We start from the raw sequence: 72,089 nt of genomic DNA, 5'->3' as shown, positions 1-72,089 counted from the left end.
AAACGTGATCTTTACTTTTCAATGAATTTTTATTCATTAAAGGGAGGTGGTGAGAAACCAACTTACTCTAATTCATTTTGGAAACACCTAATGTGTGAAGGTATATGCTAAATTATCCATGGAAATGAACACCAAGTCCAGCACCTACGTCATTCAGGGTGGACCTAATGAGAGACGGTCATGAGCTTAGAAGGCCTGATACAGTCTGTCTACAAGGAAACTCTTCATGGAAAGGACTCAGTTCTTGTAAGAAGATAGCATCTTCTTGTCATGTCCATAAGAGCAAAACCAGTCAAAGCAAATTCTGTGGCCCAAAGAAGTGAGTGGGCTGAAACAGTTCTAGTAATTACTTGCAAAGCAATTTAAACTACTAACATCTCAAGAAGGTCAATTCCATGATTTCTGTGTCATCATTACATTGATCACCTAAACCCATTCTTCCTGGGTGGCTGTGTTTATTAACTGGGGATCTTCTCTGTCAGCATTTCATTTCTACTTGAGAAAATCTGCTTCTTCTGAGACCTCTTTGTCAACTTCTCTCTCTTTAAATTAAATTAAGTTTGTGGTAAAATTTTACCCAAATTGTATTTTTTCAAAGGCAAACATCTGCCTTTGCTGTTACTGGGCATGGAAATACTTTGTAACAGTTTGGGATTTTTTTTTTTCATTTATACATTTATTTGGCATATGATTTTCAGAGAATGTCAGGGTTAACTTAATACCATAATGGTCAACACATTTTTCTCATTTTACATATACTTCTTACCTTCTTCTACCTTATATTTCAAATGTTGCCTGTGCTACTTTAAACTATTTTGGTATTTTTCTCTCATGATTTGGGAAGAGTAGAGATTTAATATCATATTTAGACCAAACAAAACATTTTTATATTTCTTTTTCTTTTTGGTGACAACATTTAAGTTTTACTTTGTTAGCAAACTTCAATTATGTAATAGTGTTATCAGCTGTAGTCACCGCGTTATATATTAGATACCCAAAATTATTTGTCTTATAACTGGAAGTTTGAACCCTGTTACCAACCTCTCCCTATTTCTCTGCTTTTCTATTCTGTGTTTCTGTTTTCCTTTTTTTTTAAAGATTCTACATGTAAGTGATATCCTGTGATATTTGTCTTTTTCTGTCCGGCTTATTTCACTTAGCATAGTACCCTCTGGGTTTATTTATGTTATTGAAAATGATAGGATTTTATTCTTTTTTTATTTTTAACTTTTTTTTCATCAGGATAAGTGTACTTTTTAATCTCTGTCCCCTTATTTGCCCATCCCGCCACCTCCCCTCTGGTAACCATCAGTTTGTTGTCTATAGTTAAGAGTTTGTTTGTTGGGGGCACTGGGGCGGCTCAGTCAGTTAAGCGTCTGGCTCCGGCTCAGGTCATGATCACAGGGTCCTGGGATTGAGTCCTGGGATTGAGCCTTGCATCAGGCTGCCTGCTCAGCAGGGAGTCTGCTTCTCCCTCTCCCTCTGCCCCTCCCCCCTCCTCACTACCTCCTTCCCTCTACCCCCTCTTTCTAATAAATGATTACAATCTTAAAAAAAAAAAATTTGTTTCTTGGTCTGTCTTTTTTATCCTCTGCTCATTTGTTTTGTTTCTTAAAATCACATATGAGTGAAATCCTATGGTATTTGTCTATCTCTGAATTATTTCGCTTAACATTATACTCTCTATTTTCATCCATGTTGCTGCAAATGGCAAGATTTCATTCTTTTTTATGGATGAATACTATTCCATTGTGTATATATACCACATCTTCTTTATCCATTTATCTCTCAATGGGTACTTGGGCTGCTTCCATAGTTTGGCTATTGTAAACAATGCTCCAATAAACAGGGTGCATGTACCCCTTTGAGTTGTGTTTTTGTATTTTTTGGGTCAATATCCAGTAGTGTAACTCCTGGATTGTAGGGTAGTTTCACTTGTAATTTTTTGAGGGAACTCCATACTGTTTTCCACAATAGCTATACCAGTTTGCTTTCCCACCAACAGTGCACGAGGGCTCCTTTTTCTCCACATCCTCACCAACACCTGTTATTTCTTGTGTTTTTTATTTTAGCCATTCAGACAGGTGTGAAGTGATATCTCACTGTGATTTTGATTTGCATTTCCCTGATGATGAGGGATGTTGAGCAACTTCTTATGTGACTGTTGGCCATCTGGATGTCTTTGGAGAAATGTCTGTTCATGTCTTCTGCCCATTTTTAATTGGATTATTTGTTTTTTTGCTATTAAGTTGTATGAAGTCCTTTTATATTTTGGATATAAATCCCTCATCAGATATGCAGTTTACTAATATTTTCTCCTATTCCATACATTGCCTTTTCATTTGGTTGATAGTTTGCTGTGCAGAAGCTTTTTAATTTGACGTAGTCCACTTCTTTATTTCTGCTTTTGTTGCCTTTACTTTTGGTATAAAATACAAAATATCACTGCCAAGACCAACGTCAAATTGCTTAACCCTATGTTTTCTTCTAGGAGTTCTATAGTTTCAGGTCTTATGGTCAGTCCTTAATGCATTTTGCGTTGATTTTTGTGTTTGGTGTAAGATAGTAGTCCAGTATCGTTCTGTTGCATGTGGCTGTCCAGTTTTACCAACACCATTTATTGAAGATACCATCTTTTTTCACTGCATATTCTTAGCTCCTTTATCAAAAATTAATTGACCATACATGCATGGGCTTATTTCTAGGCTCTCTATTCTGTTCCATTGATCTATGTGTCTGTTTTTATGCCAATACCAATACCAGACTGTTTTTATTACTAGAGCTCTGCAATATAGTTTGAAATCAGGAGGTGTGATGCCTCCAGCTTTGTTCTTTTTTTTCCTCAAGATTGCCTTGATTATTTGGGGTCTTTTCTCATCCCACACAAACTTCAGGAATATTTTTTTTTTTCTATTTCTGTGAAAAATACTATTGAAATTTCAATAAGGATTGTAATGAATCTGTAGATTACTTTGTGTAGTATGGACATTTTAACGATATTAATTCTTCCAGTCTATGAACAGGGAATAATTTTCCATTGATTTGTGTCCTCTTCAATTTCTTCCATCAATGTCTTATAGTTTTCATCATACGGATCTTTCACCTTCTTGGTTAATTTACTCCAAAATATTTTATTCTTTTTGATGCTATTTTTAATAGCATTGTTTTCTCAATCTATCTTTCTGGTAATTAGATGTTGATATATAGAAATGCAATTGATTTTTGATGTTGATTTAGTATCCTCAATTTTACTGAAATTGTGCATTAGTTCTAATAGTTTTTTCTTTTCTGAACTCTTTAGGGTTTTCTATATATAATATCATGCCATCTGCAAATAGAGACAATTTTACTTCTTTCTGATTTGGATGCCTTTTACTTCTTTATATTGCCTAATTGCTCAGGATAGGACTTCCAGTACCATTTTGAATAAAAGTGATGAGTGGGCATTCTTGTCTTGTTCCTGACCTTAGACTCAGGATCCTCCTCTCACCTCCTCACAATCTTACAACTTGCATTCTTCTATATAAAAGAAAAATCATTCATTGAAAAAAACATTTTCTAAAGAAATCTTCTTGGTTACCCTACTAGCCTACCTCAAGCCATTAGTAGTAATATTTAGTTTGCTGACTTAGGAATTTTTGTATGCAATCGGAATGACATATAGCTCCAGCTTTACAATTTAAGTAGCTGAGGGAAGAGGAAACTTGAAGATCTGAGTTTACTGATTGTTGAAAGATTTGTCCAGCATGGGAGCTGGGGTTGTGGTGTGGGTAAACTATCCTAGCAGTGTGATGCCATTTCTCTCCCGTCCGTTACCATTCAGGAAAAAAAGCAGGCACTGTAAAGGTAGGGAATGTGAGGTCAGGTGGTATCATGGAAAGAGAACTGGCCTGGGTCTGTGAAGAATTCGTTTCTAACAGTAATAGTAGGAAATAGCAGTTATTTGAGTACTTCAAAAATTTTAAGATACTCTGGTATCTTAGCTCATTTAATCTTCATAATGACCCTTTCAAATGATCCTATTATCCCTACTCTACTGGAAACTTAGAGCTACACATATAGTAGTGATGGGACTGTAATTCAGACTCAGAACGCTGCATAGCCTCTAACTCTCGACTTTTATTGCTGCTGCTTCTTCTCTTTGCAGATGCCAGATAAGAAATGAAGTAAATCAACTATGCAGCAGTGGGATGATTATAGTGGTCAGGGTGGGCTAAGTTATAATGCAATTAACAGAATTCCCCAAATGGCAACATTTAAAATAATAAAGGCTTATTTCTTTTTTATTCTACAGATCCCACATGAGTGAGCTGAGACTTTCACTTCAGGTCTTCATAGTCCTCCTCAGGGACTCAGGTTGGTGGGTTACATGTCAGTGGTGGGTTCCAACTCAGTGGAAACTCAATGGAAAGAACAGGTATCATGGCCTATAGTCCTTAGCCATGGACCCAGGTGACAGGCTACCTGTCACTGCCAACCCAATGGGGAGAACCAGTTGCATCCCCCCACCCCGGCCAACTACAGGGAAAGCAAGAAGCACAATCCTACAAGTGCTTGGAAGGAGAGGAGAAGCAGATAGAATGGAGCTGTCAAATGGTGGCCACAGCTGCCACCAGGCTTGGTTTCCTTTGATCAGTATGATGTCACTTTCCTCTTCACTGTGATCAGTCTCCTGTCACATCAACTATTTAGTACTCTTAGCTTGGGCTATGTGCAACTTTGTTTCCCTGCACAGACGGTCTCAGGCTCCGCCCTGCTCTGCTACCTGTGTGCTGGAAATGAATTCCCTGACCTCTCGGCCTGGTTTTATCAACCGTAAAATAAGTAGTCACATTAGGAAATCTTCAAGAGATCTGCCAAATGAAAATTTTTACGGCTTCATGAAAAGCAAAAGAAATCCTTCTTTGATTATCTTACACTGTCTGGGCAGGTAACATAGGCTATGTATGGCTGTGGAGGCAAAATCCAGCAATAGAGAGATAAGCAAGCTGGTGCTGAGCCAGGAGAGATTTAAGGATGAACTACTGTTGTAGACCTTAGGCTTCAATCTTAGAATTCAGAGATAGCTAAGAAATAGTGAGGAAATGATCAAATCTAGGATCCTCTGATTTTGTTTTTTAATTTATTGGTTGCCATTAAATGGTAAGCCATTTCATTTATATATATGTATATGTAAAAAATATATAATACATATATGTATAATAATTATATATGTATATGTATAATTTATATGTATTATATGTGTATATGTATGATATATAATATATATACATTTCATTTATATATGTATATAGTATAATATAAAAATATATAATATATATGTGTAATATATATAATATATATGTGTAACATATATGTATTAATATATGTTGTACACATATACATATTATATACATATATAGACACATTTTTTTAAGGAAGACATTTAATGGTTATCTCCAAACTTTAAGCAAAGAGCCTCTTTTTTGAGATGTCAACAAACTACACGAAGGCATATATGTGTTTTGGTTTGCATAGTATGATCAAGATTGTTACAAATGTCTTTCACCCAGTGCCAAGGTAACCAAACTACAAGCATGAGGTTTCTGAAGGCTGAATAACCCCTCATCCGTTGAATTAGGAAAACTACAGATAAGCGACAGCAGTTGTTTTAGTAAGACATGTTTTCAAGAATTCAGACCATTTTCATTGTTCTAACCTGCTTTTTTAGCTATACCCATCCTTCTCGAATTATGGCTCGCTAAAATAAATGTACTGGTTCATACATCTGGGTACCCGGATTTGCAAAGAGTGGAAAGGCAAGAGCAAATGCGTGGGTCCGACGCACCACAAGCAGCGGGCAGAGGTCTTTAGACAGAGGCCCATCCCTGGTGGTGGGGGCGGAGCAGGAAGCAGTGCCCGGGCCCTGGAAAACCGCCACCATGCAAGCAGGGCAAAGGCTTCTCTTATACGTGTTTACGTGCTCAGATCTCCACGCTGGTCAGCCTCCTCTGCCTCTTTACGCAGTAATTTTACTAATCAGTCACCACTTGCAAGGAACACGCCTGAGAGTACAGCCTGCATGGAGACGGGAGAGGTGAGACGTGGAGAGGGATTTCTGGTGGGAGAGCTTGAGAGTCTGGGTCCAGATCTGTGCTAAGGCCAGAAGTCGCTCTGTACTTTTAAAAAATGGCTCCCCTTTCTGCTTCTCTCCGATCCTTGTTTACTTACAGGTTTAAGAATTTTTAAGTTTCTAGAGGGACTGATTATAGCCAGAGGTCGGGAGGAAAACACTCATATAAGCTCTATAATAGTTTTATATGTTAACATGGCTAGGCTATAGCACCCCTTTATTTAATTGAACACGAATCTAATTGTTACTGTTAGGTATTTTGCAGACCTGGTTATTCGCATCTGCAATCAGTTGACTTTTAAGTAAATGAGCTTACCCCAGATATTACACGTGTGCCTTATGTAATCAGTTGAAAATCCTTAAGAGCAACCAAGTCAGGTTTCCTGGAAGAAGAAATAAGATTGCAACATCAGCTCCAGTCATAGCATTTTCAGCCTGCTGGTTTGCCCTACAGGTTTGAACTTGCTTGCCCATAAAACATGTAAGCCAGGCAAGATGGCGGAGGAGTAGGGGACCTAGATTTCATCTGGTCTCAGGAATTCAGCTGAATGGGGATCAAACCATTCTGAACACCTATGAACTCAACAGGAGATCGAAGAGGAGAGTAGGAACAACTCTCTGAACAGAGAAGCGACCACTTACTGGAAGGTAGGACGTGCGGAGAAGTGAATCCGAGGCGATGTTCGGGAGGATAGATGGCAGGGGAAGGGGCCTCCGTCGGCCGCTTCTGGCAAGTGATAGAGCCGCGGAGCACAAAATCGGAAATTTTAGAAGTCGGCTCCGCTGAGGGACTTCGCTCCAGTGGCTAAGCGGGGGGTGGAATCCTCCCGGGACGGTGTGGTCTTAGGACCTTTGGGGTCACAGAAAGACCGGGGGTGCCTGAGTGCACCAGAGCTCCCAGGTATCAGAGTGGGTAAGCCAGCTGCAGAGACGGAGCCCAGGCGCGGGCTCTCAGCTCGGGGTTGCCATAAACTGTGATCCGCGGCCCAGTTGGGCCACTGCTCCTCCAGCAGGGACCCAACAAGCGGCAGAGACGGGGAGACTCCCCTTTCTCCCCTGGGAGCAGTGGCGCAGGAATGCACCGCAGGGATCTGCTGGGTTTGGAGACTCCACACGGGGTCGGGTGCCAGACATAGAAACGGTCACAGGCTGGGTGAGCACAGAGTGCGGCGGGAGACCAGGGAGTGGGGAGTGACTGCTTTTCTCTGGGGGCGCACTGAGGAGCGGGGCCCTGAGTTCTCAGCTCCTCCGGGTGGAGACTGGGAGGCCACCATTTTCGCCCTGGTCCTCCAAAGCTGTACCGAGAGCTTGTAGGAACAAAAGCTCCTGAGAGCAAACCCGAGCAGCTTGCTTAGCCCAGACCGACAAGGGCGGGGCAATTCCGCCTCCGGCAAAGACATTTGGAAACCACGGCAACAGGCCCCTCCCCCAGAAGATCAGCGCGAAGAGCCAGCAAGCCAAAGACCAAGTTTACCGATCAAGGAGAAGGGGAGAACTCCAGCGCTAGGGGAATACTGCACATAGAATTCATGGCTTTTTTTTTTTACCATGATTCATTAGTTCATCAAAGTTAATTTTTTTAGCTTTTCTTTTAATTTTTCTTTTTCCCTTTTTTAACCAACATCTTATCAATCCCTTTTTTAAAAAAACATTTTTTATTTTTCATTTTTAGGGTCATATTTTATTCCTTCATAGTAGTTACCCTTATTTTTGGCGTATATATATATATATATATAAGTTGTTCTCTCTTTAAAATTTTGAGATACAGTTTCTTCTAACAGATCAAAATATACCTTAAATCACTAGTGTATGGCTTTGTTCTAGTCTCCTGCCTGATCACATTCTCTCCCTTTTTTCTTTATTTTTATTTTATTCTTTCTTTTTTCAAACAACTTATCAATTCATTTTATAAAATCTTTTATAATTTTCATCTTTACAGTCATCTTCCATCCCTTCATTGTATCAACCCTTATTTTGTACATATATGTCTTTCTTCCTTTAAAATTTTAGGAGGCACTTTTTTCTAACAGACCAAAATACGCCCAGAATCTAGTGTGTGGCACTGATCTATGCACTAGCCTGATCATATTTGATCATACTCTGGTTTTTTTGTATTGTTCTGTTTTTGTTTTTATCTTTTTTTTTCCTCTTTCTTTTTTCTTTCTTTCCCTTTCTTTTCCCCTGGTTTCAGGTCTTTTCTGATTTGTATACTGTATATTTGCTGGGGATGTTGTTAACCTGTTAGCATTTAGTTCTCTCGTTCATCTATTCTCCTCTGGACAAAATGACAAGACGAAAAAAATCACCTCAGCAAAAAGAACAAGAGGTAGTACTGACAGCCAGGGACCTACTCAATACGGACATTAGTACGATGTCGGACCTAGAGTTCAGAATCATGACTTTAAAGATACTAGCTGGGCTTGAAAAAAGCGTGGAAGTTATTAGAGAAACCCTTTCTGGAGAAATAAAAGAACTAAAATCTAACCAAGTCGAAATCAAAAAGGCTATTGATGAGGTGCAATAAAAAATGGGGGCACTACCTGCTAGGATAAATGAGGCAGAAGAGAGAATCAGTGATATAGAAGACCAAATGATGGAAAATAAAGAGGCTGAGAAAAGGAGAGATAAACAACTACAGGATCATGAGGGCAGAATTTGAGAGATAAGTGATACGATAAGACGAAACAACATTAGAATAATTGGGATCCCAGAAGAAGAAGAAAGAGAGAGAGGGGCAGAAGGTATATTGGAGCAAATTATAGCAGAGAACTTCCCTAATGTGAGGAAGGAAACAGGCATCAAAATCCAGGAGGCACAGAGAACCCCTCTCAAAATCAATAAAAATAGGTCAACACCCCGACATCTAAGAGTAAAACTTAACGAGTCTCAGAGACAAAGAGAAAATCCTGAGAGCAGCTCGGGAGAAAAGATATGTAACCTACAATGGTAGGAATATTAGATTGGCAACAGACCTATCCACAGAGACCTGGCAGGCCAGAAAGGACTGGCAAGATATCTTCAGAGCACTAAACGAGAAAAATATGCAGCCAAGAATACTATATCCAGCTAGGCTGTCGTTGAAAATAGAAGGAGAGAGAAAAAGCTTCCAGGACAAACAAAAACTAAAGGAATTTGCAAACACGAGACCAGCCCTCCAAGAAATATTGAAAGGGGTCCTCTAAGCAAAGAGAGAGCCTAAAAGCAGCATAGATCAGAAGGGAACACAGACAATATACAGTCACAGTCACCTTACAGGCCATACAATGACACTAAATTCATACCTTTCAATAGTTACCCTGAATGTAAATGGGCTAAATGCCCCAATCAAAAGACACAGGCTATCAGATTGGATTAAAAAATAAGACCCATCAATATGCTGTCTGCAAGAGACTCATTTTAGATGCAAAGACACCCCCAGATTGAAAGTGAGGGGGTGGAAAACCATTTACCATGCTAATGGACACCAAAAGAAAGCTGGGGTGGCAATCCTTATATCAGACAAATTCGATTTTAAACCAAAGACTGTAATAAGAGATGAGGAAGGACACTCTATCCTACTTAAAGGGTCTATCCACCAAGAAGATCTAACAACTGTAAATATCTATGCCCCTAACATGGGAGCAGCCAATTATATAAGGCAATTAATAACAAAAGCGAAGAAACACATTGACAACAATACAACAATAGTGGGGGACTTTAACACCCCCCGACTGAAATGGACAGATCATCTAAGCAAAAGATCAACAAGGAAATAAAGACTTTAAATGACACACTGGACCAAATGGACTTCACAGACATATTCAGAACATTCCATCCCAAAGCAACGGAATACACATTCTTCTCTAGTGCCCATGGAACATTCTCCAGAATTGATCACATCCTAGGTCACAAATCAGGTCTCAACCAGTACCAAAAGACTGGGATTATTCCCTGCATATTTTCAGACCACAATGCTTTGAAACTAGAACTCAATCACAAGAGGAAAGTCAGAAAGAACTCAAATACATGGAGGCTAAAGAGCATCCTACTAAAGAATGAATGGGTCAACCACGAAATTAAAGAAGAATTAAAAAAATTCATGGAAACCAATGAAAATGAAAACACAACTGTTCAACATCTTTGGGATACAGCAAAGGCAGTCCTGAGAGAAAAGTATATAGCAATACAAGCCTTTCTCAAGAAACAAGAAAGGTCTCAAATACACAACCTAACCCTACACCTAAAGGAGCTGGAGAGAGAACAGCAAATAAAGCCTAAACCCAGCAGGAGAAGAGAAATAATAAAGACCAGAGCAGAAATCAATGAAATAGAAACCAAAAGAACAGGAGAACAGATCCATGAAACTAGGAGCTGGTTCTTTGATAGAATTAACAAGATTGATAAACCCCTGGCCAGACTTATCGAAAAGAAAAAAGAAATGACCCAAATCAACAAAATCATGAATGAAAGAGGAGAGATCACGACCAACACCAAAGACATACAAACAATTATAAGAACATATTATGAGCAACTCTATGCCAGCAAATTAGATAACCTGGAAGAAATGGGTGCATTCCTAGAGATGTATCAACTACCAAAATTGAACCAGGAAGAAATAGAAAACCTGAACAGACCTATAGCCACTAAGGAAATTGAAGCAGTCATCAAAAATCTCCCAACAAACAAAAGCCCAGGGCCAGATGGCTTCCCAGGTGAATTTTATCAGACATTTAAAGAAGAATTAATACCTATTCTCCTGAAACTGTTCCAAAAAATAGAAATGGAAGGAAAACTTCCAAACTCGTTTTATGAGGCCAGCATTACCTTGATCCCAAAACCAGACAAAGACCTCATCAAAAAGAATTACAGACCAATATCCTTGATGAACATGGATGCAAAAATTCTCACCAAAATACTAGCCAATAGGATCCAAGAGTACATAAAAGGATTATTCACCACGACCAAGTGGGATTTATCCCTGGGCTGCAAGGATGGTTCAACATCCACAGATCAATCAACGTGATACAATACATTAACAAAAGAAAGAACAAGAATCATATGATCCTCTCAATAGATGCAGAAAAAGCATCTGACAAAGTACAGCATCCTTCCTTGATTAAAACTCTTCAGAGTATAGGGATAGAGGGTACATACCTCAATATCATAAAAGCCATCTATGAAAAACCTACAGCGAATATCATTCTGAATGGGGAAAAGCTGAGAGCTTTTCCCCTAAGGTCAGGAATGCGGCAGGGATGTCCACTCTCACCACTGCTATTCAACATAGTATTGGAAGTCCTAGCCACAGCAATCAGACAACAAAAAGAAATCAAAGGCATCCAAATCGGCAAAGAGGAAGTCAAACTCTCACCTTTGCAGATGATATGATACTGTATGTGGAAAACCCAAAAGACTCCACCCCAAAACTGCTAGAACTCCTACAGGAATTCAGTAAAGTAGCAGGATATAAAATCAATGCATAGAAATCAGTGGCATTCCTATACACCAACAACAAGACAGAAGAGAGACAAATCAAGGAGTCGATCCCATTTATAATTGCACCCAAAACCATAAGATATCTAGGAATAAATTTAACCAAAGAGGCAAAGGATCTGTACTCAGAAAACTATAAAATACTCATGAAAGAAATTGAAGGAGACACAAAGAAATGGAAAAACGTTCCATGCTCATGGATTGGGAGAACCAATATAGTGAAGATGTCAATGCTACCTAGGGCAATCTACACATTCAATGCAATCCCCATCAAAATACCATCCACTTTTTTCAAAGAAATGGAACAAATAATCCTAAAATTTGTATGGAACCAGAAGAGACTCCGAATAGCCAGAGGAATATTGAAAAAGCAAAGCTGGCGGCATCACAATTCCGGACTTCCAGCGCTATTACAAAGCTGTCATCATCAAGACAGTATGGTAACTGGCACAAAAACAGACACATAGATCAATGGAACAGAATCAAGAGCCCAGAAATGGACCCTCAACTCTATGGTCAACTCATCTTTGACAAAGCAGGAAAGAATGTCCAATGGAAAAAAGACAGTCTCTTCAACAAATGGTGTTGGGAAAATTGGACAGCCACATGCAGAAGAATGAAACCGGACCATTTCCTTACACCACACACAAAAATAGACTCCAAATGGTTGAAAGACCTAAACGTGAGACAGGAGTCCCTCAAAATCCTAAAGGAGAATACAGGTAGCAACCTCTTCGACCTCAGCCGCAGCAACTTCTTCCTAGAAACATCGCCAAAGGCAAGGGAAGCAAGGGCAAAAATGAACTATTGGGATTTCATCAAGATAAAAAGCTTTTGCATAGCAAAAGAAACAGTCCACAAAACCAAAAGACAACCGACAGAATGGGAGAAAATATTTGCAAATGACATATCAGAGAGAGGGCTAGTATCCAAAATCTATAAAGAACTTATCAAACTCAACACCCAAAGAACAAAAAATCCAATCAAGAAATGGGCAGAAGACACGAACAGACATTTTTCCAAAGAAGACATCCAAATGGCCAACAGACACATGAAAAAGTGCTCAACATCACTCGGCATCAGGGAAATCCAAATCAAAACCTCAATGAGATACCACCTCACACCAGTCAGAATGGCTAAAATTAACAAGTCAGGAAACGACAGATGTTGGCGGGGATGCGCAGAATGGGGAACCCTCCTACACTGCTGGTGGGAATGCAAGCTGGTGCAACCCCTCTGGAAAACAGTAGGGAGGTTCCTCAAACAGTTGAAAATAGAGCTGCCATACGATCCAGCAATTGCACTACTGGGTATTTACCACAAAGATACAAATGTAGCGATCCGAAGGGGTACGTGCACCCCGATGTTTATAGCAGCAATGTCCACAATAGCCAAACTGTGGAAAGAGCCCAGATGTCCATCGACAGATGAATGGCTAAAGAAGAGGTGGTATATATACACAATGGAATATTATGCAGCCATCAAAAGGAATGAGATCTTGCCATTTGCAACGACGTGGATGGAACTGGAGGGTGTTATGCTGAGTGAAATAAGTCAATCAGAGAAAGACGTATCATATGACCTCACTGATATGAGGAATTCTTAATGTCAGGAAACAAACTGAGTGTTGCTGGAGTGGTAGGGGGTGGGAGGGTTGGGGTGGCTGGGTGATAGACATTGGGGAGGGTTTGTGCTATGGTGAGCGCTGTGAATTGTGCAAGACTGTTGAATCACAGATCTGTACTTCTGAAACGAATAATGCAACATATGTTAAGAAAAAAGAAAAAGAAGAAGATAGCAGGAGGGAAGAATGAAGGGGAGTAAGTCAGAGGGGGAGACGAACCATGAGAGACGATGGACTCTGAAAAACAAACTGAGGGTTCTAGAGGGGAGGAGGGTAGGGGGATGGGTTAGCCTGGTGATGGGTATTAAAGAGGACACATTCTGCGTGGCGCACTGGGTGTTATGCACAAACAATGAATCATGGAACACTACATCAAAAGCTAATGATGTAATATATGGTGATTAACATAACAATAAAAAAATTTAAAAAACACGTAAGCCAATTTCTATTTATCCATCTGTCTACTTATCATTTATCTACCTATGTCCATCTATCTCCTACTGGTTCAGTTTTTCTGGCGAACACTGACTGATACAAACTCTTTCAAGTTATTTGCATGGTGGTGTAATTCACCAATAACGAGACTTAAAAGGGAAGGTGAGCACCATTTGTGAAATAGTAATATTTTTTAAAAAGAGAAACTTAAATGGTGTAGGTTAAAGGTGGGTGCTGCCTATTCCCACCTGTTCAAACTGCGTCTCACCTGGTGTTGAAATTTGCACCATTAGAATTAGTGGCATCTGTTGATGGAATAATCCTAGATCTGGTCCAGAGTATAAATGCCAAAAACTATTGGCTATCTCTTAAGTGCAGAAAAACAAAACTAAACTAAACAAAACTAAAAACCTTTCCTGGTAGAAAGCAGAACATTTTGAATCTCAGAATGAAAAGGGGGGCACCTGGGTGGCTCAGTCGTTAAGTGTCTGCCTTTGGCTCAGGTCATGATCCCAGAGTCCTGGGATCGAGCTCCGCATCGGGCTCCCTGCTCCTGCTTCTCCCTCTCCCACTCCCCCTGCTTGTGTTCCCTCTTTCACTGTCTCTCTCGCTGTCAAAAAAAAAAAATTTTTTTTTTTAGAATGAAAAGGGATCCCAACTTCCTGAATTCAATGGTAATGAAACAGAGGCCCAGGGAACGCGAAGTGTCCTTTACCAAGCCACGATCGTAAGAATAACATATCCTTAAACATTTGTTTTATCACTTGAAAATGTTTTAGTGTTTTTCGGCATTGCTAAGTATTTTGCTAAAGCACATTGTTTTGGCTAAATAGAGTATTCCATCATGGATGTGCCGCATTAAGCTAAATACCTATTTGGTGCATTTAATTTATATTCATATATTCACTCTATAAATACTGCGAAAAAGACCCTGATACACAAGTCTTTGTACACATGCTTATCATTCTTGAGGATGAGTTTCAAGAAAAGAGATTTCTTGATCAAAGGTATGCGTGTCCTGAAGTCTTTAATCCCACTTGCCAAATTGTTCTCCAGAGAGGCCTTACCAGTTTCCAACACTCAGCAGTGGATGAAGGTGCCTGTGTCCCGGCACTCTTACCCACACTGGATATTTTCATTAACAAACAATACAATGGACATTGAGTCTTGTCTTAATTCACATTATTTATTAGCAAGGTCAAACTTTTTTTTTCTAATTTTATTGGCAATTGCATTTTCTTTATGCACTTTATGCCTTTCTTTATGCACCTCTACTTATTTTGGAGTTTATATTTTATTAATTTGTAGAAATTTTTTAGAAACAATGAGATCGAGTCCACAAAACAATGCGCCCGTGAACAGTGGGTGGTATTATTATCATTACTGACGTTGTCCTCGTTTCACTATGGTTGTTGGTTTTATTGTGTTTGCTGCTGGGTGCTGGCTCATACTTAGAAATTGGGAAGGAGGGTGCCTGGGTGGCTCAGATGGTTGAACGTCTGCCTTCGGCTCAGGTCATGATCTCGGGGTCCTGGGATCAAGTCCCGCATCGGACTCCCTGCTCCGCGGGAAGCCTTCTTCTCCCTTTGCCTCTCTCTCTCTCTCTGTCTCTCATGAATAAATAAATAAAATCTTTTTAAAAAAAAAGAAAGAAATTGGGAAGGAGGCACTGCCTGGGATCAAATAGGTAAAATCTCTATTTCATTGGGAAAAATTCGCCGAAACATATCCCAGTTATGCTGTTGGTTTTAAAGTCTTTCATCTGCATCCATTAACCAGGCCCTTTTCTCCCCGGAATAAAGTAAGATGTGGTTTATGCTTCGGGCTCATGCATAATAGCATGCAAACCACTCCACCTCTTTTGTTTTCCCTCTAACTAGGCACTGAGATTCTTTCTTTTTTTGGGAAATTGTGGCAATTGACCTCAGAGAATACATAAATTGCAAAGTGCCTGCCCTTTTTATATAGTATTTTATATTCCTCCTCTTTTTTCCCCTTTAGAAAGTGTAAAATAACATATTTGAAAATGGAATCCGTGTAGCAGTTTTTTATCTTTTTAAATATTTAGCAGTACCCAGTGTTTGCTTTTTATGTTTTGTTCTTGAATATTGTGTTTTATAGAGGACTATCAGGGAGTTTTCTTTTTCATTTGTATAGTAGGCCTCAAATTCTTGTGGGCTTGTGTTCATGCATTTCCGTGCTGCTGTGTTTGGACTCTTTCCCTAGGGAGAGGTGGCACCTATGATGGGTAACCACATCACACAGCATTAGTGACGAAGGCTGGGTGATGATTTAGGGATATTTGGAATAATTCATTGTGAGGGACGGCTGAAAAAAAATATACGTATCAGAGTCTTTTAATGGTTGCTTATAGAAGGTTTTACCCCCAGAAGTGAGGTAATGTATATAAGTTGGTATCATGGTTCTTGACACATAACAGATGCTCCAAAGATGTTTGTTGTCTTCTGTATCAATCAGAATTCTCTAGAAAAAGAGAACCAATAGGATACACACACACGCACAGATGTAGAGAGACTTATTTTAAGGAACTGGGAATTGGCTCGCGTGATCGTGGGGCCGGTAAGTTTGAAATCTGAAGGGCAGGTCAGCAGAAGAAACCCAGGTAGGAGTTGATGTTGTAGTCTTGAGTCCAAAATCCGTAGGGTGAGCCTCAGTTGGAAAGTCAGGCAGGATTTCTATGTTAGAGTCTTGAGACAGAGTTTCTTCTTCACCAGGAGACCCTAGTTTTTGTGTGTAGGGCATTCAGCTGATCAGATGAGGCTTATCCATATTCTTCAGGGTAATCACTTTCACCTACAGTCAACTGATTATAGATGTTAATCACATCTACAAAATATCTTCACAGTAACATCTAGACTAGTGTTTGGCTGAGCAGTTGAGCCCCTAGCCCAGAAGTTGACACCCGGAATTAAGCATCACGCCTCCTTTTACCCTCCTTCTTTCCTATGCGTAAAAGGGAAGAGGGCTCTGTCAGGAGACCTTCCTCTCTCTCAATTTCCTGAAGTCACTGAATCCATTTACTAAACATAGATAGCAAGAAGCTTTGGGAACATGATAGGGTAAGAGAAAGAAGAGAAAGAGAAAGAAGAAGGAGGGAGTTTGTGTTGGTTGGGAAAGTAAGGGCCGCAGAGGAGAGGTAAAGTCATCCCAAGGAGGAGGCCATTGTTTTCCTGGTATGGCCTAGTTTTGTGTTTCTATGACTTTCCAGTAATAATGGAAATAGTGGGTCAGGGGGAGAGCAGAAAAAGGACGGGCTGCCTCAAAGCATAATGTGAGGGGACTTCCCTGCTACAAAGTGGCAGGCGTTATGGATTCTCTAGAAGCATCCTCTATGAGTTCTCAAGAATGTCCAGATCCTTCTTCAGTATAGCAGTATAGACACGGACCAGGGTGCTCTGTGAGTCCAGGTGGAGGAGGGGCATGGGAGACACAATTACTACATAGAAGAGAATGGAGTTCATTCTCCAGGTACAGAAGGAGAATGGGCTTGAATGAAACAAAAGAGTTCATCATGTGTTGCTGGGGAAGTTACTTAACCTTTCAGCTGCGCTAAGTATTTAGACATGTAGGAGGATAATAATATCAACCCACAAACCCATTTAATAGGGCAAATGAGTTAAAACTGTGATATGATTTTAAATTTATGTCAATCAGTAAATTCAAAGCACAGCTCTATAATTAGAAACTCACAATTGCCTGTAGAATATCCTTGTGGGCCTAATTAATGCATATTGAAAATTTTTAGCAGTTATTTTAATCCCAAATAGAACCTGGTTCAGATGAGTTGATTTCTCTATTATGAGTGTAAAGGGCTACCTACATATAAGGTAAACTTTTTCTTTTTTTCTTTTTCTTTTTTTTTTTGGTAAACTTTCTTTAGTGATGGACTTTTCTGCTATTTCAGAAACTTGGTGCCAATCTTTCTTAGGTGACCATCAACAGATTAAATCAGAAAACTTGGAAGTGACCGAGGGAGGTTTCCTAGGGGCAATTTGTTAATGGAGAACACAAATAACTGTTCTAGGGGACTGACTTGGCCACTGGCTTTATTAGATCATGCCACTTTATTGTATACTTACTTTATTGTATACTTTTGTAAGGCCCGTTCTGGTATCATGAATGAATGAATGAATGAATGAATGAATGAATGAATAAATAAATAAATAAATATTTGGGCAGATGAACTGTTTTGAGCCAGATAAACAGAAAGAAATCCAATAGCTGATTTTCAAGAAGGATTCTCTTAGAATTTGCATTTGGGTGGGAAATACATTTGCTAATACACTTGATTCATTGCTTTGTGAAATACTTTCTTTTTCATGCTTGTTTATTTGAGCAATAGAGAACAAATGCACAGTAATCCCCTTCTTTTCAATGGAGGCTTTTCTGTTTTTAGGCCAAGAATCCCAAGACACACCTAAGCTTTTCTGTATTGGTGTTTACAAACAATGGTATAAAACACTTAAATGTTTCTTGGAGAGTTTACATAAGAGGCAATGATACAGTTTGGTAATAATGAGGGCCGTGAATTTTGGAAGCGGGAAAGTCAGCTCTGTAAGTCATCTGTGGAAGGCTAAGCACTACATCTTTGCTTTGTTAGGCTGGTATTTGTTTAATGTGATTTTTCAGAAAAAGTTATCAGAAAAGCTTCCCTGGTAAGCAGCCATATGACCTCCAGGAGGCAGGTGAGAGAAATGAAACAGCCCTACTAGATACAGTGTAGGTTATATCTTTGGCAGTGATCCAATTTTCTCTAGTCTTTATTCACTAGGGAGTAAAATTATTGCCTCATAAAACAAGAGAAATGTCCAGTTATTTCTTAAGTAGGGCCCTATTAACTTTACCACTGTCACCAGTTCCTTCCACAACATTAAAATCTTTCAGCCCTGTGGCAGGGAGGATGTTCCATACCCAGATTTAGTGATCCAAGGACAATTATTTTGAAAACATACATTTCCTTGAAAGACCCAATTTTGAAAGAACTAATTTTTAGAATGATGTTCTAATGAATCACTGGATTCATAACAGCATTTTTCTTTGGAAACCTTTTGCCTACGTCAAAAGTATCAGCCAGGATCTAAAAAAAAGTGAGTCTTAATGCTAAGGAAGATTGATTATTATTGAGAAAGAGAGTTTGATTATCAGAATGTATTACAATGTTTCTTTTTCTTTTTTTTTTAAGATTTTATTTATTTATTTGACAGAGAGAGACACAGCGACAGAGGGAACACAAGCAGAGGGAGTGGGAGAGGGAGAAGCAGGCTTCCCGCAGAGCAGGGAGCTCAATGTGGGGCTCAATGCCAGGACCCTGGGATCATGACCTGAGCTGAAGGCAGACGCTTAACGACTGAGCCACCCAGGTGCCCCTGTATTACAATGTTTGGCCGTAAAGTTGTTGAACTAAAGTTTCATTTATTTGAAGAATCTGGATAATTGTCTTCAGTTTCTATCTGATTATTGCTATTGTGTAGAATATCCTTTTAGTCCATACCGGGAGTCAGAGTCCCATTTCTGCCTGGTATGTAAATAAAGATGTTCTTCTTGCCCATGTTTTCTGGGTGAGAATAAATTGGACCCATTTGAGGAGGTGTGATGGTTTCTGCAGAAGAGAGAGAGGCTCATTCAGACTTTGCTCTAATCTGCCTTTGTTATATATTGTCAAGAACTGGCAAGAGACAAAGATCAGACTTAATCAAGGATGATGTTAGTTTCTGATACATGTCTGTTCCCTTTGGTTCTTAAGTTGAGCCTCTGATAACTAAACATTTGTATCCATTTGCACATTTCTTTGTACCCTTCTCTAATTGTTCCTTTCCTGGGATATCTCGCATTCAGCCAAGTTGGGTCTGGTGTTTGTAGAGCAGTATCTGAGCTGTTCTTGGCCAAGCTGTAATCAGCTGATTTGAGTTAAGCTACATTATCTGTGGTGTGACTTCATAGTATGTTAGCTAGGTTCCTCTAAGAGTAGATCCGGAGACCAGGATTTTGGTGATTCTAGGAAGCGCACCTGGGGCTCAAGTCCACTGGAGATGTCTGAGAAACCAAGAGGAACGAACAGTCTCAGAATTGTCTTCTGGAAGGACAGGGACTATTTCTCATTAGTGGAGGATAACCTCAAGGAGTGCCAACCACCCCTGTGTACTGAGTTGTGTCTGTGGTCTGCTGAGCAAGTTTCCATGGGGCCAGAGAAAGGCCTCAGTCAGAAAAGCTGAGAGACACAGGCTTTTGGGTGGGAAAATACCAAAACTGTAGGTAAACTCCGAGATGAGATGGGAAAATGGGGAGGGGTTCTGGAAGTGTCTGCTATCAGCAGTAAACTATAACAGTGCTTTGGAAGAGTAGAGGGCTCCTTCTTTCACATCAAAGAAATGCAGAGGTAGACTTATTTTGGAGTCTTCACAATCCTCAGATGCCCCAATTCTTCCCTGGCCACTGTTTTGCTGTTTCTAGGATGGTTTGTCTTCAAAATCCAAAATGATGACTAAATCTAGTAATCATATCCATATATCCCAGGTAGTAGAATTTAGGATGGGACAAAGAAGGCCTGTCTTTCCCTTTTGAGGATATTCTAGAAATACAATGAACTATTTTTATCTATCCCTCATAACCCAGAACTTAGTTACTTAGTTATATGGCCACATTCTGCTATAAAACATTCTGAGAAATATAACCTTGATTGCATGTGGCCATATGTCTAACTAAAAATCATGGTCCTATTACTATGAATGGAAGAGAGAGTAGGACATTGGCAACTAACCATCTCTGCACTGTAGGATTTTTATCAGTCAGGCTCTCATGGCTCTTGAAGTGGGAGAAATGGTAGAAGTAAGTAGAGTAGAATTATATTGACCCTGAAATTACTATGTCGTATTCCTTTGGTAAGACTGATCATCTTCACAAAACTTTAGATACCTGACCTTGTTAAGAAAAAAAAAAAGTTATAATGGATAATTTGATTTAAATGAAAAAATTCATCTACCTGTATTTTGCCTAGTTGTTTTGATAGTGAATCTGAGGTGTAATCCTATCAATGGCAATAGTGATTGTCTTAGTCTGCTCAGGCCACCGTAAAAAATACCACAGCCTGGATGGCTTAAATGACAGATATCTATTTCTCCCAGTTCTGGAGTCTCCAAGTCCAGGACGAAAGTGGTAGCGGGTTTGGTTTGTCCTAAGGTCCCCCTTCTTGGCTTACATTTGGTTACTTTTCCACTGTGTCCTCACATCGCCTTTTCTTTCTGTGGGTGCCTCTCTCGTGTCTTAATACTCTTATGAGGAAACCAGTCTTAATAGATTAGAGGCCCACCCTGGTGATCTCATATAACCTCAATTATCTCTTTAAAGGATCTACCTCCGAACATAGCCATATTGGGGGTTAAGGCTTCCACATGTGAATTTGGCAAAGGTACAGTTCAGACCATAAGAGTGATAATAATAAATATTTATTTAATGCTTTTACGTATTGGGCCTGATGCTAAGTGCTTTACATAGATTCATTTATTTAACCTTCATAATAACCCTGAATAAGAGATTATATTACTCATTTTTAGAGAAGGTGACAGATTTAAGGAAACTGAAACATGTCTAAATTTGCCTGGGAACAAGTGAGGACAACAGGCTGACATCAGAGCCTGGGTTCATAAACCACCATGAGATGGTGTTTGTTGTACGAAGCAGAAGACAGAGAGTCCCTCCCTTGAGAGATGGACAAGCGTTATTGGTCCCAGGCAGAGACGTGGTTACAAGCTGTAGGTGATATTGGGGGAGTTCTTTGAAGGGGCCCTTGCGAAGTCGAATCCCTCTCTCCCCCTGAACAACTGGAGCTGTGTATCTAAGAATGGCTACAAGATCACTTTATTATTGGTAGAGGCTGCAGGATGTGGCTCTGGGTCCATGAGGCAAATGAATCAGCGAATGAGATTAGGCAGACACAGTTACCTGTGACAGCACTCTGGCCCAGGGCAGATCTCCAGTCCTCCCATGGGACAGATCCTCAGGAGGAGAAGTGGAAAATTCTGCTTGGGTAAATTTGAAGCTCCCAAAAGGAAGAACATGGGGAGAACCACACTGAGCAAGACTGTTAATTTTTCCAGGTCTAACAGAACCCCCTTCCCATCTCCTCATCTGGTGCAGAGAGTTAAAAGTGCATATAGCTTAGGAAAAATCCTCTCCTTGGAAACCAGGGGTGAGAAAAAAGGTGTTCCCAAGCAATAGGGTATAGGGAAGTGCTCTTGAGCTTGCCTGGACAGCTGCGTCGCGTTTTCCCAGGTGTCAGCTTTGAGGCCGAGGCAATGGGGATGAAGTCTTTCCCTTTGTTGTTTGTGAAAACTTGTTTATGGGATTAATTTTATATTGCTTGGGAGCAATACAAATCATTCAAATAATGTTATGAGGCAATCAGGCTTGGGATTGCATGTCAAGGAGTGGCTACGGTTTGGAAATAAATGGATGCCTTGGTAATACATGTAAGACACTGCATTGTGAGGAACAGAAAAGACCAGTATGTAAATGTGTAAATCTCCCCCAAAAGAATCCAGGAAATTTCGCTCAGAAAAACAACACTGCTTTCAGTAAGAAAACCAGTAGATTTAATCAAAGCAGTTGGTCTAAACAAAAGAATCTCAGCCAAATAAGAGAGTAGGATTTTAATCATTCTGCTTGGTATGTTCAGCCTATGATGAATATTCATTAACAACTGATCAATACACTATTTTTCTATTTCTTCAAATAGAGTTGAAACATAAAAATAAAGGAAAGTAAACATTTTCTCACTCTACAGAAGAATAAATCCCACTGCCAACAAATTCTGCCATCTTCAAAAATAATATGTTTCAGCAGAATAATTTCATACAGTTTTATTATCAGGCTGCCTCTCTACCCTCCCAATATTGGGGCACCACAAGCCATAGTGGAGACTTGAGGCATTTATCCAGAAGAACGAGGCCAAAAATCCCATTTCCCTCCCCCCACAAATTGGTTATGTGAAACAACATTATATTGTTGGCATCGCCCTAGAGAGTGGACTGATTGAGGATTCCCTTCGTGGCTGTAGAGTTGCCTCTGGTTTCTCCTGCAGAAGAGAATGCTTACATCTCCATGCTTGGGCACATGCAAAAGTGGAGTTTTAAATTTGTTATGTGTCAAATTGAGTTTCTCAAAAATTTTTTTCAATTAGTTTCCTCTCCTCGACCACATTTTGCAAATGAAATGTGATGATGAGGTTTAGTCATTTTGTTATTTGATCGTTCTAAATAGCTAATCTGAATAATACTGCTTCAAATAAATTTGGAGGACTTTTTAATTTTGTAATTGAAATATTTGGTTGGCTGTTAAATAAATTAGGTAGCTAACAAACTTCTTTTCTCTCTGCTGTCTATAGATGCAATGTTAGAGATAGGGGATGGACCAGGCCAGGCCTTCAGAGTTTTGTTTTGTTTGCTTTGCTTTTCATTTACCTAGGTAATTTGAGGGAGATAAAATCGCTCTTAAGGGAAATAAAATACCCCCTCTTTTTTTTTCTTTTATTCTTTCTTTCTTTTTTTTCTTTTTACAAAAAGGGTCATCTGCATTACACTGGTGTATAGGGTTGAAAATATGTATCGAACTCTTAAGATATTACCAGAAAATCATTCAAACTCAGGATACTGGGCAACTCTCTCTCTCTTTTTTCTTTTTTTTAAATTATTCTTTGTTTCTTTTGAGGTTCTTTAATAAATATCTATTATTTTTTTCCTTGAAGTATGTTTCCCTTAGAACTATAACATTAGAAAAACTCTTGTAATTATGGTTTTATGGTTATTTTGTTACTTGTTCATTTATACAAGTTTGAGGTGTTTTATTACATGTTTTTTGCTAAATAAAAGTAAAAGTAATCTTTTTCTTCAGCCTGTGGAAATGGAAATAGTGAATTCTTTGGCAGGAATATTACCAAAATAATCTTTATATAACTGCTTTTCTGTTTACTCTCAGTATTATCAAAACTGGTATCCATAGGGCTTAGTAAATTTTGAACTTCACAATTTAAATCCAATCTTTTTTTTTACTCAAGACCAATTTCTCTATTCTTTGGATTACCGATTTTTGGAAGCTTGGAGAGAAAAATGTCCTTAAAAGTAGGGCTCTTTCAACTGAAAATGGTGGTTTTATGTATGCTATCACTTAACTTTTCCTAATGATTTTCAGCAGAAAGGATTTAAAAGCAAGTGAAAAGATTGAAGTGATTGTTAAGCATCTGCCTTTGGCAGATCCCAGGGTCCTGGGATCGAGCCCCGCATCGGGCTCCCTGCTTGGCTGGAAGCCAGCTTCTCCCTCTGCCTCTGCCTGCCGCTCACCCCTGCTTGTACACTCTCTCTGTGTCAAATAAATAAATAAATAAATGAAATCTTTAAAAAAATTGCATGCTAGGGGCACCTGGGTGGCTCAGTTGGTTAAGTGTCTGCCTGCCTTTGGCTCAGGTTATGATCTCGGGGTCCTGGGATCCAGCCACAGGTCTGGATCCCTGCTCAGTGGGGAGTCTGCTTCTCCTTCTCCCTCTGCCCCTCCCCCCTCCTCCTGTGTGCGCGCTCTCTCTCTCAAATGAATAAATAAAATCTTTAAAAATAAATAAATAAATAAAATGCATGCTAAATGTATTCAAAGTATACTTATGTTAACGTCTATTTTCTTACTTTAAAAATTAATTTTGAATGAGCAAGGAGTTGGGCAAATATCTCTGATGAAGAACTTTGGTTTAAAGTGTTTTCATGTTTGTACAAAAGTCTGAAAATCAGGATGACTAGCCTAGACACATTAAAAAAACCCGTCAAGAGTGCTTATCTTCCCATGTTGAAAATGCTTACAGTTAAGTTGGTCTGAGTACTTGGGATTGATGTCCCTAGCATTTCCAATGGTCTTTCTAATCCCCTACACATATATTTGTTTTTCTGTGCATTCTTTTGTCTTCTGTACTGACAAAGGAACCTATGCTCCCCAATTGTTCATTGTGGTATTCTGTTGGGATTTGTATGACAACCAATTATTTGTTTCTGAAAACAAAGGGACATTTGCATCTGGATTGTGGGGGCCTGGTAAAATCCCTAGGATATATAATTTCATTCCGGGTCTGATGGAGTATGTAGCTGTTATTCTTTGTAAGATACTCGTGGCTGGATGGGTGGTTCAAAATCCCCAGATGGAAGTGGAGAGACTAGAGGTTTGGCCTGGAATATAAAGCATGAAGTTTAAGTGTTCAAAATGGTTTCTGGCTAGTACTTTCTCCAAAATTAAAATAGCTATACAGACATTGGAATAGGTGAAATCCATGATAATATTAAGAACTAAGACTGACAACTGCCAAAATCTTGGTGGCAATGCCACTAAGGGCCAAACTGGTACAATTCTATTGAAAACCATGTTTAGTGACAGAACAGCTGAGTGATTAAGATCCTAGGACAGACTTGGTTCAAAACCTGGCTCTGGCATTGTGCTGCCATGTGACTTGGGCAGTCCATTTACTTAGCCTCTTGGGGCCTCAATTCCTTCACCTGTGAATGGAGGGCGTCATGGACTGCTCTTCGTGAATGTGCTGTGAGGCTTCACTGAACCAACGCACGAGAGGACAATGCCAGCACGTGGGAAGCCACAGAAAAATGTCAGCTGTTCATATTCAAGGGCCCAACCATACTGTGTCTGTTGCCATTAGATCAGAATACCCTTTATCACTTTCCGTCTGCTTATTTAGTAGAAAAAGGCCAAATCTTCCAGAAAACCCAGAAGTCATTTATGTGCCCCATTGTCTTCCTGAAGCAGTCACTTTGTGGCCTTCTTCTAAACGTGTACAATTCAGCAAAGCCCTTATTGGCACAAGACAAAATGTACCTCTCTTGACAGCATTGATTTCTGTTGTTTTACTACTGGCTTATGCCCCCGGGACTCTTAGAAATGTCTCCATTCCTATTATCTCTTCATTAAACAGGCATCTTTTATAATAATTCCATATCCAAGCTGTGGCAACTCCCCATTTTACCCGAGGGGAACTGAAGCTCAATATACAGAGTGAATCAATGTCAGAATTGGGAAAAGAACCGACTCAAGAGTTCAGAGATCGCCTCAGTGTGTTGACCTTAAAGGAATGTCCATCTTCACCTTCCCACTCTTCCGATGGTTTTTTTTGGTGCCTTTCACTACAATCAGGTTGAACGTCTTTTAGGTGAGCTAATAATATTTCCATTTAAATCTCTCTCTCTACCTGTCTATCTAAACTATCTTTTCACTTTTGTGAAATGTAAAATTTTAGGAGTGCAACAAGGGAAAATGCAGTCTACTTATGTAAGTGATAGAAGTTATAAAGAAAAAGATAACTCATTAAGAAATACAAATTCTGCCTCAGTGTTTTGACTGTCTTGGGCATCAATTGTATCTCTCATGGGTCCGAACACCTGCACACTTACTTATATCTCCTTGATGTTAATTAAGCATATATGTTTTTATTTATTCCCTTGACATAAAATACATGCTGTCATTTAGGTGCAGATTAGTAAAAAGGTTAAAGATGGCGATGGTTACATAAGCTTAGATCTCACATTATCACACGTCAGTGGCTTGGCACCATCTCTGCTCCTGCTCCGTGCTGATCTTTTTGTAGGTGTTGAAAGCCTGTGAGCTACATTTTTCAGAATCTCTTGCCAATAGGGTTCTAGGTTAGATTTTGCCAATAAGAGGCACTAGTGAGAGATTTTTTTTAAAGTGGGAGAGTGGCAGAAAACATCCTGTTGTTCCTCAGGTAGCGGAAGACTGGGGGTAGTATCTAGAACATTCCTCTGGACATTTCCCTAGGAATCACTTACTTTTTGCTGTAGGCCGCTCTTACTCTTGCTGGTAGTTTCCCACTTTCCTGAATGCTGGCAACAGGCCTGAGGACTAGAAGCAGTTTCCCCAGACCTTCACTCTTTCCAGCCCTCATTTCCTTTTACTGAATCTCTTCTTTCTTGAAAAACTTAATTATTTGAGGCTTTTCTGACCCAAATCTCATGGCCACTTTGAAATTAACCAAAATTAATTCACTATGACCTTTGTCAAGATGCTTCAGCTATCTGGCTTTCATTCTTAAAATGAGACAGCGGGATCGTGTGATCTTTTCTAGAGAATTTTGATTCTAGCTGGAATGTGCTCTAGAAAGATGTTCCCTTGGAAGTAAGAGATGCGAGAGAGGTCTATACCAGTGGATGTGAACTGTCCAGATATGCTTATAAGTGAGTTTTGCTCTGCCTACTCAGTCCCAACAAATACTGGTGCAACATTTAGAGATTTCATTTTATATAAAAAATCTGGCATTCTGGACTGTCCCTAAAACTCAGAAGGTTCTCCATGCCAGCAGTTGCCTGGAGTCTTGCCTGGCCTCCTTATTCTGCCAGGTGTGTGCTCTCCCTGTCTCCATATCCTCCTCTCGTCTCGTCTGTCTGCCTTCCGCAGCTCTGCCCATTGTCATGCGCCAGCACACAAGTGTGTTTTTTCCCTTACGTAGCGAGTCATTGTTTTAAACTCGGTGTGTCTACGGAAAGGAGCAGAATTAAAGGTGGAGCAAGAGGGCAATGTTTTTTTTTTTTTTTTAAACAAGGAAAAGCATGGTGTTTTGTGTAGAATATTCTGCATATTTATTTGAAGTTCCCCACCCACTTCTCCCATTTGCTTCATTTGGCTGCCTCCTATAAGCATTTCAGTTGATGAGCCCTGGTATAAATTCTAGCACTGTTTTTTTTTTTTTTTTTTTCCCACCTTATTTGGGTCACAAAGCCTTTGAAGAGTATCATGAAAACTCTTGGACACTGCCCAGAAAAAAGGCAAGAACACAAACATATAATATTCTGATCACAAGTTTCTTTGAAGTCTTGCATGTAACTAAATTTAATAAGGTCCTTGGCTCTAGAGCAGTACTTCTTGTGAAAATGACGATTCAGATTCAGTAGGTCTGGGCGGTGTTTGATTCTGCATTTCTAACAAGCTCTCATGGTAGTGTTTTGGTCTGGGGCTATACTTGGAGTAGGAAGGTTCCAGTGGTTCTTAAATTTTCTTTGGACATTAGAATCCCCTGGAGACATCTTAAAAAAAGATTGATGCTCAGGCACTGGTATTTTTAAGAAGCTTCCATCTATAGGGCTCGGGAACATTGTTCTCCATTAAAACTCATTTACTGAAATAAGCAGAGCCGGGCAGAGAAGGCTGTAAGAGAGGTCTAGGCATCAGGTGGATGGAGAAATGGAGGTCAGTGGTGCCAACTCAGAAGGCAGGGCATTGCCAGTGACTAATAATTTTTTTTTCCAGTTCCTTTTTTCTGCAGCGAAAGCAGGAGTGGTCACTTCATGCCTCAAAGAAATTTTGATATGACCTGCTGTGTTGGGATCACACCGGTGGCTTTGCAGAGCCTACCCATCTTGGGCTCACCTGTTGGTTGGTTTCATAGCCGGCCATGAATTGGGGGAAAAAAAGGAGTGTTTGGTAGAGCTGAATTTTCTAGTCACTGTTTATCATTTCCAAGGCAGTATTCTCCTCTTTGGATATGGCCTTATCCAAAGCTACCAAAAAGCCACAAAAGTTGTCCCTGTAGACTTTATGTCAAATGAGAAACTAGTTTGGAGTGGTGTCTACTTCCGGTATCGGGGTGGATGGCTCCTTTCACATGGAGTCCATAGCAATTTAGGAAAAAACAAAACAAAACATGAGTGTGTAACACAAAAGACAAGTGTCCATGACACTACTTGATTTGGGCTTCAAAGACAGAATTGAAAGCTGAACTTCAATGGGTGTCAGATCAGTAGAAAGAAGTTCTCACAAATGATATCACAGCCTGGGTCATTAATGTTCCTCTCCCTTCACCTTACATTGCAACCTCCGTGTGCATGCCTCTAATTAGTGCAGCTCGAACAGAGGAGACTTCTGATGCCAAATGTGTGGAAAATTTCCAAAGAAGCATTTCCATTTTAAAGAGATCTGAAAATATTATCTGAATCAGCTCCCCCTTTAAAAATTCTATTCCTGCGGGGAAAAAAGGTAATTATATGTATTTAGATATGGATGGCTTTTGCAAAAAAAAAAAAAAAAAAATTATATTTTAGTTGACATTGCCTAATCAGAAGGAATTATTTCTTAATCATGAAATAATAGCCCTAACATTCTTAGATTCAAAGAAACTCTTGAGTAAAATGTAGCTCCCGCTGCTTATGTGTACTTACGAAATGATGTTTTAAAATCTCTTTTGCGCTGTTTTTCTTAATTTCACAACGACCGTTCTCTACCATGTAGCCATCATCTTTTGCTCTGTGGTTCCCGACCATCCAATAGAGGTATATACAAATGGGCACGATATTTAAAACACATCTCAGAAAACTTTCGGGATATCACCCTTCTCGGTCTGATTCACATCTCCGAGGCGAGGATGCAGGAGATGGGATCCCTCTGAGCCGTAACAAATTGGGCTTCTGGGTGACAAGTGGTGAGGTCTTGAGGAGCCAGACCTCTTTATCTGATCCTCTTTATCTGTGAGGCCATCATCTCTGAGACACACCATTTTCTTCATATAATAGACTTGCACCTGTCATTCAGTTGGGAATGACAAAGAAAATAGTTTTCTGCTCTCATCTTCTCTGTTTTCTTGTGATTTTTCTCTTTTCTCCTGCCCTAGAGAACAGATGTTCTGTGCCCGCTCAGGTTGGTTTTGCATTGTTTTGGTTTTCAAGGAGTGTTTTTTAACATTCCTGCTGATGATTTAGCATAAATTGTTCTTGTAATTAGCGTGGTTAATGAACTCCCCACCTATCTTTTAGTAGGTAATTACGAAGCCGCTGTATATTAGCTGGTACTGTGTAAAGAGGAGGGGAGGGCTGGTGATTATGGATTCCATCCTCATGTCTCTAAGACCGAATCCCAAATGGTTTAATCATCATCAGTGTCAACCTTTGCCATATCTTTATTCTACATGCCATATATTATAATGTTGCATTTATATTCCATCTTGACTTTGATATTTGTTCCTTCAGATTAGAGGTAACCTGATTAGACAGGGCGAGTGGCAGTTGAAAGAAATGTTTTTAAAATATGCATGTACCATCACCAATTTCCCACTAGCGGTTCTCCCCATATCCAATTGTCTGCATTTACCAAAGGCTTGTTTTGTTTTGTTTTGCTTTGTTTTTAGATATAATTATGACTAGGAAAGATTGGGTCTGTGGCAAAAATGACAATTACCAGCAGATTCTTTGTGTATGAGTACTGTTCTTTTAGGCAGGGGCAGGGAGACAAGGAGGAAAGGATCTCTTCGTACAAAATGTGAAGTCACTGAGTATTTCAAATGCATAAATACTCGTGTGTGTGTGTGTGTGTGTGTGTGTGTATTCATATTTAACCTAATCCTATTATAAGGATCCCTGTCCAACCTATAATTATTGCCATCCTTTATTCTAGAGTCCTTCTCTCTGGCTGCGTCATGTCAACTGCTACTTCAGTAATATTGGGCGGTCACTGATGGCAGAGATCTTTCCTGAGCCAACTGGCCACTGATTTTCATCTACTAGGTATGTTACTGCACTAGCAGATGAGAACATATCAAAAGAGGTGATTGCAAGGTATAGAAGGAAACAGAATAATTGGCTGGTCTCAAATTAGAAGAAACATTTTGGCATCAAATTTACAGAGGAGTAGGTACCTTTTATAGGCACAGGCTATAAATTTAGTATCCAGTCCCTGACTTCTTCCAATTTGATGTAATTCTAATTGTAAAAAAATGGACAGTAGTATATGAAACATTTAAGAGCCAAATTTAAGGCTATGTTTAAGATAGGATACTACTGCAGGAATTGTTATAAGATGATAGGTGGTTGCTTGCCAAACGATGCTATCCACATTAAGTGTTATGAGTTCCAGTGGGGAGGCACTTTCTATATGTTAGAGTGGTCCTGGACAATTTTAGCAAAAAAAGGCAATAACTGGTCCTTCTCGCCTCTTTTTAGATTAACTCCTATATAATGCCAAAGGACAAAAAATTAATGTATACAGACTTCAGGTTAGAAGTTATGTGTTTCTTGATAGAAGGCATGGCCTAATTCCCCACCACAGTCAAGTCACTGGACGTTATATATGTACAGATGTGCCATAAATAACAATGCCCTCTGCAAAGCTTATAAGAAATTCCTTACCCAGTCGGCCATCACCTTTACTTATTGCCCTTTTCCTCCCACACTATTTCTCTCTGGTCAAAGCACTATCTCTCCCGAACATGAGACACTAGTTTTTCGCATTTTTAGGAGAGGGTATATTAGGTATTTAGAGCTTTATTGAATATCAGATTTAATTATTAAAAGAGGCTGAGGGTGTTGGAAAAACCACTGACACTGAAATTGGACAATTGGATGTGTCGCACAGGGTTCTTCATTGCAAACAACAGAAACTGACCATGGCTAACTTAGCAGATAGGGGATTATTGTAGGGCTATTGGGTAGCTCATGCAATAAACAGTAGCTGGACTCCAGGCAGCTGGGTGGTTTCATCTCTGTGCTTAGAGGTCTCCCCACTTGACCCTCACCACCACTGTGCTGGGCACAGAGCTCCCCAATTGCTCTGGGTGCCACGTGATGCTCCCTTTGCCCTTCATTCCTCCCTCCAGTTTTAGGGACCAGAGGAGGAGCCTGTGATCGGCAAAATCTGTGTCACGGGCTTGTACCCTAATCCCAGAGAACTGGGAGAAGGAGATCAACCCCTTTCTGCTTCTTTGATATCCATGACTATAGACACTTACTGAAACAATTGTGAGAGATAGTGCTTTGACCAGAGAGAAATAGCGTGGGAGGAAAAGGGCAATAAGTAGAGGTAATGGCCAACTGGGTAAGGAATTTCTTATAAGCTTTGCAAAGGGCATTGTTATTTATGGCACATTTGTACACATATAATGTCCAGTGACTTGACTGTGGTGGGGAATTAGGCCATGCCTTCTATCAAGAAACACATAATAGTGAACCCCGCTAGTGCTGATGAACAAAAATGGCAATAGTCCATTGCATGTGGGTTCAGTTGTGTCTCTTTTTTTCCCAGTTGTGTGAGCTGTGGCAAGCCACTTAAATTTTATGAACCTCAATATCTTCTTTAAAATTGATAGTTTCTGGGACACCGCTTAGCTGGCTCAGTCAGTGGAGCATGGGACTCTTGATTTCCGGGTTGTTTAAGTTCGAGGCCCAAGTTGGGTGTAGAGATTGCTTGAAAATTAAACCTCTAAAAAATTTGATAGTTTGTGATGCTGTGAAGATTAAATAAAGTGACACGTAAAAATTGTTTGCAAACTGAAAAGTGCCACAAAATGTAGAAATAATGACTACCCCAATGAAATATTTCTGATCTCCCAGGGTACCATGAGCTTAAAAATTCACAAGGTCTGAAAATAGTAGCTCCAACTAACCATGTCAGGATTTGATTGCATGCTCTCAGGTGTCTCCAAATAGGAGATGTTAGGGCAATGTCACTAGGGATGGGCTTTAAATGATGTTGTATGCTGATTAAAAGAAAGCACCTGGGTAGCTCAGTTGGTTGAATGTCCGACTCTTGATTTCAGCTCAGGTCATGATCTCAGGGTCATGGGATCAAGCTCCTCCTTGGCCTCCACACTCAGCGGGGAGCCTGCTTCTCCCTCTCCCTCTGCTCCTCCCCTTGCTTGTGTGTGTGTGTGTGTGTGTGTGCGCATGCACGCTCTCTCTCTCTTAAATAAATAAATAAAATCTTAAAAAAAAAGGAATTTGCTTTTCTGCCTTTCCCACTTATTCAGTGGAAGGCAGCTGGAGAAGTTCTCTGTCACCATACTCTTCCCTGGAGCCGTAAGAGTTAACTATTTGAAGCAGGAACAGCATAGGAATAAAAGTAAGGCATTTGGGGATTGACCAATCCACTTTTAATACTGTTCCTGGAAAACGGAGTTTCCATAGGCGCTTCCTCAGGACCCTTCTGTTGGCATGACTCCCGTGGGATTATACACAGATGCTCTCCCTGAATGTCCTTTATTACTGTGCGCATCTTGTTCCCAACCTCATGCTTTTCACTGGGCACAGGGTATGGGAAGAAAGCAGGAAGGCACTGTGTTTATTTTCTGGATTGACATGGTGGCTCTCATTTGCAGCAGGGTTCTCTTATCCCCTAGAGGCGTCCTTCTAGGAAGGGGATGCCTTGTGTGAGGTGCAGCCAGAGCAGATGTGCCTTAGATGACAGCTTCAGAGCATGGAGTTTCCCGTGTCGAGCGACTTGGTACAAAGCGGGCTGTCACGTGACACAGTTGAGCTCATCAGCTCGCTGAGGATGAGATGAGGGGCCTTCAGTCCACCAATGCCCACTTAATTTGTTTTGCCGTGTCTCCTTCCAGGGGCTAGATAATTGAACTCTGTGTGGGAGGCCTGCACATGATGAAATGCGGCCCATTACCGTCTCCCCAAAGCGGGCGATGCTTAGTCAGTGGGTTTTGTCCCTAATAAAAAGATGAAGAGACAGTGAGTTCCCCTTTTGTGAAGACCTGAAAAGCTCTGGGAACTGGCAGGTTCTCAATTTTGATTTTTATTCTAATTATATAGTGAAAACAATTCACAGAATTTGGTGTCTAATTTGAGATATTTTAATCCCAGTCTCATCCATTAATTTGTTAAGACCATGTGGAGAGAGAAACTTGAAAGCAAGTTCTCCCTGGCAGGAAAGCCTTTTCAGGGCCTAGATGAAAAATCTATCTTAATCACATATTCACTTTTCCTGGAGCACCCTGAACAAAGAAAGCCACAGCACAGGAATGAGCCTGAGCACAGTTCCTGTTTCACGTAGTGGTAAGTCACGACGGGTGACTTTCTATGACTAATCATTTCTGCATCCCACAACAATTAATTGTGCAATGTTAGGAATCCAAACCCCTGTGGGTCTCCATTTGCCCATCAATACAAAGATAGTGTTGCACTCTTTGATCTTTAAGGCTCCTGTCAGATTTTTAGAGATTTCTGTTTTAAAATTTTATCTTATTAAAGACAATGTCAGAGAATAAAAACAATGCATTGTCATTCATTCAAGTTTGTCTAACGTTGATGTGTTAGTACTTCAAGCTTAGAGTCGTTTATTCTCAGACTTTATTATTGAAGACTTACACGGATTCATGCATATAGTGAAATATAACCGCCCCCCCCCCATTTAGGGATAAACTGGAAATAAAGTCATCTATGTTGAGTAAAAAAAAAAAAAAATCCAGACTTCCTTTTGTCTTTTATTTTTTTTTAAAGATTTTATTTATTTATTTGAGAGAGAGAGAATGAGAGATAGCATGAGAGGGAGGAGGGTCAGAGGGAGAAGCAGACTCCCTGCTGAGCGGGGAGCCCGGTGTGGGACTCCAGGATCATGACCTGAGCTGAAGGCAGTCGCTTAACCAACTGAGCCACCCAGCTGCCCTCCTTTTGTCTTTTAGATTTGTAATGCTTGTCTGTGCTCTCCCTCTCCTCCCCTAAACCAGGCAGGCATGTTCTTTGTGTCAGTAATATTAGACGCAAATGCATGTAGTGTGTGTGTGTGTGTGTGTGTGTGTGTGTGTGTGTGTGTGTGTGTGTGTGTGTGTAGGAAATGCACAGCATATATAGTGCATGAATTAAATAATGAGTGAATATTCAAACAATGTGTTTCTATCTTACAGATGGTCTTTGATAGAGTCAAATAAGAGCCAACTGAGCAAGGCAGTTCTTGTGATAATAAACCATTATCAGTTCTATTCTATATTCACTTTTTACTCATGGCTAAAATATATTTCAGTGTGACAACATATTTCTTCTCTGCCATTACCATTGGTCTTCACCCGCACCCTCAAAGGGCACTAAGTGTCTTTTAAAGTTGGAAAGACATGACGTGTGTAAGCCTGATATCTGAATTTTGTAACTTCCTGCTCCTCTCCCCACCACTGCCAAAACCTGTACAAGTCTTAGTGCTCTTACTTTTCGAAACAGCAGCTTGTGATGTGATGTGGAATCTGAGGTGTGAGAGATGGGCTGTATTAGTGGATAAGCTCATGTTTTTATATAGAAACAGGTCATGTATTGGTAGGAAATCTTACTTGCTGCAGAATCCAAGCAGAGTTGAAGGGCGACGACAAAATCAACACAGAACTCTCTGTTGTTTTCTTTCCCCTTGTCGTTTTAGGAAATTTCTCTTATCACTTTGATCACGCTACTTTGTGGAGCTGTTTGGGCAAATCCCCACCTTTAGATAGGCCCACTGACTTCCTCCTAATAGGGTCATATTTATGGGGCTGGAGGCGCTGCTGACTGGCTTCATTCCCCCAGGAAGTAACTCTTGGCTCGTTCTGGCAGGGACATTATAAGCTCACAGGCTTTATCAAATCTGTAAAACCAAGTGTGATTTACAGCTCGAGCTGGGGCAAAGAAACATACAGCAGTTGGGTTCTAAAATCAGTAGCTTCCTCCCTGAAGAGGTAGAGGGAATTTGAGTCAGAAGCCAACAAATAAGACCAATTTCAGCTTATCTTGAAAATTTCCAGACTTATTCATAAATTTGACAGGAGTGTTATCGGAGAGAAACACTTTGAAATGATAAAAAGTAAACACTCGATATAAGACCCAGAGATGGGGATCTCTTTCAGACGGCTGGGCTTGGTGCAGAGGGCCACGGTGACAATGGAATATGATGCCACATCCTCTCCCTTTTATGTTCCTTTAAACAGCCTGTGGCAGTGTGGATAGGGTGGGAACTAGTCAGTCAAAAATGTACTTTGAATGTTTAAAATTAAAAAATAGGGGAGAGTTGAATGGGAAGTAATGAGGATTTTCTTTCTCTCTCTCTCTCTTTTTTTTTTTTGACAAAGAAAAATGTTCAGGAGGACACAGTGGACAGAGTTTCCATTTTTATTATTTCTCTGAGTAGTAAATATTTACAAAATAGGAGGGATTTTTTTGCCCTTTGACATCTGCTCTATTGGCAAAATTAAGTTGAGATGGAAGATGAGCAGAACTCTCCCTGATTATCCCATTTGATAGTTTGTGACAGTATGACCAAGAAATTGTTTAAATTATCTTGGGATACAATATTAATATCTCCAGAGAAAATGATAGATTTTTCTTAATTTTAAGCATCAAGGAACTTAATTATTTCCCACTGCCCAGAAGGCCCACTATCTTTTAAAAAAATGTCTACCAAAAGTAAACCTTATTCAGTAACCATTTATCCTTTCTCATGTTTTTATTAATAAAAACTTGGTCAGAGCCAAGTTTCTGGTTGGTTATACTTCTGACCAGCTTGTAAAAGGTAACCAGCTTTGCCATGCTGAGTTAAAAACCCAACATAAAACAAAGTGCTTTGTTATGCCTGATGACCCATTCAGTCTCGCCAAGAGTAAATGTATGTGCGCACGCATGTGTGCATGCATGTGCACATGACACACACGTGTGTGCCATTTTGAAATGCCAGATGTTGTTGGAGAAGCCTGTTCATCACCTTCAAGGATACCTAAGTCACTTAAAATATATCGTGGAAGCTGTTGAACAATCTCAACTAACACAGGAATAAGTAATCTGTTTTAAAGTAGTCCTAAGCAAAACATCTAAAAAATACTAAGTGAGTAATTATGGTAGCAAGCAATTTCACAGAGTACTGTGGGAGTAATCTTTATCTTTTAAAATAGGGGATTGTTTCTGTCATAAAGGAAGCAGGGCAAAGGAAAATTTAGCCTTCCACCAGGAACGTGTAGACCATTCAGACAAAAAGAAGAAAATTAAGAATTCTGCTCTATGTGGAAAAACAAAGGAACCTTGACCTGAGAATCTTGGATACCCACTTTTAGTCCTGAAATATTCAATGAAACACTGGGAAAAGGAGAGGTGAACTCTGTGCTTGACCATTTCCCTGAAGCATGGGCATCCTCAGTGCCCAGCATAACAGACTTCCCCTCTGCCAAGGTTAAGTGGGTGTGTGTCAGGAGGGGTGGCCTAGGAGAAGCACCAGATTTTTGTTGCCGCACTTGGCCTGGCAGCCAACACATCTCCAAAAACTGACATTCATCCCATGGCACACCTTTGAGGGTGAGATGACAAAGCTTTTTTCTTTCTGACATTTTAATTTTCACTTCTCCCAAGGAATCCTGCCATATTTCGAAGTGGGTACAACATATAGTACTTAATTTATGCATTTAAGTAAGCATATCTGACAAAACCATAAAAGCTGCATAAGGTTTATGTGAGTAAATTGCCACTTCTTGAACTTTGAAATTTGCATGCAGAGTAAGTTGGGAGTTTGCTAATTAACTTTATGCACATGCCCAGAAATAAACTCACAAATATTGTTTCTTGTCACTGAGAATGTGTTTCAAGTATGCCAAACAAAGTGCACCTTCCAATGATATATCTAGGTCAAAAAATACTGTGTATCATAATATTTTTAGCTTTGTGGTCTCACCGTTTTTCACTACTTGGCACAGTTGTTTTGAGAATATTTTCTATCAGTGGTTGTCATCTATGTAGAATAACAAAGTAGAATACTTGTTTTAATCCATACAGTCCCTTTTGGAGGAAAACTTGCAACTAGTATACGTACTGGAGACAAACCATTAGATGTTTTGCCTATTGGAAATAAATGAAATCCCAGAACTTTAGAATAAGGAGTATAAAATTTAGGCATTAGCTAAATTTCTGAAAGAAAAAAATCACAAATGTGGGTACTCAAGGAAGAAATTTATTGTTTTTCGCATAACAGTCCAAAGGCGAGCAGTTTAGGCTTATGGGGCAGGCTTTGCTCATGACAGTCATGCTAGGACCCAGGTTCCTTCCATCTTGTGGCTCCACCATCATTTAGGGTGGTGTCCATGTCTGACTCACTGCCACGTCCACATGCCAGCCAGTGGAAAGGGAAAATAGAGGGAGGCATAGACTGACAGCTTTATTCCTAAGATGATAATGTGGAAGTTGGCCACAGCACTTGTGCTCACATCTGACATGGGGCCATGGGGGGACCACAGGTAGTGAAGGCTATCAGAAATCCTGAGATATGATTCTACCTGTCACTCTGGCTGGCAAATTCACAGAAACGGGTGAATCATGGTGGATATGATGGGGAAACTCCTTGAGGTTTCATACACCTTCATTTCTATTGATTTAATAAAGAATTGATAAAATAAAAAAAGTTAACCATTTAAGAAACTTAAAATAGCTTTCTCTTGATCTAAAAATCATGTAAATTAATGGCATTCATGTAGCTTAGATATAGCTGTAGTTTCTCTTTAGTGTGTTTTTATTTTGAAGATAATTGGGAGAGGTTCCCCCCCCCCAAATTTTCCTCATAACTGATGAATCTGACTTCTCCTAATGACCCTAAGAAAGGATACATTGACTTGTTGAACAAATGTTATTGTACATTTATTGTACACCTCCTGTGAACCTGTCATTGGGATAAGCACAAGATACAAAGGAATAATCACAAAGGTCTCAAAGGTCAAGGTGGGCAAGATTCCTGGGTCCAGTTGTTCTGAGATTATAAAACTTGGGTATGAAGTGCTCTCCACTCTGATCTTTGCAACACCACTGGATATGGTATTTCTAAATCTTCACTCTTACCTGAAAGAGAGATGAAACAATAATTTGGGGGCCTTCTGATTCCCTAATTAGTTGAATGTTTCATGATCACCCATTATCTATCAGGCATGGTGCTAGGGTCTGGGAGAACAGTGGTGAAGATAGTACATGCCCCCATGAAGCTCATACTCCCTATCACTGATTCCCAACCACTGACCTCAGAGCTACCATGCATATATGCCTGCTAAATTTCTCATTCAGCAATAGTAGCAGACCCTACAGCTCCAAACACAGTGATCTTCCAAATGTTTAGTCATTCAAATGGGGGCCCCATATCTCATACTCAACCATTGGTCTAAAAACATGTTGATTCAGGCAAAAAAAGAAGCAGAGTTTCTGAACTCTAGGAAATATCCTGGGGTCCAGTCAGCGATTTTAATTCCATGTCAAGGGAATCCTAGAATCTCTTCTCTCAGAAGCTTCCCACGTGATTTTCACAATTAGTCGGTTTGGAGAATTACAATTATGTATGTAATAGGATTCGCTTCAACACTTTTTCAGCCTTTGTCTTTCTGGTGCATGATAGCCGGTGGGTCTCCTGGGTTTTATTGATGAGAACTTGAAACCCGCCTGGTGGTTTGTGGCTATGATGACCCATTACCGGCCCTCCCCTCAGTGTTGAGCCACAAATTTTGCCTTTGCCCTCTGCCACCACCTGTAGGTTTAGCTTCCCAATGAATTCCAATATTTAGAGCATTTTTTTTCTTTACACTAAATACATAGAATCCCTGGTTCTCCGCCATCAGCCTATCCCTTGGTTTTGGATTAATTGTAAAAGCACTTTTAAGTTTCTACTTTAAGCAAAGCACAGTACATTACAAATGCATTTATGTATTCTCTTAAAAAAGTGACTCCAATTAATCTCCTCACCATGATTCAACATATATCTAAAAGAAAAACCATCATGCATCCATCAATCATCTGAAGCCTTCTCCCAGCTGGAGAGCTGATCAATTTAAGGACATTCACTTATTTTTCTGTGCACGGAGAATATGAACTTTTCATTGCATTTTAATTCATGTTTCTCCCCTTTTTTTGTCACATTACCTGTCAGATATGAACTTTGTATCCAAAGGTTCTTTTCCCTTATAAAGCAATGTGAGTATTTGGTTAGCGATTTTTTTTTCCTTCTAACATTATTTCCCCCAAAGATACCGTCTAAAATGTCATTTTGACTTCCTTTGTTTGTTTTATAACAGATACAGTGTCAAATTGAGAGAAAATAAGTCGTATTCCCGAAGCTCCTTTTAGAGATCATCGAAAATATATAGAATCTGTTTGCTTGATTTTAAACCACCAAATTTGAACATCATTCTCAAGTTAAAGCTGTCCCTGAGGACGGATGACATTTGATCTGAGTAACAGCTATGGTACTCGGGTGAGGCTGTTCTTTCTATATGGTTTCAAAGCTAGAAGCTCAGAAAATCCATTAAAGCCAGAGTCAGAGCAGAAATAAAGGTGATGACATAGCCATTTGAGGTGAGAAAGGTGAGCTTCTTCAGAGGGTTTCAAGAAAGTGCATAATGAAAACAATTTTGGAGCCATGCCTCTGTGGTGTTCCCAGCTGCCTAACTCAGATCTCCCAAGGATGAGATGCAATGCGACCTGATTAAACCCTCATGATGTTCTCACCGGCTCGCCTCAGATAAACACCCCTCTTTTAATGGTGCCCTCATTTCACAGGGCCGATGGAAGTCTGCTAATACAAGGGCTGCTTCACGATGCCATTCTGAGAAGGGTGCTGAGCACCAGCGTGCACGATGCCTGCCCTCCAGAGCACATCACAGAATGAGGGAAAATCATCTGCACCGTTGCCATGGAATGGGGAGAGAGTCAATGTACTGGTAGTATTGCTGCAAAAGTTACCCATGAGCTTTCACTAGAAATCATTAAGAAATGTCTCCCCCTGCTTTTTTTTTTTTTTTTTTTGCCCCTGGCTCCCAGCCTCCTCGACCGCTTTTAGCTGAGGACGGATCTCCATCCGTCCTCAACAACCTACCTGCTCCAGCAGCCTAGGCATTTAGACTCTTCTCCACTAAGCACAGGGCTATCTTGTATTTCTTATTCCAGACAACTGGTATTAGCCATCTTTGGGCTTACTGTTGGTAGTCTTGTCACTCAGATTCGGCAACAGTCATGAAGGCTCCTTTGATTATATTTCAGTTCCTTAACAACTATGCTATTACCTCATCTGACTGCTAAAAACCCATAGAGGTTCTTGTCTTGTTAAATGTAATTCTGTTGCAATTACTGTCAAATATTGAATTAAAAGTGGTTAGCTCATTAACAGCTCCCCCCCAACAATCGATTAAAAAAGTTTTATTTTTTTCAATATGAAGATGGTTGGCATTTACTTATGAAGTCCCTTCTCCTCTTTGGAATCTAATTATAGTGGCTAGGAATGCTCATTTTTCACTTGGTCTCTGAATTCCTGGGGCGTGGGAGGGGGTATGCCGTAGGAATAGAAGGATGTGGCCGGAAACCACCTCTGAGGAGAGACCCGGTCTGGCAGTGAGCCAGCTAAAGGTGTGGGGTGCAGGATCAAAGGCAGGGCTGTCTCCAGCCTCCGAGGGGTTCATCAGGATGTAAGAGGGCGGGCTTCCTGATGTGGTGGGCAGAGCTGAGGTCTGGGGAACACAGGAACAGGTGATACTTGAAAATACAAGGCAGGGGGACAGTGGCGCTGGGCAGTGGATAAGCAGAGAGCAGGGCTGTAGCCACTGGGCTGACTTCAGGTGGAAAATGGCCAGATTACAGCAGGCCCCCGCCTTGGAAGGAGAAGGCACGGTCAACTAGGCAGGCGACTTGGAAAGTAATCATAAATAGCAGTAAAAACACACTCTATTTCCCCTAATCCATTTTCACCATAGCATCTGGAGTGAATCTTTTAAAAATACAAAGCACATCACACCTCTGTGCCACCTAAACTTTTCAGCGGCTTCCTAAAGCAGTGTTCTTTTTTTTTTTTAATTTTTATTGTTATGTTAATCACCATACATTACATCATTAGTTCTTGATGTAGCGTTCCACGATTCATTGTTTGTGCATAACACCCAGTGCTCCACGCAGAACGTGCCCTCTTTAATACCCATCACCAGGCTAACCCATCCCCCCACCCCCCTCCCCTCTAGAACCCTCAGTTTGTTTTTCAGAGTCCATCATCTCTCATGGTTCGTCTCCCCCTCCGACTTACTCCCCTTCATTCTTCCCCTCCTGCTATCTTCTTCTTTTTCTTTTTTCTTAACATATGTTGCATTATTTTAAAGCAGTGTTCTTAATCTCAGAACGTGCAAAGGCATTGTTCCTGGATCTTGTTAAAATGTGGATTCTGGTTGGGTGGTCTGGGGTGGCGCCTGAGTTTCTGCATTTCCGATGAGCGCCAGGTGATGCCAGGACTACACTGGGAGGAACAAGAACTTGCAGCACAATCAAAATTGTCCCACCTCCCTTCATCCTGTTCTCTCCCTTGGATGTCCATGTTCCAGCCACTCTCTTTGCCGCCTCATATGTCTTGTGGTTTCTCTTCCCTGTGCTTGGACTGCCACACGTCCGGCTCTTCTGGCTTCTCCTTGTCTGGCTGCAGCTTAAATATTCCCTCCTCACAGTGGCTCCCCCTGACCACCCTCCTTCCTGCTTATTCTCCAACAGAGTCACTGTTTCTTCCGTCATTGCTAGCCCTTACTCAATCTATAACCATTTATTTATTTGCTCCATTACTGTATGTGTCCCCAGGTGGGGGTAAACTCCCGGGGAGACATGACCCATTATTGATATGTTTTCCACTGTATCATTTATTAAGTTCAACCAATGTGCTAGACACTACGCTACCTGATTTACATTTATCTCGTTTATTGCCAGCATCAGTTCTGTAAGTTAGGTCTTTTTAGTCGCTAGTTTTCAGACAAAATAATTGACACCCCTTAAAAGTAGCAAACAGAGACTTCAAGCATTTGAGCCTCATGGAGATCTGGAGCAAGGGTTGTAGCTTGTGCTGCTTCTGACTCTCTTCCTGACTTTCACCTCCGGGTGGAGGTACATAGATTGTATGACCTCTCTGATCTCCACGTGGTCCCCGTGGGTGCACTGCTTAGGAGGGGACAGCAATTCCATTCTTGATCCTTCCTTGCATAGCCGAGCTAGTCCAATCCCAAAGACATCTGCTAAATACTGCAGCAGAGCAAAAAGAAATTCAAGAAGGCAAGTAACTAGACTTTATCAACATTACCTACTACGGCCGACTGCTATGTATTGTGCTCCCGCCCCAGGCCACCTGCTTGAAAAATAAGATCAGTCAAAATGACTCGGGAGAGATTTCTCTTCCCAGGGTAAAGATGTAGCTTACCTTGGATGGGCATGTGTTCCTCTGAACCACCTCTACCATCAGTAACCAGGGGCAGGAATGCTCTGGCAGTTCCTGTTTTCTCCTTTCTGTAAATAGAAATTCCAGTAGGAGAGCATCTTGACAGTATTTGGCACCTGGGGTCCACATTTAGCTTTTCTGTGCAAGGCGGAGCATTTGTAGCCATTGCTTTACTGGGGAGGACATTTCAGGGTTGAGAATTTGAGTATTCTGTCTTTGTTGCCCTGGATGACCCTGAAAGGGGGCGGATGAGGTCTCTTACATAATTTTGTGTACGAGTAAACATTTCGTTTCTTATGGTGAAGGGAAGAAAAGAGGAGTGGGAGGTTTGGGGCTCTGGTTCTAAAGCCCCTTCAAAGACGGCCTTAGCTGCTGACCCTCCTCGAAGGCAGGAGTGCACAGGGGCCTTCTGTGTGCTTGTTATTTTTGATGGATTGCAGTCTAGCTGCAGGGCAGGAAGCTCAAACCCCCGTGGTCGCATCACTGTAGCTGGCAAAGAAGTGGAGGCTTGAAATGGCTTGTTGTAGCCAGACCAATGAGAATTTCGGGTACTGTCTTCAGGATCCCCTACTCTTCCTTCTTCACGCACACCCCAGATGTAAAGAATCACGCCAAATTGCACTCCTCTCCCACACCCTTCCCCACATACCCTCATGCTGAAGATGAAAATTGGTCTCTAATTGTTGGATACAAGCTTGACTAGCTTTGAATTAACAGCTAAAGCTGTATTCATTAATCTGAGCAGGGAAGAGCAGGCAGACTGTCACAACACGGCTCAGTTCAGTAGTCATGCAGAGCAGGTGAGGGAATGGGAGGCTCTCTGGAAGTGCGGCAGTGATCCCCATCAGCTCCATCAAGCAGTGATGAAGAGGGGAAGGCGGCCAGCCACGGGACCGCCAGGAGATGGATGGCATACCTCAAAGTCCACTGTCCCAGGGGCATCCCAGCAATGATCGATGGTTATCCACAGCGATTAAACTTCAGAGCTTTTAAATGGCACTCTAGAATGGAATGCCATCTCATAAAGGTGTTGTTTAACATTTATCAAACATGGGGACCGGGTAGGGGTGGGGGGCCGTGGAGTAATTCTTTGGGGAAATGTTAGAGCTTTTGAAGTGAGACAACCATGAGAATGAAATTTGATACTGTTCTAATGTGTTGTCTTCAATATTGAAATAGACTGGAACAGAACCTCTTTTGGACACTCTGAGATGGTTTATAATGTTGGGATTTAGTGGGGGTGTGGTGGGAAGAATGTACGAGAAACGGTCAGGAGAAAGAGTTGTCAACCACTGCTTTTTCACTTGTGACGATGTGTCTTGGATAAATGACAACTCATCTGCATAAATGGGGGAGGTTCTTCACCCCCAATGTGTCAGAATCAACTAGGGAGCTTTTAAAACATATCAGTGATTGGGACTTACCTGATCCATTAGTTTAGGGTAGGATGGATTACATATGTATTTGTAAAATCTCCCCAGCTGATTAATAGGTACGGTCAAGCTTGAAAACCACTGTATTAGATAACCTGAAGTTTTTTCAGCCCTACATTTCCATGATTTTTCTGTCTTATGGGGATATTCTCAAAGTAGATGGCACTTGCTAATTAAAAAAAACAACAACTTTCCATTGGAACAACATACAGTGTTAAAGGACAATGAGATGGTGGTTAATGTTTTTTTCTGTCACCAATTTGTATTTATTCATTCATTTAATCATAGATTGAATAACTCTTGGCAATTATCAAATTCAAGGTTGGAAATATGAGGGTGTTTGCACATCGAGCAGTGGGCAGAATGAGGAGGTGCAGAGGTGTGTTGTATGGATACCAGCCTCTATCAAAGGCAGTTGGAGCAGAATTCTCGGAATATCAGAAAATTACCAAAAAAGTTATTGACACTCCATCCTCCATTTTGGCCTTCTTGTCTGTTTATTTCTCTCTTCTGTTTCTAGCTCGATGGTGGCATGATATGACTGAGATATTGCCAGATGCTTTTAAATGTCTTTCATGTTTCCTTCCTCCCTCTTCCGTTCCAGCATTCAAGCAGTTAGCTGGCTTTGTAATTCTCACCTCAGGGGAAGGATAGAGGGGGGAGAAAAGTCATACGCAGGGATGTACGTTCCCCAAAAGGGCCCTTTTAGAAGATTGTTCTAATAGAGGCTATGCCCTCCAGAGTATGGATTCCTCTAGGTGGAATGATGAAGAAGGAAGGGGAAGGGAGAACAGAGACCTCAGTGTGCCCAGGAGATGGGGAGGGACCTGGCTTTGTTTGTAGGGAGCACTGTGGAGGCAGAACCACGTAAGTAGAGGGTGTGAGACCTAAGGGTAAATCAATTATGTCCACTTTGTCAATGGAGAGCCCCAAAAGGGAAAAAAGCCCAGTGAGGGGAAGGCTGTGGGGTCCATCTGGGAGCACATGCCCCAGACAGCATATCAGATATTCCCCTGTCCACAGGCAACAGAAAGAAATCAGTAAAGCTGAAGGGGCCACTGGGGCAGGGTCATCTCTGTGGTGTAGCTGACAGCAGAGCACCAGGATGGACGGTGGATAGCTGTTGGTGCTTGCAAAGATGAGTGACATGAAGCCAGATAGGCTACCCCTTTGCCTTGAAACCGTGTAAGCTCCAAAGAGCAAACGAAACTGGAATGATGTGGTAGGATAGGGTACTTGAGTATAAATTAAATTGCCTTTAAAAATCTTCAGAGATGTAAACCTTTTGTTATCAAAAGATGTCCTTTTGGTAGAAGTAAGGGATAAAAATGAATCATGTAGTAGAGTTTGACAAAGACATATAGCCATGTGTGATTGGCACGACTGTCAAGATTCTGTGGAATATTAAAATGGATTCCCATCTAGAATAAGGCCCAGCTCTGCTCAGAGAATTCTGTTGCTTTAAATGAAAGGCAAACAGGTAGAGAAGCAGATCTGTAAGAGATAATTCCATTTGCAAAAGAAGAAGTCTAATCTATTTTCATGCCAAAGTGTAAAGGACTCTTCACTTTATTCATCACTTCATTAATCTCATTTCAAAAGGGAAGGCCAGGGCTGAAAACAGAGGTTATTCACATTTCAAACAAACTCCTTAGGCATAATGAGTGAGCAAAGCGTTCAACTGTTAGACTTTGTTGCGTTCCTACCAGCTGGAGACAAGTACTACAAAGGTCATGCTATTTAATCTTACATACAGAGATGTATATAGTTGGGGTTGGAGAAGAAATTATTTTGGAAAAATGGCAAATTAGAGATCTGTGACGCACTGAGGAGCAGGACAGAGTTTGGAAGAACATGAATAGTTCAGTGGTATCTTTTCCCATCTTGTTTTAGTCTACAAAATGACCGAATGAAAAATACCGTGGTAAGCCGTGAGAAATAGCGAAAGTCATATATCCCAAACACCATTCTGTAGCGAAACGGAGGGGTTTGGAACGATTGGAAATACTTCCACCCCAGGAATTTCCAGGACATCTGGTAAGTCAACATTATCACAAACATTATGGCCAACAATGTGAGTTCTTGCAACAATGTATTCATTTTCCAAATGTTCCAGCTGAGAAAGCCACACAGAACATTCCCACCATCTAGCAGATGGCTAATGGGGAAGCCAATATTTTCTGTGGAAAGCAAAGTTTCTTCTTCTAACATTAGACAATTTCAGCAGAGAGAACAAATAAGCATTTGTTTTTGTATTCTATTCTCTCGCACTCATAAAGAGAATGCGTTATAGACTATTAATTTTAAAAGTACATAAGAAAATGAGTTTTTCCTTGAGATTACAGAACTAAGACACTTTTCAATCCAGAAATGTCTGGTGGTGGGGACAAGGGCTACTGCTCCCGCATCTAGCCAGAGAGGCAGGGGTTAAGGAAAACCCTAAACATTATTTATTATTATTGCTGATTGGTGGGCAAAAAAACGAAACAAAAAACCTTAAACTATGTGGGTGGAAATGAATTTGCTCCTACCTATCTCAGATTTACAAGCGACTTGTAGGATGTGGAGATTATGAATGAGATTTTACTTTCATAGAAAATGAAGTGAAATGAGCAAGGCATGGTTGCCAAGTTTGTTTTAGGAAAGAATGGGAGCAGGTGGTAAACGAAAGATAAAATGTGTTATTTGAATAACACTGAATTACTATGTCTAGTTTCACAGACCTTATTTACTGTGCCAGGAAAGTGGGTCGATTTGCCTTTAAATGTTTTACCTTCACTTATTATTATCAAGCATTCAAGTAAATGTATAAGTAACACATATAACAGGCACTGTAAAGAGTGGGAGCTTGTTATAAATAGTTTCACTTGTTTTTGTTTTGTTTTCTGAGCTGTTTGGAGCACTGAAATGAATTTCTACTTTTCCAATTTTGAGTGTTTTTATGTCCCTCCTGTGTGACTAGAACCCTTCTATTTTTAAATTAATTTTGATCCTGCCATGCAAAAATACTGGCATATCAAATTACACCTATTTTTATAATAGGCTCATTAACTCTTTCAATAAAGATTAAAGTTACTATATGCCTACCCTGCAGGAGGAAATATGCTGTGCTCTGCTGGAGCTACAAGAAACTTACATAGAATCTAATGGTGCAAAGACAGGCTAACTTACAGCACTTCATCAATCATATCTGCCTCCTTCCTCTAAAGACATGGGTGTCTTAGCTGAAACACTCCTTTGATGGTTGCTAAGAGTCTGGCTTTTTAAAGCTCAGACAAACTGGAATCTAAGATGTTGTCCAGGGTTGACAAAAAGATGAAGATTGCTCTTCCCGGAGTAGTTTGGTTCAAGAAGCAAGAGAGCCAAAACCTTGTAACCAGCTCCTTACTCAGTGTGGTAGGTGAATAACGTCTCCCCTGCCCCCGACCTTTGTCAAAGGTGCTCATGCTCCAATCCCCATAACCTGAGTGTGGCATGGCAAAAGGACTTTGCTGATGTGACCAAGTTAAGGATCTTGAGATGCCAAGATGATTCTAGGTCATCTGGGTGAGATTAATGCAATCACAAGGACCGTTAGCAAAGCAAAGCGTAAGGGTCAGAATCAGCAAAGCTGTGACAATGGAAGCAGAGATTGGAGTGATGTGCTCTGTAGATGAAAGAAGGGGCTGCAGACCAAGGTAGGTAGGTGGGCAGCCTCCAGAAGCTAGAAAAAGCAAGGACACAGATTATTGCTGGGAATTTCCAGGAAGGAACACAGCAGCCCTGTTTGATATTAACCTTGATTTAGCCCAGGGTGACCCGTGTTCTCTTTCTCACAACAGAACTGTGCAATAATAAGTTTGCATTGTTATAACTGACTAAATTTGTGATCATTTGTTACAGCAGCAATAGGAAACTGAAACGGCCAGAAATTCATAAATAATTGCTGTAATTTTTTTTTTTTTTGGAAGGAAGATGTAAGCCTAATATAAAGAATCTATGACATAGCAAGGATTGGTCATCTTCCTTCACTCTGGCAGAGTCCTACCTGCACAGACCGGCATCAGCTTTTACACACGAGGAAGCAACGGGCAAGGGGAAAAACGTGTAAAGATGCTTCTCCTCACGCTCTCGGCTGCCACCTTACCTTTCGCTCTGATTGAATCCCTTCTAAATAAATTGGTAACCTACAGGAAATAGGCACGTGTGATCTCCTCTTGACAAGTTGTGGACACCCCTGAAATGATGCAAAAATAATCCTGGCAAAGACTCAGTTGAACAGTAACGGGTCCTCACTTCTGATTTTAACATGACCTGTTTCTGTGTCAAAAATACTATCCTGGAGGAGTGGAGGTGATGATGACTTGGGCCAGATCATCCTGAAGTTCTTTGATTTCTTTGAGGTCGATGATGTTTCTTTCTTTACAGAAATTTAAGAAGTTGCTCCCTGTTATTGGATAGCTTGGTGGACAGATATCAGAGAAAATAGAAACTAGGAAAAACAAAAACACTTTAACTTTTAAAGGGAACGAATCCTCAGAAAACACATAATCCCCTGGCCCTAGATATTTTCCGTGCCTTGTGTGTGTGTGCGTACATCTGTGTAATAAGCAGGAACAAGAACCGTAGTCCTGGATCTGGGTCCTGTTTGTACCAGGATTGAATGTTGGTCCCACCTCTGATGCACATTTTTTTTTTTTATTATGTTCATTTAGCCAGCATACAGTACAACATTAACTTTTGATGTAGAGTTCAGTGATGCATTAGTTGCGTATAATACCCAGTGCTCATCACAACATGTACCCTCCTTAATACCCATCACCCTGTTACCTCATCCCCCACTCCCTTTCCTTCTGTAACTCTCACTTTGTTTCCTGGGGTCCCTAGTCTCTCATGGTTCGTCTCCCTCTCTGATTTCCCCCCCTTCAGTTTTCCCTCCCTTCCCCTATGGTTCTCCATGCTATTGCTTATGTTCTACATATGAGTGAAACCATGTAATAATTGTCTTTCTCTGCTTGGAATACATCACTTAGCATAATCCCCTCCAGTTCTATCCATGGCGATGCAAATGGTTGGGTATTCATCCTTTCTGATGGCTGAGTAATATTCCATTGTATATATGAAACACATCTTGTTTATCCATTCATCTGTTGAAGGGCATCTCGGCTCCTTCCACAGTTTGGCTATTGTGGACGTTGCTGCTATGAATATTGGGGTGCATGTGCCCCTTCTTTTCACTACATCTGTATCTTTGGGGTAAATAGCTAGTAGTGCAATTGCTGAGTTGTAGGGTAGCTCTATTTTTAACCTCTTGGGGAACCCCCATACTGTTTTCCAGAGTGGCTGTACCAGTTTGCATTCCCACCAACAGTGTAAGAGGGTTTCCCTTTCTCCGCATCCTTGCCAACATTTGTTGTTTCCTTTTTTGTTAATTTTTGCCATTCCAACTGGTGTAAGGTGGTATCTCACTGTGGTTTTGATTTGTATTTCCCTGATGGCTAGTGATGTTGAGCATTTTTTCATGTCTGTTAGCCATTTATATGTCTTCTTTGGAGACTGTCTGTTCACATCTTCTGCCCATTTTTTGACTGGGTTATTTGTTGAGTGTTGAGTTTGAGAAGTTCTTTATAGATCTTGGATATCAGCCCTTTATCTGTAATGTCATTTGCAAATATCTTCTCCCATTCCTTGGGTTGCCTCTTAGCTTTGTTGACTGTTTCCTTTGCTGTGCAGAAGCTTTTTATCTTGATGAAGTCCCCAAAGTTCATTTTTGCTTTTGTTTCCCTTGCCTTTGGAGATGTGTCTTGAAAGAAGTTGCTGTGGCCACCTATGTTCTCCTCTAGGAGACGTTACTACCTATGTTCTCCTCTAGGATTTTGATGGATTCCTGTCTCACATAGAGGTCTTTCATCCATTTTGAGTTTATCTTTGTGTATGGTGTAAGGGAATGGTCCAGTTTCATTCTTCTATATGTAACTGTCCAGTTTTCTCAGCCCCACTTATTGAAGAGACTGTCTTTTTTCCATTGGATATTTTTTCCTGATTTGTCAAAGATTAGTTGGCCATAGCGTTGAGGGTGCATTTCTGGAGTCTCTCTTCTGTTCCATTGGTCTATGTGTCTGTTTTTGTGCCAATACCATGCTGTCTTGGTGATTACAGCTTTGTAATATAGCTTGAAGTCAGGCAATGTGATGCCCCCAGTTTTGTTTTTCTTTTTCACCATTCCCTTGGCAATTTGTGGTCTTTTCTGGTTCCATACAAATTTTAGGATTGTTTGCTCCAGCTCCTTGAAAAATGCCAGTGGTATTTTAATAGGGATGGCATTGAAAGTGTAGATTGGTCTGGGCAGGATAGACATTTTAACAATGTTTATTCTTCCAGTCCATGAGCATGGGATGTTTTTCCATCTTTTTGTGTCTTCCTCAATTTCTTTCATAAGTGTTCTGTAGTTTCTAGAGTATAGATCCTTTACCTCTTTGGTTAGGTTTATTCCTAGGTACCTTATGGTTTTTGTTGCTATTGTAAATGGAATCGATTCCTTAATTTCTCTTTCTACAGTTACATTGTTAGTGTATAGAAAAGCAACTGATTTCTGTGCATTGATTTTGTATCCTGCCACATTACTGAATTGCTGTGTGAGTTCTAGTAGTTTGGGGGTGGAGTCTTTTGGGTTTTCCACATAAAGTATCATGTCATCTGTGAAGAGAGAGTTTCTCTTCTCAAACTCTGATGAACTTTTATTTTGTAGGACAAGATGTCTGTAGATGGTTTTTTTTTTTTTTTTTCTGAGTGTAAGCTTCCTGAGTCCCTAAGCCTGAAATCACTTATGCATGATACCAGAGGAGCCCACCATGTTCCCCTGGATTCTTCCCATAGATCTTGATCATCTTAATAATTATTGCTCTCATCAAATTGTATTATTGTTTTTTATCTGTTTTCTGCCCAACAGACCATGAGCTCCTTGGGATGTGGCATGGAGTCCTCACCCACCTTTCTGTTTCTGGTACCTGGTATGGTGCCTTGCCTGAGTGAGCACTTCATACATGTTGCTTTTCATTGTCGAAAGGGGACAAAATCCCTTTCTCCTGGAATCATTTAACTTTGTCAACAATCTTGATGACTGGCTTGAATCCTAGAGCCATACCAGATTCCCCTCTTCACATTTCCTTTCACTGAAATATTCATTGTATGGTTCATACACTCATTCTCCACAGTGGTACCTCCCTTTGCATTGCTAAGATTTTCACTAAAATCGGATTCTTAGCTCCTCATGCCTGAGTGATTGCAGGCAGAGCATTCCAACTGCTTGTAATATCTGTGACAGAAGAAACTCTTCATATCATCTCCTTGGTTTAGAGTGGATATTTCCAAGTACAAGTCCATGGACCAGTCACAGAATAGCTGGGCCATAATTACTCAGGAAATTTATGGCAAAGCGGGCATCATCCCTGGAGTTTCTAAATGAACATAGAAATTCCTTGCTTTTAAGAGCTTTCCAAGTATTGTGTGTTGACTTGTGTACCCCTAAATTCATGTAACGGTGTCCTAATCTCCAGGAGCTTAGAATATGACCATATTTGGAAACAGGGTCCTTGCTGATGTAATAGTCGAAATTAGATGAGGCCATACTGGAATGGGATGTGCCCCAATCCAGTTTCCTGGTGTCCCTATAAAAAGGGGAGATTTGGCCTGCACACAGGAAGAACAACATACGGAGATAAAGGCAGAGATTGCGGTGATGCTTCTGCAAGTCAAGGAAGGCCAGAGATTGCCAGCAAACCACCAGAAGCTGGGGAGGCTCTGGCACAGATTTTCCTCACAGACCTCACAGAAGGAACCAGTCCTGCTGATAACTTAATTGTGATGTCTAGGCTACAGAACTGTCAGACAATAAGTTTGGGTTAGGTCATCTAGTGTGTGGCACTTGGTTACAGCAGCCCTAAGAAAATAACATACCAGGTAATTCTTGTATATGGGCATGGTTTTTGAACTGGACCCTTATCCCTCCCCTGTATTAAAACTGGCAATAGCTTAAACAGTGATTATAAGGATTAAATGAATTAATATTTGTAAAAATGCCTAGAGCAAGACTTGGCACACAGTACCTATATGCATATTAAACTTCCAGAAAACCTTCTCACCGAGAGCACTGATATTACTGCATGTGTGCACTAGGAGATGATTTTAGATGGCATGTATATGAAAACAGATTCTTAATAAAACTGGCATGTCAATTCCATAATTTCTCAAACTTAGGTTGAGGCCAAGATCAGTAGGTCAGTAGTAATCCATCGTGGGAAGACACTGCATCTTTGAGATCTATGCATGCTCATGAATCTTCAAACCCTAAGTCACTAAAGCTTCTGGGGTATATCATTTGGATAAAGGGGGGAGTCCCTGTGATGTGGGTCACCAGGTTGGAGTCTTGTTAACCGTGTCTCCATAGGTATGAGGGCCTTTTCAGGAAAAACATGGCGCCCACTTTTGTTTATCAACACACAACACAGGGAAGACCCAACCCAGTCGAATGCTGTTTGACATACAAAGGCCGACGGAATTAATGAGAACAGATACCAACAAGGGGTGTTTACAATCTTCCAGGCATCCTTTTAAATGGTTTACCTGTATTCTTTCATTTCATTCTCATGACAACCCATGAAGTTGGTAGTAAATTATCCCTGTTTTTACCAAGGGAAGAACTGAGGCTCACAGGAGGGAGGGACCATGCTGTAGAATACACAGGTGGAGAGTGGCAAAGCTGGGATGGAAGCCCAGCCATCCTAACACAGTGCCTACCCTCCTAGTCTTATGTTTTACTGCCTTTTAAAAAATGTGTGTTTGGGGCACCTGGGTGGCTTAGTTGGTTAAGTGTCTGCCTTTGGCTCAAGTCATGATCCCGGGGTCCTGGGATCGAGCTCCAAGTCAGGCTCCCTGATCAGTGGGGAGTCTACTTCTCCCTCTGCCTACCACTCTCCCTTCTTGTGGTCATGCTCTCTCTGTCAAATAAATAAAAAAAAAATTTTTTTTTAAAAAGATAGCATATACACCTATATATACAATTAAAAGAATATCTGCAAAGCAGGTATTTGTATAAGCACTGGCCCCATCAACAAACAGAACATTGCCAGTGTTCTAGAAGCTTCTCTGGCAGCCTTCTGTGACCATGTTGTCTTTCGATAACACCTCGTTACCTAGAGGTAACACTTTCTGGTAATTGTGATGACCATTTTCTTGCTCTTTTATAATTTATCAAGGCTTTTAACCCTATGCTGTTATTATTCTACTTGTCTTGCTCTTTTGTAATTTTATCATCAATGCTTATAATCCTATACTGCCTTTTTTTTTAACTTAGTGTTCAAAGCCTTCCACATAGAGGCTCTGTTCTCATTTCCTATTGTTTTCCTACTTGAACCCTCTCCTTTATCTTGTGATGAATTTATATGCCCCCTAATATATTATATACATTGCTTCCTCCTTTACATTTGTTGTAGCAGATCCCTTCCTCCAAGCCTCCTGTCCCCAAATTCACCCTTTTCTTAGGGCCCAGCTGCCTAGGGGACCCCTTCTGTTGGTTTTATTCCATAGGGATTCCTTCTCACCTGAACTGCTCTGGTCCTTGTATCTATTCCACCCATTTTATACTTTCCTTGCAGTGCTGTGTGATGCTGTGCTTTATTAATATAAAGCCTTCACGTGTTTGTCACTATTACTAATGTTTTATTCATCGTTAATTTATTCATCCAGAACTTCTCTATTAAGGATACCGTGTGGCAGATACAGGGCCTGTATATGCAGCAGAAAATAAGATATACCAAGTTCCTGCCCTCATGGAGCTTACTTCCTGGAGTGGAAAGGCAAATAAAAAACCAGAAAACAAACTGAGGGTTCTAGAGGGGAGGGGGGTGGGGGGATGGGTTAGCCGGGTGATAGGTATTAAAGAGGGCACGTTCTGCGTGGAGCACTGGGTGGTATGCACAAACAATGAATCATGGAACACTTCATCAAAAACTAATGATGTAATGTATGGTGATTAACAGAACAATAAAAAATTTAAAGGAAAAAAATTAAAAAAAATAAAAATAAAATGAGAATAAAGTCTTTTTCTACCTAAAACAACAACAACAACAAAAAACCAATAAACAAGCAAATAAGATAATTTTGGTAAGGGATCATTGTGAGAAGCCTGAAGGAAATGAAACAGGGGTAAGGTGGTAGGGACAGGGGGACCCTTGGAGCTGAGATGTTTTCTATCATCTGGGTAGTAAGCCTCAAGTCAGAGAGCCAACGCAAAGGCCCTGAGGCAGAAACAAGCCTGGCCTGGAAGAGATGAGGAGTGAGCAGGACGACAAGAAGGGTTAGAAGTGATCATGGGTAAATCATGTGGAGTCATTTAGTTTTGAATGGTAAGTAATAATGGTAACTGGTAACTAGTTTTAAAATTTTCTAGATGCAATAGGATAGCACTGCACAGGTTAAAGAATGGAAGGGAGATACTTGTCCTTACTTATGCACCCTTACTTCATATTGTCTTTTTGCTTTTTATATACATTTTCTCGCCCCTCTAACTAGAGCATTCAATCTTTGTAGTTTCTTGGAAATTGTTACCATCGATACTGCTAGTCATGTTACAAAGCCCGTGTGGATGCCCTTTCAGGGCTGTAATTATCCTAACACTTTCAGTTTTTAGCAATGTCAAACTTTTCGGAGAGTGCTGAGTATATTCAAAAACCCATCAACTCTGTAAAGTTTCAATTGGACAGCTGAAGTACCTTTGTGTGGTGATTACACTGTCAAGAAACATGACCCACTGTACGGGCAGCTCAAGAAGTGCCAAAATAGTTGTGAGTTGTTCAAGACCTAACGTGTGCCCTTTTATGATGAGGGCTCACTTGATGAGACGGCATTCCTACTGACCTTTTGCGCATTTCTCAAAGCAAGATGTACAGAGCGAGGGAGAGGAACTCTGCTTTCCGATAAACCTGGCAGGCATAGCCATTGCCTTTCTACTGAAATTTCCCAGGGACTCTGTGCATTTCATCTCCATACGGCATGGGCCGTGCTTCTGAGAATTTTAAACAAGCAGAGCAACTGTCAAGAAGTGAAAACGAACCCTCACCAAATTTATCCACTTATACAAAACTGAGACATGAACGCATAAGGGAGGGGGGTGAGCCGTTAATAATAAAGAGCTGAGAGCACGTGTCTGGCACTGGACATTGCACGTGATTGATACTTGGATCACTCTTTACTATTTAAAGAAGCAAAATGCACTTCAGAATTGGAAAGAAAGATCTGTAATTCTGTGAAATAAGATAGGCCAGGAGCAAGGCATATGGCTGTTGGCCTCAGGCAGGTTTCTCAGGACTCAGAGGAGAGGCTCCTTTGCTAGTTATTAGACAGTGGCCCCAAGTCACCACTGCCCCGGAGGGAAGCACTGATGTTCTGATCACACTCCATTACTCCTCAGTGTTGCTAATGAGCCAAATTTCCAAAAGGGATTGCTCCCTTTAAATACAAGTAATTTTATACTCAGCAAAATGACCTGAAATTGTACTTAAAAAAAAAAATGGATCATATTTAAATGGCTCAACAGTCCAATTAGCTGGTCACTTGATCCTCATACTAGAGATGTAATGACTCCTTACTCCAAGGATAGCCTGAAAAACATGGGTCAGAGATGCTTTAAAACAACTATACTTAAAAATGGTCCCCAGAGATGTAGTTTCAGGAGGAAATAGTAAAGTTCCAGTTGCCTGGAGCCCAACTCTTCAATTTTAAAATCAGTAAGTATTTATTGAACTTCTGTCATTTTCCAGGCACTGTGCTAGATGCTAGGGATACAATGGTGAACGGGACAGAAGGGGACCCTGCCTTCATGGGACAGACTTCCTAATGCAGAGACAAAAACATACAAGCACACACATACAGTAAAGACTTACATAAATAAATGATTGGAAAGTTATATTTAAGGCCGGTAGAAGAAACAGAAAGGTGAGATTATAAAGTTGGCAAATAATAATAAAACCCATAATGTTTGGCCTGATTTACATAATAAGAAAAGGTCTCAGTGAAGGAGTGACCCTGTGTTGAGATCTCAAACTAAAGAAGGACTTAGTCTTAAAAATATTGGAATGGGGCAGGTGAGAGTCTTCCAAGCAAGGTAACAGCTAGATGGTTCTGAGAACTGAAACGTACTGGAGTGTGTAGAGTATGTAGGAGGAGAAGGAAAGAACTATGCATGATGGACAGAGGGTCTGAGCAGGCTGAGACTTTTTGCCATGGGAAGATGCTTGGATTTAACCTAAATGCAATGCAAAGCCATTGAAGGTCTTTAAGTAGGGGGAGGTATTGCTCAGATTTGTAGCTTGCAAAGCATGAGTATTTTTCTCTGAATTTCCCAATATGCCTGGCATATTGATATAACTTGGGGAATCTTGACAAAACCATACTGTTCTTTTTTTTTTTTTAAGATTTATTTATTTATTTTAGAGATTGTGCATGAGTCGGGGGAAGGGCAGAGGGAGAGGGAGAGAGACTCTCAAGTAGACTCCTCACTGAGCCCTGAGCCTGACTTGGGGTTGATCTCACAACCCTGAGATCATGACCTGAGCTGAAACCAAGAGTCGAACGCTTAACCAACTGAGACACTCAGGTGCCCCAAAACCATACTGTTCTAAGTTCACAAATTTCAAATATTTCTTCCTTTCCTATTATTCATTTTTACATATTTTTTGAGTGTCTGTGGTATGCTACATAGTAAATGTGGATACACAGGGAAGATAGAAGATCATTATTTAGGGTGGAAGACCATACAAGAATGGGAAATCTTCACGCATGTGTTGCATACTCCCCCAGCCTGAAGTTCAGAGACTCTAGGAGTGCGAAGAGAAGCAAGTCCTTGAACCTGTAGTCATGACAGCTGCCCTTGGGGTGGTTGCTCTACTCCCTACACCCTGCGCCACCCCCGGATTCTGTCAGCGTATTTTAATACTTTGGTGCTTTGGATGGCTGGCTACATAAGCCCATATAAATAACAGGGAAGTTCTTATGTATTTTACTTTCTGTGTGTGTGGTTAATGGCAGGGTAGGTTCAGAGTAACAAAAAATCAGATGATTGCATGAAGGCCAGCCCTAGCTTTGCAGCCTGATCAAGCTATGAGAGTCTTTGTAACAAAGCAGTGCTTAACCTCATCCATGATGTTTAGAAATATTATTGCAGAAGTGGTATCATCATAGATAGTCGTAGATACAAGTGAGTCAAAACTGTCCACATTAGGGGCGCCTGGGTGGCTCAGTTGGTTGAGCGACTGCCTTCAGCTCAGGTCATGATCCTGGAGTCCCGGGATCGAGTCCCGCATTGGGCTCTCCCTGCTCAGTGGGGGGTCTGCTTCTCCCTCTGACCCTCTTCCCTCTCGTGCTCTCTGTCTCTCATTCTCTCTCTCAAATAAATAAATAAAATCTTAAAAAAACCCCAAACAACTGTCCACATTAGGGTGGCTCAGTTGGTTGAGTGACTGCCTTCGGCTCAGGTCATGATCCTGGAGTCCCTGGATCGAGTCCTGCATCGGGCTCCCTGCTCAGCGGGGAGTCTGCTTCTCCCTCTGACCCTCCCCCCTCTCATGCGCTCTCTCTCTTTCTCATTCTCTCTCTCAAATAAATAAATAAAATCTTTAAAAAAATATTGCATTATGTAGCATTGAAGAGTGAAACTCCTAGCAGAGTTTAAAAGGGAGCTGAGAAGGAACACAGGTCTTAAGGGGATTTTTGGTGTTATTTCTGATGACTTAAAACCTCTTTCTGTTACGTCAACTAGAAAAGAGCTCTCTAAAAAGCTAATGGATGGGCTTCCTGCTATCATAGAGCAAAACATATGTGCATAAAGACTTATTTTCACCTTTATTCTTATCTTGGTAAAACAGTCCACTGACTGTATCAGCCCTCGTCTGGCTGAGGTTTAGTGCTGCTGTAGTCACCATTGAAGCCAGAGAAAGAGAGAGAGGGCACCAGATACTCTAACCGCGACAGGCAGAAGCCATTATCTTCACCCTGTGAAAAATTGCCTGATTTCCTCTCTTGATAAAACTAGACATGAGTTTAAAAACATTACTTAGAAACATAAACCTCAAATACTGGAGTCCGTCCTTCTCTTCCTTTGTCACTCACCAAAGCCTTTGAGAATTGGCCCCGGGGTGGGGGTGGGTGGGAGGTGGGGGGCTGGGAGGTAGCTACTTGTAATGAAATGCACTTAAGGAGGGGAAAATGTAAGGTTCCATTTTTTGACGCACAGCTCATAGAACCATTATCTCTGGAGGGCTTATTCAATCAAGAGCCGGAGATGCTGAAGCAAGCAGAGGGTAAGAGGTGTGAAAAGGCATTCCTTGAGGCATCAAAGCAAACCCTGTGAACCAGGTCCTCTGTTGGTTCCCCTTGGCTCTGGCCCCCTTAGGGCACGCACCAGCCCTGTTAGGGCACGCACTTCTGTAGGGATCATACGGCATTCTCTCTGCTGAGGGGACCATTCTCGGAGTGTCCCCTAAGCTTGGTCTGAAGACCTTGGCAGAGCAGTGATGCTGTCTGCTCTCTGTCCCCAAGCTACCTTGCCTGTGCTGTTCCCGTATCACTTCCTTTTCATCCAGCCACTGCTGTGTCGTCCCAAACTCTCTATTGTTCTGCACAGCCTCTTGTACTTGTCTCCTCCTATGCCTTTGTTCCTGACGTTCTTATCACACTTTCAGATTTCACCTTTTTTCATTAAATCTCCATAACTCTATTCTGGTCTTTACTGCCTATTTTCTGTCTCCATCCCCTCGTTTTGCATTTTGCTTCCATGCCCTGTTTTAGCATTTTCACATTCCTCTCTTATTCTAGTTGTGTTTCTATCTTCTCTTCCCTTCAGTCTTTGAGTTCTTTGAGAACAATGAATCATGTCATCACTGCATCTCTCTCCGAAACTTGCACATCCAAAGGATATTTATTAAGCACATTCTAATTGCATTGTTCTAGGTACCAGGGAGACAAATAGAACAAAAGAACAAAACGCACATAGTACCTGTTCTCGTGGAATTTGTTGGGAGAATGACAATAAACAGGAAACATAGGCAAACAAAATAATTACAAATTGTGATTCAAGTTATAAAGCAAACAGGATAATGGGATAAAAGAGGCTCTGAGGAAGGGAGATATTTCATTAGTTGGGTATAAGAGCAGGCTCCCTTGTAGTGACGACCTGAAGGCTGAAAAATTGCCATTCTGGGGAGTGGCAGCGGGCAAGCCAAGTAGGACATTCTGGAGAGTGGGATCGGCAAAATCCTGAGGCAGGAAAAGCTTGGCATATTCTAGGAATGGTCTGAAGTCATATTGTGGTGAGGGGGAAAGAGGTAGGAGATAGAACTGGACAGATGGGCAGGAGCCACATCACTCAGGACCAGGAGTGTGGGTTCTATTTTAATGCAGTAGGAAGCCATTGGAGGGTTTTAAGCAGGAATGTGATATTTTTTTTATTTTGATTTTTCAAAGCTAATATAGATGTTGAATTCAGCTGTCTTTTTTAAGACCAGGGCTTATTTCATCTAAATTGATATTGATGGTTCCCCCCCACCCCACTGGAAGCATTTGTAAGAACTCCGTGTGTAAGACTAGAAAACCATTAAAAATAATACTAATTCGTATTTTGCATGTTCATTGTCTTGGCCAGGTAGTTTTAATTGTCTCATTTCTGTTAATGTATGAAAAAAGTTTTGCTGAACACACTTCTAGTATATATAGAACATTGGGGAATGGGGTGGTATGTGTTTATGTGAGTATGGTACCCCTTTAATGGAATTCTGAGAACAAATATTTAAAAATCAGCACGATAACTCGTCCTTATAATGAAAATCTTTTCCCTTCACTTTATTTTTCTCTGCGTCTAGGATCGCCCTTCATAAATGTGCGAAATCCTCTTATTGTTTGAATCAAGAATCCGCACATTTTGGGGAGTGATTAATTTAACTTTTAACAGACTTCTTTGTGGTAGGTGAATCTTTGCTGGTCTTCCTTCCAGGTAGAATGAATAAGTGAAGTGGTCTGGGGTTTCCGTAGAGCAGTTCAAAGAGGGGACAAGAAATGTGATGGGAATGGCGACTTTTAGACCCAAGTCGTAGAAAGGCTGAAGAACAGACTTTATGTTTGGAGAGATTCAATTCTAACGCTCCTATAAAACTTTCCTGGTACTAATTCAACTTGGAATAATGCAGCAAGATTTTATTGGTAGCCACCTATTTGTAGCTGAAAAGACTGGAAATAGTTTCACACAATGAAACCCAGCTATAAGGCAAACTGACATAAACCAAATGTTCCTGATAGATCTGCCTACTCTTCATGAACAGAATGGGGTCTGCAACAGTGGGAGGCTGGTCCATCTCTAATTTTATTCTCTTATTGGTGCTCATCCTCCCTAGATTGGGGGTGGAGTACATGTTTCAATTAACTTCAACATATAACCACTCCAGTATGGGTTTCTAGATTCCAGGTCCACTGGGCGAAAGCAACCTGTTTCATTTAACAACTGGGATGGCTGGTGTACTTGATCATGCAGTTTCTAACAGTTTTGAAAATGGTTTTTGGAATGATAATAGTTGTAAGAGGTGAAACTATTATATATTATTAATAGCCTTTAAGTTTTTTATGAAGTAATCCAGTAAAATTGACTTCTACCTAATCCCCACTATCCTCACTTTATTGGCAACATTTCATCTGTGGGTTGTTGTTGAGACATTTTTACTGTTTACCAGATGGGGTAAGATTTTACGTAACTTAAAACATCTGCTCTCATTGCAGTCCAATATGATCATCTATTTATATTTTTGAATTATATTATTCATTTCCTTTTAAATGATCATGCAACTGTTTTCAGAAGGATAAGTTTACATGATATTTGCCAAAGACATTTAACTTTTTCTTTTTTTTTTATCTGATATTAGGCTAAGCCATATTGTGAGCTATGAATGTAGTAAAATATTTAGATGTAGCTTCACTTTGGAAATATTTGATTTCATAATTAACTGTTGTTAACGTCACCTCTACTTTCCTGCCTGTATACACCTGCATACAGTCATTTCAATATACGTATAAAATATAGAACACTATTTTAGATTGTGCCACGGGTTTGACATAAAATAAAAGTTTTCAAAAGATACTGTGGGAATAATACTGACCCTGAAAGAATGGAAGAAGGAAAAGCTATGCAAAAAAAATGGAAATGGAATTATTTACTGGGACTTTGAACTAGCTAATAATGAAATTACTATTGTACAATATAAAAATAACTTTTTATATATAATAGTCAAAATTGGATGTTGCTGTTGCTATTGTTCCCCCATTTTATAGACAAGGAAACTAAAGCTTAAGGACACTTAGCCGCTTACCCAAGGGCACAGAAGCGAAGCCACTGGGGCTCAGACGACAGTCCCTATTGAATTCCTGGAAAGCCCAGCTAACAGCACATACATCCATAATTCTGAGAGATGAGATGACAGCTCCCCTCTTCCTTATTATTGGAGCACAGTTTATAGGGCCTGTTGCTCTCATGGGCTTAGATATCACCTTGGGGGTCACAGTACATTTGCTGAGATAGTGAGTTGAACTGTGTCCCCCTCCCCAAAAGATATGGCATGTTCTGACCCCCATTACCTGTGAGTATGCCCTTATTTGGAAATAGAGTCTTTGCAGATGTAATTCAGTTAAGGATTTCCAGATGAAATCATCCTGGACTTAGGTTGGACCCTAAATCCAATGACAAGTGTCCCTATAAGAGGGAGAAAGAGAAGACACAGAGACCCAGAGTCCAGGTAAAGATGGAGACAAAGATTCAAGTTATTCAGCTACAAATAGAGGAAAACCAAGAATTGCCAACCACCACCACAAACTGGGAGAGAAACAGAGAATGGATTCTCTCCCAGAGCGTCCAGAAGGTAGCAACCACGCCAACACCTTGAATTTTGCTTCTGTGCTCCGGAACTACAAAAGAATGAATTTCCGTTGTTTTAAGCCACTAGGTTTGTGTGATTTTTTTTTCATGACAGCCCTAGGCAACTAAAATAGCTGTTATCTTCTATGGTCTACATAAAGAATACTATTAAAATATCATAATTTTGGCTACTTTTTTTTCTTGGATATAGAAAGCAGGATAAAATGGCAAGGTGACTAGAAATGCCAATAGAAAAAGCATCAGGGGATGGCAATTCTAGGATATCTCACTAATTAATTATGTAGCTCTGGAAGAGTCACTTAACTTCTCAGAGCCTCATCTATAAAATCCATGCAGTAGAGCCACCAGCCATCTTGAAGTTGGATGATTCCTGCTCTCACCTTGAGGCTTGCTAGCTTGGCACTACTGTTCCCCCAGGAGCGGAACATGGGTTGGCAGAGCCAGGGCACCTGTGTGTAGATCCTACCCCTGCCGTTTGGTTGCTAACCCTCAACTTCTTTTCCATACAATAATGGTCATTATGTTTACTTTAGAGGGTTATAGGTGGGTTAAATGGGAAAATGTATGTAAAACATACTTTTGGCACGTAATAGGTGCTCAACAATGATTTCTCTTCCATCATGAAACTGTAGCTTTTGTTTCAAATACTTCAGGGCCAGTTTACCATCATGTTGACTCAGTCCTGAAGGCCTTTCTAGTTATTGTCAAGCAGGTTTCTTAATCTTTTTAAAAAAATTTCCATGATTTTTTTTCAGTTTTCATTCTTGGCTCTGCCTTCTATGTATCACCAACAGACAAGGACATGTGTATTGAATACTCTTAGTTTGTTTTGAAAGAATAGATTGAAAATAAGTTTTTTTCGTTTCAAACTATGCTCTCATCACACCCCCATAAACCCATAGCCTGAGGATTTAAAAATCTCTGAACTAATATTCTAACTGTGACTCACTGGAAATGGTACTCTGCCATTGTCTGACAAATACAAATGATTGACATTTCTAACTGATTTTGGAGGAGGGCTTTTTATTTATTTATTATTATTTTTTTAAATTTTATTTTATTATCTTACATTAGTCACCATGCATTACACCATCAGTGTTTGATGTAGTGTTCCATGATTCATTGTTTGCATATAACACCCAGTGCTCCATGCAGTATGTGCCCTCTGTAATACCCATCACCAGGCTAACCCATCCCCCCACCCCCCTCCCCTCTAGACCCCTCAGTTTGTTTCTCAGAGTCCATAGTCTCTCATGGTTCGTCTCCCCCTCCGATTTCCCCCCCTTCATTTTTCCCTTCCTACTACCTTCTTCTTCTTCTTCTTTTTTTTTTTTAACATATAATGTATTATTTGTTTCAGAGGTACAGGTCTGTGATTCAACAGTCTTACACAATTCACAGCGCTCACCATAGCACATACCCTCCCCAATGCCCATCACCCAGCCACCCCATCCCTCCCACCCCCACCACTCTAGCAACCCTCAGTTTGTTTCCTGAGATTAAGGAGGAAGGCTTTTTAAATGAGACAATCTTCAGTATTTAACTTAAAAACACCTAGAGCCACCATTTGCATAAATTCAGGCTTACCTAAGACTGATACTATATAACAAAGCAGGGACTCAGAATGATAATGCATAATATACCCTTAAAAGCATAGATGAACTGGGGCACCTGGTGGCTCAGTTGGTTAAGCATTTGACTTTTGATTTCGGCTCAGGTCATGATCTTGGGTCCTAGGATCAAGCCCCATGTTGGGCTCTGTGCTCAGCTGGGAGTCCGCTTGAGGACTTTTCTCCCTCTGCCCATCTCCCTGCTCACTCTCTCTCTTTCTCTAAAATAAATAAATCTAAAAAAAAGGAAAAAGCCTGGATGAACTATGAAATTTCATCCCCATTGGCCTTTTCCGGCTAAAAGAAATAAATTTCAGAAACCCCTGAATTTTGAAATAGCAAATATTTGTTACATTTTTCAGACTAGGATGGATAGTCAAATGCACGGTCCTGAGCAGCACTTACTAAAACCCTAATTTCTCTCCTTTCTGGTTTTATCACACACTAGAAGCTGCTCTGCAGCTCCCAGACTTACTTCAACCCCCAAACCCAGCATCCTACCCACCTTTCTCTGGCTCCCCCACCATTCCTTTACAATGCACATTGACCTGTCCTAGCTCTGGCTACATGAGCTCCATCCTGTTTGCAAGCAGGGAGGAGGGACAGGGTTAGCCTGGGCAATGCCAGGAGGATTCTCTTTCTCTCCTTTCCTTTTCCTTTCTCTTAATTTTTTAAATTTAAATTCAATTTAGTTGACATATAGTGTATTAATAGTTTCAGGGATAGAATTTAGTGATTCATCAGTGGCATATAACACCCAGTGCTCATCACAAGTGTCCTCACTAATGCCCATCCCATATTTACCCCTTCCCCCCACCCACCTCCCCTCCAGCAACCTTTAATTTGTTTCCTATAGTTAAGAATCTCTTATGGTTTGCCTCCCTCTCTGTTTTTATCTTATTTTATTTTTTCCTTCCCTTCCCCTATGTTCATCTGTTTTGTTTCTTAACTTCCACATATGAGTGAAATCCTATGGTATTTGTCTTTCTCTGATTTATTTCACTTAGCATAATATCCTCTGCTTCCATCGACGTCATTGCAAATGGCAAGATGTCATTCTTTCTGATAGCTGAGTAATTTCCATTGTATATAAACACCACAACTTCTTTATCCATTCATCTATCAGTGGAGATCTGGGCTCTTTCCATTGTTTGACTCTTGTGGATATTGCTACTATGAACATTGGGGTACAGGTGCCCCTTCAGATCACTAGATTTGTATTTTTGAGGTAAATCCCAGTAGTGCAATTGCTGGGTTGTAGGGTAGCTCTATTTTTAACTTCTTGAGGAACCTCCACACTTTTCCAGTGTGTGGCTGCACCAGCTTACATTCCCACCAGCAGTGTAAGAGGGTTCCCCTTTCTCTGCGGAGGATTCTCTTTCTTGAGCTGGGGAAAATGCTATGAACTTTATGTAAAAAGTAATTTTTAGACCTGTCACAATAAGTTTATAATTATAAACTTTTTACTTTAATGTACTTTCAGATATATTATCACATTTCCTCTTTAAGATATTTTATGACATTCTCATAATACATTACTATTTTTAGGATGCTAGCTGACTTGGCTGAGTTAAGTGTAGGGGCAAAACTTGAATCTGGGTCTTTTAACTCCTAGTCCTGTGTCTTTCTGTCTATCTATCTATCTATCTATCTATCATCTCCCCATCTATCTCCCCATCTAATCACTTATATTTCTTTATCCATCCATCTAGTCTCATTGCTTTACTGTGTCCATACTCAAATGGGTGCATGTAACTCACGTTCTAAGAGTAGAATGTGGGAGGCAATGGTCATAAATGGTTGGCATCCTCCCAGCCACATAGTGCTGCGTGGTGCATGCCAGTCCTCACGGTCAACCACCACTGAAGCTGCCAACACGTTCTAAAGGGTCGTGACAACTGAAGGTAAACTATCAGAACGGAGGACCAAAAGGGAGAGATATAGGCAATGAGACAATTTTATGGGGTGGATATGCTATAACATTTTACTATCACTTATTCCTAATTCCACCTTTCCTGAGTAGTGTGTCTGATTAAAATGTAATGCAATAAAAATAAAATGAAATAATTACTTTCCTAGTCCATAAGTGGAAATCAAAAGTCAGTGGAGAGGCAGCTTTTCCAAGTTAAAAGCCATTCAAACTATGAATAAATTGTATCAGATCATTGCTATTAATTAACCAATCTATTCAAGAAACTTTTGGGGTAGAAATCGCAGAGGTTTAACATTAGAAAGCCTCTCTGAAAGGCCAGCAGGGTCTGATTCCTATTCTAGGGTCATTGTAATCTTCATCCCAGTTCTCCCAATAAAAAGGATTTTCAACACACATGCTCTCTTAAAGACAAATTAAATAAAATCAGTAAGATTCCTTTTCCTAGTTTAGGGGTCACAAACCTTTTCCCATAAAGAGCCAGAGCATAAATTTTAGGCTTTGTGGACTGTGTGGTCTCTGTCACAACTGCTCCCCTCTTTCTTTGTGGCTCGAATGCAGCAACGGACAGAAATGAATTATGTGTGACTCTGTTCCAAACAACTTTATTTACAAAGACAGGCAGTGGATAGATTTAGTTTGCAGGCTGCAGTTTGCAGACCCCTTTCCTAGATCAAACTGAGAAGACAGAAGGTGGGGTGTGATGCTAGGAAAACCTGTGTTTTTGCTGAATATAAAATGTAAGACAAATATCCGTATGCGTTGCCTGATATAACTGCATTAGCCTATCCCAATTTATTAATATTTGCAAACACCTTCCCTCCTCTGTGATTCAAGGGATCTCTTTACTTTTCTATAGCAGAGAAACAGCTCCAGTTCTCTTCAAGGCTAGGCCTGCTCTATGGGGAATGAAAACGATTGCAATTGGAAAAGCACATATTCTCCCTTACCAAAGTTTTAAGATAGAAAGTGGAGAAATAAAAACTTCATTAGTAGCCAGAACTGGGCCTTGGATGCTCATTGGTTTTGAAAGCACCAAATAGGCGAAAAAAATGAATGCATCAATCTTTCAGAATCAATGCATCTCTCCGCAAATAGAGCTAACTTTCTATTTCTACCCCATTGTCCCTTCATCCACCATAGAGACACCAGAAATCAGATCGTCCCGGAGTTAAACTGCATTACCATGCCAAGCAAAGATTCTTGGTATATAGATTCTTAGCAAAATGACAACCACACTGTGAACTTTAGAAAATGTAACATAATGTAACATACAATCCACCGAGAAGCCTCCTAAATAGAAGGGAAGCCAGCAGCTGCGAGCTGTCGAGCTGTCGCTTTCAGCACCTGACCTCTCGAGATGCTTAATAAAATAGCCTACAAAGTATTACTCTCTCATCAGTGCCAAGAGGCATTGGTGGGGAGATAAATAAAGCTATTTTCCAAAACGGGGAATATTCTGGCGTGCCGATATTGAAATGACAGTTTCTTTATGGGATAGGAGATGGGCAGGAGAACACGAGCCAGGTAGTTGCCCCCGTGCCCACCACCAGTCTAAGGTCTATAATGAGATTCCAAATTAGATCGCTGAACCTCAGAGACGAGGTCCTTCACATCTGTGAGATGTTCAGCTTGACTTCATAATGAGTTCACCCAGCAGAATGAACCACACTTGAAATCAAATACTTTGCATTCAGGATGAAATAAGTGGGGATCAATCATAGTCAGAGAAGTAGCATTTGCTCAGAATGTAATGCTGTACTGAGCAAAAAAAAAAAAAAAAAAGAAAAAGAAAAAGGGACAGCATGACGGGGAGTGTACAAGAGAGCCAGTTCGTGGGTGACAAAAATGTGCACCATTTATGCTGGGGCAGAGCCGCACGTATTAGCCTCTGGAGATAACTAAAGAAGGTGGGATGGTGAGTAGGTTAAAAGGGTCGTACTGTCTACCAACACAAATCAACATGCCTGGGAAGCACCCCCAAACGCCGCCATCTTAGGAACGTTTTCGGAGTGTTCTCTTCCCAGAGGCTTTTGTCTGGGGACAGCTTTGGGGAACCAAGCACAGCAGTCTTGGTAACAAGGCTGTTTTATTTTGCATGCAGGTGAGATTCTAGACGGAACCAGGCAGACCGCACCTACGGATGGTGTGAGTGAGTGTCAGCAAATGCCCGGGACACCCCTATGGGCAGCTAGAGAGCTTCACAGGAGAACCTGCCCCTTTCACTGGCCAGGCAGCTCACTCGCCAAGTCCCTAACGTGAGTTTCTGGGGAAAGTCCTGTAGGCTGCCATGGCCAACACCCCAATAATCCAGGGCCTTTGATCCCAGCCAGGCTGCCATGATTAGTATACCTGCCAGGGCCAGGGTTCCCCCAAGGCAGGGGTTGGCTGCTGGAAATAATCAGGGGCGCCCCCAGGTGTGACCCACCTCTCCTTTCTCCTTCCTCAGAATCGAGATCGTTACCTGTTCACTGTCTAGCGGGGAAATGTCACTGGAGGCCTCATTAACAGCAGACAGTATAGAGAGTCATCCTATAACTTCTGGCCTTTCTGCAGGATTTGAAGCTTATATTACAGGAGGAAGAAAAAGAGCAGGTGTCATGACTTGTCTTTTTCTTTTTTTCATCCTGCAGCTGTCACTCACAGCATTCCAAACAGAATGAAAAGCACCAACAGGAAGCTCAGTGAGTTACCTGGCTTGGGAGGTCATGCTGGTGTGTTCCACTCATTGTTTTTTACCAGAAGGGACAGTGACCCAGTGTCCCTCTCTCCTACTTTCTCTTTCAAGATTCTCTTTTGACTTGACACAGCCTCTTGGCTGGCAAGCTCCATCCAGATCCCAGCAGCCACCTGCTTGGATCCGTCCTGGACATGGCCCTGCTGCTGGCCTTAGGCTACCTTCTGGAATCCTTCAAAAGTCCCAGGGGAGCAAGTAAGTGCATTTCATTCTCTCTGTTCCTCACTGTGTCTGCTAATGAAAGCTTTTCTGCTATGGGGGAGAGAGACTGGCCCATCTGGCGCTCCTTTGCTTCCTAGTAAGATTGTAGGCATAGAGGGGAGATATTTTGGACGGCAGCCTCTGGTTGCTACTACAGTTCCTTCTCTGGACTCACCCTGCCATGCCAAGCTGTGATTTTCAGCATGGCAATGGACTGGAAACGAGTGAGGAATGTGATGGAAGGCCTTCAGGGTCAAAGAAAAACAAGGTGGGGACATGCAGTACCTAACAAAGCTAAGCAATGCTAGTGTATGGAATGCCTCTTTAGGAAAAGGTGTTTCCCAAACTGCTCTACCAATTAACTTACTCTGGAGCGTTTCCCAAGACTGTTATTCTGGGGGGAACTTTAAGGGTTAAATGGTGAGAATGATCATTGTTGTTCATTATACCTGCATACCGAGGTAGTGTACTTACAGCACACACCAATAGCCGTTGCCATCAAGGAGACAAGAAGACTGTGGTCTCTCATTAAGACAAGTATAAACTGATCCAGGGTGTTCAAGGTCAAACCATTAAAAGAAGTGCTATTGTTCTGCTATTTGTCTCCCTCTCTTTCTTTTAAATTTACTCCTCTCCAATTCATTGAATTCCCCCCCCACACACCCCCCACCACCCGCCATGCCATTCTTAGACTCTCAGGGAAAATTCTGTGTACTTTTCTAAGTTGAATCTCATTTTGCTATTCTTGTCCGTATTCTTGTTCCTAGGGGAGAAGACATGGCTAGAATTCTTGTGTGTGTATGACTGATAAAGCCTTTAGAAAAAGAGATAATGAGGCAGAGACCAACAGAGACTCAAAAACTCTCCAGCATAGATATAACACAACAACTATGTCATCTCAAAAGAAATCTTGTCATTAATATGCCGGGGATGGGAGTCCTTGTCTGGGTGGTCATGCAGGTGGGCCGCATTTTCCGAGTACCTGCTGTGCTGCAGACAACTGTCCCAGTCACAGTGGGGAATTATGTAGGAGCAAGGCACTCTAATAAAAATAAGAGGGACCAAACAAAAAAGCACTGAAAAATACAGAGAGGAAAAAAATGCACTCTCAGAAGCACTTGTGTAATCCAGTACATCATTACCTGAGTGGTAAGGGTGTGGCTACAGTGGTGGTGGCAGAAGCTGCTGGAGCCTGCAAGAAATTGTCTGGGGAGGCCTCCTGGGGTGGAGAGAGGTGGCTCTGAACACTAAGACAAATTTGCATCTAGTAGAGGAGAGATTAAACAAAGAGGTTCTGGGCCCCAGCAGTGGGGAAGCAAAGCTGCAGGAAGGCCCTGGCCCTCTCAGCTGGTTCTTTGTCCAGTCCCTCTTGGGTTAGAGCCCCTTTCTACACATATTCTCTCTTAGCTTGCTGTGGGCCTTCTGGTTTGTGAGAGCCGGGAAACTTGAAGCTTTAGAAACAAAGATTGGCTTCCTTGAAACACAGGTGCACTGCCATGTCCTCCATCTTATGAATTGATAATGGAATAAAGAATTTTCTTTGCTTTGGAAGTGCCAATAAGATCAGGTCAGTTATGTCAATATCCTCTCTGGCCCTTTCAACTCGGCGAGGCAGTTCAGATGCCATATGACAGCTACAAATAATAGCCCTAGGCAATGAAGGCTTTCAAAGCAACTGTCTTGGATGTTTCCCCACTCCTGTGGTGTGCTTGCCATCATCTTCCCGGCTCTGCATCCCTGCTTTAATCCATGCTTTTGGCCTCTTTGTCTTTGGCAAACCTTTGGACTCCTGTAGGCTCATAGCTCCTCGGTTCCTAGCGCGGTCCCCTTTCCTGGTTTCTGAGTTTCCAACATATTCATGGGGGAAGAACCTTCATTGGCGGGAGTGCTCACCTCCTCTCTCTGTCTTCCCACATGCCCTCTTCACCTCCCACCCTGTCCCCCATCATCCTTCCCCTCCCCATACACATCACCGGGAGAAGATTCTGACAGCGATATCCCAGCGATTAAAATTCTTATGCTTACTGAGGAAAGAATAGTGTTAAAATAATTTCCCAGATGTGATGAAGTAATTTTTACCAAGTTAAAATACTGATAGAATAGGAAGAGCCAGGTCCAGGGGATTTGATTACCTTTTAATTACTCTAGTAGTTCTCAACCTCAGGGGTGATTTTGGCCCCACCCCCGGGGACATTTGGCAATGTCTGGAGACATTTTGGTTGTTGGAGAGAGGCAGGTGGTTGCTACCTGCTCTAGAAGTTAGGGGTCGGAAATGCTCCTTATATCCTTCAGTGCACAGGACTTACCAGGCCTAATATGTCTCGGTGTTCCAGATGAGAAGACCTGAATTACCCTAACTGTAACAAAGTTGTGTTGTTTACATTTTGGTAATTTAGTTTACCTAGGAAGAAAAAGATACATTTTTCCCTAGCTAGTCAAATGAATGCAAATTTCTTTGGAAGAAATTCTTTATTCTTGGCTCCTCCCTTTACTCAATGTCCAAGAAATTTCCAGGGATTGGCGAACTTTTTCTGTGCCAGCTAGTGAATGTTTTAGGCTCTGTGGAGTCAAGAGGCAAAACTGAAGATATTTATACAACAAGGGAGAAAATCTCTCCCGTTTGCCTTCAGTAGGCTGTCCCAGGTGGTGGGTAGGCTTTGCACCTGTGTGCTAGAGGAAGAGCAACTGGCTTGAGAGGTGTGGCCTGGTGGTGTGGTGACTCTTGGGCTGAGAGTTCATCACTCAGTGCTAACAGCAAAGTCCCTCACATTCAAGGGGTAATAAGAGCTGGCTCTGGGTAGCAGCAAGGCTCAGCTGCCAGCTAGGGAGGGAGGTGGGGGTGGAGCATGGGACACAGAGTGGATGCCTGGGTTTGGTCTCCATGACTCTGGTGCTAGCCAGCGCAAGTTCCTACGGGCTGTAGATAAAACAGAAAGATAGGGCCTGAAAGCTGTAGTTTGTCAAGCCGTGACCTGTATCGTTCTGGATTTTGTATTTCAACATCTTCATTTTTCTGAGAGGTTTCTTTTTTTTTTTAATTTTTTAAAAGATTTTTATCTATTTATTTGAGATAGAGCACAGAGCGAGAGTGAGAGGGAGAAGCAGACTCCCCGCTGAGCAGAGAGCTCGATGTGGGGCTTGATCCCAGGACCCTGAGATCATGACCTGAGCTGAAGGCAGACGCTTAACCCAACTGAGCCACCCAGGAGCCCCCTTTCTGAGAGGATTCTTCTGTCTCAACCTGAAGAGAATTTCCAAATGTTTCTAAAGTCTTTAGTAACAGCAGAATTTAACTTAATCATGGAGCAAAATCATATATAAAGATCATTTTCCCTAAATGGGGTCAATCCTGTTCAGCTCTACCATGTAAAGTTTTGGGTTGCTAGACTTTGAGGGGGGCATATTGGATCCATTAAGATGTCTATATCCAGATTACCCACCAGCAAAAAAAAAAAAAGATGAGACTAGTAGGCATAAACTCCTCTCTATTCCCCAAACCTGTAAATGTACAGCTCAGAATATTGGTCTGATTTTATTGGCATAATAGCTATGAGAATTAGTCTAAATAAGTTAAATATTTTATATATTTTATATAAAAGGAA

The 72,089-nt window shown here is 41.0% G+C and overlaps 2 long non-coding RNA genes across 3 annotated transcripts; one reads left to right on the top strand and one right to left on the bottom strand.

Moving 5' to 3' along the window:
• The first annotated feature begins 30,097 nt into the window (after positions 1-30,097).
• Positions 30,098-48,273, top strand: LOC113920919. 2 transcript variants are annotated; one of them, XR_003519431.1, is made up of 3 exons: positions 30,098-30,208; positions 45,956-46,099; positions 48,013-48,273. It is a non-coding gene; the product is annotated as an uncharacterized LOC113920919 (long non-coding RNA). The 2 variants fall into 2 exon arrangements; XR_003519432.1 differs by lacking the exon at positions 30,098-30,208 and adding an exon at positions 44,008-44,121.
• LOC113920918 lies at positions 38,124-43,627 on the bottom strand. The gene is made up of 3 exons (XR_003519430.1): positions 43,546-43,627; positions 42,612-42,697; positions 38,124-38,251 (listed from the first exon to the last, which is right to left on the bottom strand). It is a non-coding gene; the product is annotated as an uncharacterized LOC113920918 (long non-coding RNA).
• Positions 48,274-72,089: the final 23,816 nt, after the last annotated feature.

The sequence above is a fragment of the Zalophus californianus genome, chromosome 3 (genome assembly GCF_009762305.2).
Source record: "Zalophus californianus isolate mZalCal1 chromosome 3, mZalCal1.pri.v2, whole genome shotgun sequence".
NCBI classification, from domain to species: Eukaryota; Metazoa; Chordata; class Mammalia; order Carnivora; family Otariidae; genus Zalophus; species Zalophus californianus.
This window is presented reverse-complemented; position numbering and strand designations above follow the sequence as displayed.